Genomic DNA, 72,089 nt, shown 5'->3' on the forward strand with positions numbered 1-72,089 from the left:
GTTTCTGTACGTTCCATGATCACTTTGTACAGTCTGTTCTTTGACCTTGTTGCTTTTGTGATCAGTTTTCCTTCCTTGTCGTGTAGAGTGAGATAATCATCTCGCATCCGTATCTTGCAGCCTGACTCGGTAGCCTGTCCAAGGCTGATAATGTTACTCCGTAGATCAGGTATGTAATACACATCAGCTAGGATTCTGCGTTCTCCATCTCCACTAACAAACATAACTGAACCCTTTCCTTTTATATCAATGCGTGAGTCATCTCCGAACCGCACCTTACCTGTGATTGTCTCGTCAATGTTGTGAAAATAGGCTCGGTTTCCAGTCATATGATTACTCGCGCCATTGTCGAGATACCAAGTGTTTTCTCCCACCAGGTTTGTTTCGAAGTCTCGGGGATTCATGTTCTTCTCGTTTAGAAAAATTACTTCATGCATCATAAGGTCTTCAGCTTCTTGGGTAGCATCATCCTTAGTCTCACGGGTTTCCTGCAGCTTTAGCAATCGGTCGGGGCAGTCCATGGCGAAGTGGCCATTCTTGTCACACCTGAAACAGGTGATTTTTGACAAATCACGATCATAGTTGTAAGCAAAACACCCACGACCTCTTCCTCTGTTCCAAAACCTTCCTCCTCTGCCTCGTCCTCTGTAGTTGTTGTTCTCTCGACCATTGTTATCACGATTCCCTTGCTGAGAATCATTACTTGCGTACATCAGCTTTGTTTGATTGTCTTGTTCATCTTCTTCCTGTCAGCTTCTCGTTCCTCGAACGCCTTTAAGCGACCCACAATGTCCTCGAATGTTGTTGTTTTTAGGTCGAGAACTTGCTCTAAGGATGCCACGATATGAATATACTTCTTCCTAGGAAGACTTTTGAGAAACTTCTTGACGATCCTTATTTCTTCAATTCTCTTACCCATCGCAGCTGATTTTGACGTAATCTCTGACAATTTTCCCACGAAATCATCAATCTTATCTGTTTCTTTCATCTTTAGGCGATCGAACTCTGCACTCAAGGTTTGTAGGCGAGCTTCTCGAACCCTATCTGCTCCCATATGTCTCGATTTGATAGCCTCCCAGACCTTCTTCGCGGTGTCTAGTTCTCCAACCTGTAATATCAATGTCTCTGGTATTGATTGAAAGAGCAACGCCATGGCCATGTTATTCTTCTTTACGTTGTCGGATTCTGTTTCAACAACCTCCCAAGCTTCATGCACCTTTAGTAAAACTTTGATTCTCATCGCCCATACCGTATAATTTGTTGTGTTCAGCATTGGACAGTTGATTGAAGAAGGAACTCCTCCTTCCTTAGGTTTCACGAGAGTTGTGATGTCTCCCATGACTTCCGTTCACTCAAGATCGTCTCCGTAAGCTCTGATACCAAATATTGTTATCTCAAACTCAAGAACACAATATTAAACCACAATAGGAAACTCTTCTTATTAATCACTTTGAGGAAAATCACCCAAAACCTCAAACTCACAAACTCATAAACTCACACACATTATGCAACCTCTTGCATATTCTTTTATAAGACACACTTAGTCCTTATCACGTTAGGACTTACACAATATTCAGATTAACTCAAATCTAATTAGGATTTAGATAACTTGCCACTCAAGTTACTTTCAAGTTACTTTCAAGTTTATCTCCAACAATGTTAAATTAATTAATAATAACATCAACTACTATAAATAATTTAAAAGTATAATTTTTTGTTTCGGTTCTGAATAAGTGATTTAAAATGGTATCACTTATTTTTGTGATACAATTTAAGTGATACAATTCAATGTTTTTTTTGTAGTGTAAAAAATGATCTTATCAAGAATGTCATATATCATAGCGGTATTTTAAATTTTCCAACAGCAGTCAAATATATTTAAAGATTATGTTTATGATTTGGCTTCAATTACATGTTGTTACAAACGCCTTCATTTATTATAATGCTTTATATTATTTATGTTTTGTTGGATCTTTTAAAATATAAATGACAAATTTTAACATTAGATAGAAATAGAAACTTAAATTAATAGATTAAAGGGGTGATTGGTAGTTGCTGTAGGTGCTGTGCATAGTCTATTTATTTCTAAAGCATCAAATTCAGATCAATCAAGCTTTAAATTTTTTTTTGAAACCACAGCTCTTGAAATAACCTACAGCTGTACAAGTGCTCTGCAGAGCCAAATATCCAAAGCAATTTTTTAGTGATTTCCATAAAATTCTACAGCAATAAAATTTAAAGTCACAGCAAAAAGTTTACAGATTTTTTTCTATACCAAATTTTTTAAATATACAGCTATTACCAATCAGACCCTAAGAAAATGTTGAGATATTTTGTTTGCACTAGAATCTAGAATGAAAATTATGTAAAAATAAATTGGGCGGAGCGAAAATTGTATAAAATAAAATAATCAAACTACATATACATACTCTGCAAAATAAGTTATTGTATTATGAATAGTATAATGTGCGGTAATAGTTTTATAGCAAATCAAAAAAGAATGCATTCAATTATTATTTAGTAGCATACGATTAGGAATTTTTCGTTTAGTATCGATGCGATGATGTGTAGTGATGCGATGATGATTTAAAAGAAACGGTGAACACATCTAATTACATCTCATAAGGTTTAGTATGTCACAACAGAATCACACCTGGAATCGGATCAAATTTTAATTGTTCAAATTTTTTTTTTGTAGTTATAAGATTGTTAATCCAATATTTCACTGATTCATCTAATAGTATTCTGCACTTAATTTTCCTATATAATTACAATATCATGGCAACGATTTTTTTTTAAAAATAAAATAAATAAATAAAAAGGGAAAATGCTTATGCCCCCGTAATTTAATCAGAAATTTGGGAAAAGAGAACCAAACAACTACTACTTTGTCCCCTTAGAATTAAAACCAAAATATTTGTCCCTATAGTATAAACAATAATGCTAATTCTGTTTTGTCCTTTCTATTAATTTTGAAATACATATATTAAAAAAGTCATTTAATTTAGAGAAAAAGATAAAAATAGCACTAAATCAAGTTTTTGTTCCCAAACTAGCACGCAAGGTCAAAAGTCACAAAAATAACACTTAATGTTTTATCAAAAGTCACAAACTTAGGGTTTAGAGTTAAAGGGTGGGGTTTAGGATTTAGGGTTTAGGGTTTAGGGTTTAGGGTTTAGGGTTTAGAGTTTAGGGTTTATGGTTTAGAGTTTAGGGTTTAGGGTTTAGGGTTTAGGGTTTAGGGTTTAAAGTTTAGGGTTTAGGGTTTAAAATTTAGGGTTTAGAGTTTAAAGTTTAGGGTTTAGGGTTTAGAGTTGAGAAATGAAGTTTTGGGGATAGGATTTCAAATTTTGAAAAATAAAAAAATTAAAATTTTCAAAAGATAAAATGCTATTTTGGTCATTTTAGTTTTTGAGTGCTATTTTTGTGATATAAACTTAGAAATGTGCTATTTTGGAGATTTGCCCTTTAATTTATTCAGGAAATAAGTAAGAAGTAAAAAAAAAACAGATACAGAGTAAAAATTTGATACATGTCGTCGACTCAGGTTTTGCTTTCTCTCTAAAGAAGAGGCGGCGATTAGGTTTCGTTATCGACACCATCTTCTCCCGCCGTCTTAGTTCGTCGTAGACCTTGAACTCATTGTCACATCTCTCCTTCGTCCTCCTTCTTTCTTCTCTCCTCTCTAAACACGACAGAGTAGGATTACTTTGCAATCTCCGCCGGCTACAATTGAAGTTGTTCAAGCTCGGGAAAAGCTTCTTGTCGCTGATAAAGGACGATTAGCTTCACGTTGTTCTTCTCTTCCTCTTACTTCATCTCGGTACCAAAATCTTTGAGGTTAGGGTTTCGAGATCCCCTTTATGTTTTCTTGATGTGTTGATCTTAATTTCTTTATTTGCATGCACTAGGAAAAGATTTAAGTTGTTCTACGGACGAAGAGATTGACGTTGTTCGATTTTCATCTCGGTTTCTCTTTCCCTAAAATTGAAGGTAAGGTTTTGAGATCCCCTTTTCTATTTTTTTTTTATTTAGTTGATGTTCATATCTTACTAAAAGTTTGAATGGAGTAGAAATCAAATTGATTCAAGTTTATTGTTTGAAATTTATTTTTTGTTCGTTATGTACTAGGAAGAGATTGAATTGTTTAAAAACAAATTAGTCATGTTGATGGTTTTCATTGTAGTTTGCGGTTGAGTTGATTGTGAGTTACATGGCAATATAAAGTGTTTACTAGTTTGATTGCGAGTTATAGTTTGATTTCCTTAAGGCATTACTAACGAGTTGAAGTTATTGCTTTTATGTTTTATAGGAATGGCATACGAGTTTCCACAACGCATACTTGAAGAAGGATCTGAGATGCAAATTGATAAGATTAACAACACGTGTAGACGTACAATTCTGGAGGAAGTGAAGGGTGTTCTCAACATTGAGTATGACGAAGTTTTGAAAGATCCTGTCTTCGGTCCGCTTTTGGCAATCATAGAGAACAAGCTCATCTACTCAGGGAAGATCATTCACAGCTTCATATGCAAGCAGCTCAAGGTTTCGAAGCTTCACGAGCTGTGGTTTCTATTTGCAAAGAGGCCTCTTAAGTTTTCTGCGCAAGAATTTCATGCTGTGACAGGATTGAAGTTCAAAGATGAACCTGACATAAACTTCAATGATTGGAAGGATGATAAGGGGTTCTGGAGCAATGTGCTGAGGAAAAATAGAAAGGTCAACTTATTCATGATAAGGACGAAGCTTCTTCACGAATGCAACAAGTGGACGTATGTGGACAGGGTTAGGCTAGTGTATCCGTGTGTCATACATGGATTCCTCATAGCTAAGGATTCAAGAGTGTTCATCCCTCATGAATACATCCGTTTGGTGATGAATTTTGAGAAGATGAGGATGTATCCGTGGGGTCTTCATGCGTATGACGAGCTGCTTGCATCAATACTCAAAGCAAGGAGAGATTTGCATCTGAAGAACAGTTACGTGTTGGATGGATTCTCCTATGCGTTTCAGATATAGGTTATGGAGGCAATCCCAGACATTGGTAGTATGGTGGGTAAAAAGATAAAAAAAAACATGACCAAAGTGAGATGTAGGAATTGGAAAGGAAGTGGGAAAGTTTCCTATGCAGATATCAGCAGCCTAGAGTCCCACTTTAATAAGGTAATAAGTTTTTTAAAATTATATTCGGTTCAGTTAACAAACAAAGAGTAACTTTATTGTTTGGCTTTGTTTTTGTCAGGGAGAGCTGTTCCCATTTATATCTGCTACTGGGAACAATGATGTGGTTGTTAGCACTGAGTTCTATAGGAAAGATGAGAAGAAAGATGAACGAGTTGGTCGTATTGTTACTCTTCTCAATGCCAAACAGGATTGGACGGAATTCGTATGGGAAGTCGAGGCTTTGCCTCCAACTTTGGAGCTTTCTGATTCAGAAAAGGATGGAGAGAATGTTGAAGTCGAAGATGTCACAGATACACATGTAGAGGAACCGACTGTTGTTGCAAGAAGGGGCAAGCGTAAGCTAAATGATCCTGGTGCGGAGGCTCGAAAGAAAGAATTGCTTTGTCAACGGGCGGCTGAACATAACAGTGGTATCTCCAGTGGAATGAAGACTTTCATTGAAGGTTTGTTCACCTCTGCTTTCAACTCTTTCAAGGAGGTGGTGCAGAATGACATCCAAGAGCGTTTTGAGAACGTCCAGAAAGAGATGGCTGAGCTCAAGCAAGCGGTGTCACAGATTCCGGGTCCTTCTGATACAATGGGAAAAGACAGCGCATCTGAGATTCCTTGTCCTTCAGCAACAATGGGGAAATCATCACAGAGTCTGTGTCCTGCAGCAACAAAGGAAAAAGGCAAAGGCAAGGTTGAGGAGAGTGTGGTTCCTCCTACGGTTCGTCGTAGCCCTCGGCAAGGAAGAAAGGTAACCATAAAATGAAGCTTTGTAATATGTCGGACTGTCTTTTTGTTGTAATTTTCTCTTGACTCTTTTGTAATGTCATTGTTGTTTGCTTGTAATATCGGCTTGTTGGAAATCGGCTTGTAATGTATTTTGGTGTTTACTATGAAGTGAACTTATGACTATGTTGATGACTGTTTTGGCTAATAATGTTAAGTTTGGTTTTATTAACAGGAGATTGAAACCGAAACTGATGATATGATGGATTTTTTGAAGAATTTGTCACAATCATCTACCCATGGGGAACCTTCATCGAAAAAGAAGAAATGAGCACACAAGAGTATTTACAAGACGCCATGGGGAACTTTTCTCAAGTATCATATGTTAAAGGTTTCGATCCCTCACAAAAAACGAGTGATGAAGAATCACCTAAATGGGTTACTCCATTATCATCCTTGAAGCCTGGAGATTGGAGAACACCCACTCTCAAAGATATGGAATTACCTGAGGACCGGGTGAACGACGACGACTACTCATTAGTGTTTGTCCCTGAGGATTCATGGGCCAAATTGATTCATTGGTGCTCAACTACCAAACAGTAAGTCTATGCCTTCCCTCTATGTTCTAAATTCAACAAATTTTTAATTATATGTTGCATCGCAGGCACCTTAAAATTGGACCTTCTATGTACACAACTGAGTTAGTAGAACGTGTTATGGGACCTGCAGTGTGGCTGCAAAATTAAGTAAGTTATACATTACTTTGCACGCCTACTTACTGTTCTTCTTCTTTAGCAACACGCCAACTCATTCTGTTTGTATCATATTTTTAAGGAAATTAATGCTATGCTCTTCTTATTTCGCGAGAGGACTTCTTTGCGACGATGGAATCCGTCCAAAGTAGCTTTCATGAGCTGGATATTCAGTAATCAAATGAAGAATTTTTACATAGAGTTCAAGAAAGACAGAAAAAAATTCAGGGTAGAAGGACTACTCCACCAATACGGAATTGGTGAACTTCCTTCACACGGACGAACAAGATCAGTGTGGGATCTTGATGTCAATTGTATGTATGTGCCTCTTCTTGTACACGGTAACCACTGGATCTCTATGTGTGTTAACTTTGTTACTCATTCCATAGAGGTTTTTGACTGTGCGAGACTGAAACACAACAAGGACTTGGAGCCATTTGCCCATCTCATCCCTAGAATTGTTAAAGCCGTGCAGTCTTCAGAGAAGAGGGGATTTACCGTAAAGCCCTATGATGTCACTTACGCTCCAATGCCCTTCTTCCTAAACAAGACTAGCAGCGATTGTGGAGTATATGCGTTGAAGCACATTGAAGCACATCTTCTAGGCATGGACTTAACGTTGGTGAATGACGACAACATTCGTGAAGCTCGCCACAAGATTGCTTATGACCTATGGGAAGCTGCTAATGATCCTGAGCTTATTTCGAGAATGGGAATGTTTGTTCCTCCGAAGGCTACAACTTCTCCTACGGTTGAGATTGAATAATGCTATTTTCACTGTCTTGTTTACCAAGCAGGTTGTTATTGACGTTTTTAGTTACTCTTATATGACTCGTAACTAGCATTGGTTTGCATCTCTTATGAGGAATTTGAATCTATTATTTAGCATTTGATTTGAGTCTCTTATTTAGCGTTGGATTTCATACACGAGAACAAACAAAGGCATACATGATCTGAATCTAAATGGTCTTATTTGACTCTCTTATTAAACGCTATTGTAGCAAACAAAATTTTTAAAAATGAAAATGGAGATGAGGGGCATCAAACACTTCACTTGGGTTTTTATAAGTCCAACATAAACCACTGGACTACTTGAAACTATTGAGATTAACGGCAAGAAATGAATGTAAATGGTCTTATTTGACTCTCTTATTAAAGTCTATCGTGGGAACAAAATGGAGATGGAGGGCATCAAACACTTCACCTACGGTAATTGTACCTACAACATAAACCACTGGACTAATTGAAACTATTGACATTAGTGGCTGATTACAAAATTAAATAAAGTGAATCTAAACTAAGTCATACAACATATGAACCCCTAACGATACCCTAAATGAATCTAAACAGGGAGCCATACACGATCTAACCTAACGATACCCTAACTTGTATGTATTGTGATAGTCATAAGGTTTGTATTGACTTTTAAGATTTGGAAGAAATCCCTAAACCCCGATTAACAGTAGTCGTTTGCCCTAAACATAAACTTATATAACACCAATGACCAGAAACCCTACTTATTTCATCATTTATTTCTCTTCTCCGTCTTTCTCTCCTTCTCAAAAACCGATCATGACTAACAATGTAGGGATTCCTTCCAGATGCTGGTGTGGGAAGGGGATTGTCACTTATGTTTCAAAAACGGAGGAGAACCCATACAGAAGATTCTTCCGATGTGAGATTGGTTTGAAGGTAATTCCCTTAAATTATGACTTTTAATTCTTTTATGTTCCAGTTGACCTTTTTGTGTTTCAATTCAGAGAAAGAAAGAGCAACATCTTTTTAAGTGGGTCGACGAGGCTCTACTTGATGAGATACAAAGGATGCATGAGCAACAATCGAGAATGGCCGAAGAAATTGAAGATTTGAGAAGTTCCTTGAAAAAGACAGTGGAGGAAGCAGTTATCGAGCACAAGAAGTCGGGAGATGTAGGACTAATTGGATCCATTCTCACTATTTTATGTCTCTGTTCTAAATTTTATTGATCTTGTAATTGCTTTCTGGATCTATCTACTTTGTCAAAGATCAAATCAATTTGGTATTCAGATGTGTTGTCAATTTATGGATCAAATCTTAACGTTAGACCTAAAACTTGCATAAAACGAAGTAAACACTTGAAACGTCCACAAAACATAAAACATAGTTGGTCCTGAAAAAACAGAGTTTGATATGCAACAAAGATAATTTTAGAAAAAACTCTGAAAAGTAACTTGCATAGACCGAATGGCTTGTATCCTATATTGCTCTATCACAGGTCGACCGGTTGTGACCTTCAATACCACATCGACTGCATTTACGACGTTTAGAGGTTTGAGTTCCTTGTGACGAGCGGATCTTGTCTTCAACTGTCTCGTACCTACGTTTATTTCTCCGACCTGCAGCTCTTCTAGTTTCTGGAGGAAGGACTTTCACTTGCTGAACGTGAGATGGGACAATCCATGCATCTTCCGGGACACCAATAGGATTTATGCTTTCCTCATAAATCGATCTCCATGAAGCAGTGGTGTACATGTCGTCAGTGAGTGTGTGTGCTTGTATGCCTACGCTGAAAGCTACTTTTATGGCGTGTCTGCATGGGATTTTCATCAGATCGAATTTCCCACATGAACATATGCGTCTGACCAAGTCGACCATACATTCAAAAGTGTCACCTCGAACCAAAAACCTGTCATCGCTAACTGGGAAAACCTGAAACTTCTTATCCTTCTCAATCCTTCGATCAATCTTCTTCTCTACAGCAACGGTCAGTGGATGTTTATGATTAGAACTTAAAGTTCTATGTTTGAAAAACCATCGAGTCATCATTTCCCTTATGCTGTCCAACAAAGGTATAACTGGAAACTCTCTTGGCGAACGCAAAGGAGAATTTATTGATTCAGCAGGGTTATTGGTCCTAACATCGTACCTGTAACCCGGAAATTGACAACGAGCCCCTTTCTCACATCAGCTTGTATTAGATAGGTTCCAATTGCAGGACTAATTGAGAAAATAGCAGTGAATTGCTTCTTAAAATCAGCAACTCGGTAAGCTTTAGAAGCTTTTGCAACCAAACCAGCGACTCCTTTACCCTTGAAATATGTAACAACATTGTTCAGCAAGTGGTGAATGCAAATTCCGTGATGAGCATGCGGATACACTTTTGCAATAGCTTTAGCAAGTGAAGTATTCCGGTCAGACACAAAAGCTAAACCCTGATCATCAGCAATGACAACATTAAGTTGTCTCATAAACCATTCCCACGAGCGGTCATTCTCTGAGTCGACAACTCCAAATGCAATAGGATCTAGGTTCGAGTTTCCATCCAAAGCAGTAGCAACCAGTAACACTCCTTTGTATTTGCTCTTCAAGAAAGTCCCATCCACAACAATAACTTTCCGAATGGCAGCATAAAAACCGCGAATAGACTGACCATATGAGATGAAGAGGAATCTGAATCTCCCATTGCTATCAGTTTCGTAAAATGTGTGTGATCCTGGATTAGCTTCTTTCATCATGTGCAAGTATTTGGGAACTTTTTCATAACCCTTCTCCGGAATGCCTCTCACAATATTTACTGCATACTCACGTGCCTCCCAAGCTAAAGAGTAGGATATCTCAACTCCGTGATCATTACGCATAAACTGGATGATATCATTAGGTTTCGGCCCTTCCTTGACAGTTTCGTACTTATGCTTAATGAGAGTACCAACTGTTTTTGATGAAGCGGTCCGAACAGAGTGGTTCTTTGATGATGGAGAACATGAATGATCAGGTACATACTTTTTGATGATAAAATATGAAGAACCTGTTAATCCCTATGCGCGAACACGCCAGCGGCAATCATCATCCGCGCAACGAACGTACCAAAATCTTCTATCCGTTTTGCCAACCTTGTAGTCGAAATTATGTTTCATTGCGCATATTTCCATTGTTGCCTACAGAGCTGCTTTGCTAGTAAAATGTTGACCCTTCTTCAAAACATCAACCAGAGAAAAACGGACATACTTTCCGTTGATCATATCTTTCTCACACTTGTTTTCATCATCACTTTCATCTATCTTCGCATCTTCTTCTTCAAGCTCGGCTTCACCATCAATATCATCTGAAACTTCACCCGACATACCCACTTCCTCTCTGTTAGGCAACTCAGCAGGCTCTTCATTCAAGTTAAATCCGACCTTAGATCGAATACACACACATAACCTTGTTGAAGCTTTGGTCTTCACATATGTAAGAAAATTTTGCAGTTGTCGATCATTGGTGATGAAAACAGGTGGTGAGTCGAGGCCAATCACCAAATCGGAAGGTAAGTAACTCAGCTCGATATTGACCAAGTTTAGATCGGTTCCAAAGTCCTCACAAACCATAACTCTTAGGTTGTCAAAGGTTTTGCTTGTGTCCAAAGTAAGTAATCTACCTCCTGTTTCTTCATCAACAAGAAACTTCCACCCTTTTGTTTTGGACGATCTCCAAAAACCAGAATAGCCATAGATGTGCATATTCTCACGTTAGATTGACAAAAGTTTGGAGAAACTATGAAAAAGAGAAGAAGCTCCATGTTTTTTTGGTCCAAATCGTGGTTGGCAACGAAGAAAGAAAAATTTAGGGAAGAAGATTTAAAAAAGGAAATAAAAAAGATTTAATAGATTTAGGGAATATTTTCTAACCGTTTTTTCCTAGATTTTCGGATTTTGTTTAAAATCTAGTAGAAAGTACATTCTACTTATGGTAGAATAAAGATAATGTGGTAGATATAGAATACATATATTGTAGATATATGAGAAGTGAGAAGAATGTATATATTTCCATAGAAGATATAAGAATGTTTATTATTACTTATGATCTACCAGAAAGGCAGAACGTAGAAGAAAATATTGATTTTGTATTCTGCCTTCTTAGATCTTAATGTTTCCGGTCTAATGCGCATTCTTCGGTATGTAGATCATTGTGTTTCAGTTTGAATGCATATTTTGAATCGCCGTAGATGGTAGACCTTTAGCCTATTTTTCAATTTACCATTCCAAATTTTTCATAGATGCACATGTTTGACTACTTCAGGTTTTAGATTTTTCTTAATTTTTTTGCATTGTAAATTAATTGATATGAATTTTTATAACTTTGAAGGGTAGTGAAAGTCCAAAAGTGACAAAATTTGATTTTGTACTAAGGGAACAATAGCATAGTTTAGTTGTTCCCTTTTCCCAAATTTCCCTAATTTAATTTGAGATACACGTTGTTGCTATATCCGATTTGTTAAGATCCTATATACATTAACTAACTAGATTTTTTATTACTCTACCAAATATTCTTCTCATTGTTATTAGAACTGGTAGACCCAACGTCCCGTATATAATCCGGTTCAGATTTAATAAAAAAATCGTTAATTAAAAATCCGATATAATCTAGTAAAAAAATCAAAATCCCGCTATTAACCATGTGGAAGGTGATCTTTATAAATCTGCATCAATAAGTGAAAATATTTTAAGTATATAGTTTAAGACCTTTTGAAACGAACTTAATAAAAAAACAGTACGTGAATTTGATTAGTTTTAAGTATATAGTTTTAAAGAAAATGGTATGTGAGTTTCACTAGTTTTGATTCATTAAAATTAGTTTTGTCTAATAAAAATATACTTAAGTAAATACAGATTTGAAGTATGGTAAAAGCCTTGTTCTAAAACGGGGGATAGGCGGACGATTAATCGCCGGATACACGTGAAGCGGAGTAGAACCGTGGCGAATTGACTTACTCGGCCAAAAAATCGAAAAAATAAAAAAAACTGAGTGATATTTTAGATTTAGGTTTGGGATCATATATGTGTCTTAGATTTGATGTAATTTGATTGTACCTTACAAGAATAACAAAACAAATCACTGAAATTGGAAAAAAAAAAAAAAAAAAAAGGGCTGAAGTTGCAGAGAACGTAATGGGGGAAGATAGAAGAAAAGGGTAATTTGGTTATTTGATAATTTATATAACATAAAAAACTAAAAAGGTGGAGAATATAAACCTACACAGCTTCGAACCCGGGTTTTGTGGTATAAAGCACAAACTAATTTACCACCAGACTACGAGACATCAACGGTTTATGTTCACATTATTAATATATAAACCAAAATGAACATAAAAACTCTAAAATTCCTCCCCGATTAATCCCCTTATAATCTCCGAGTAATTGATTCGGCGCTAGGCCCTACCCGACCGCACGCGTTGCGACTAGCGATTTCTCAAGCAAGGGGTAAAAGTTCGGTAATGTATAACGAATGATTAAGGTTTTATGTAGCTGATGCTGTTATGAACAACAGTGGACTGTAATTTATGTATGAAAAACTATACAGTAATAAACATTAATAAAACAATGATGAATTGTGTTAAAACTGATGAATATTTGAAATGGTCCTTGCGAATATTGTTAAGTTAATGTTTTTTGTTGTTGTGTGTAGTGGTAACTTCACGGGTAGAATAAAGAATGATGTAGAATAATAAATGAGTTTATTTAAATTATGCAAATAAATTATATTGTTAGAGAAAATAAAAGTAAGATTAAAATATAATAAATAGTATAATGAAATGATGCAACAATTTTATTTAAGTGGTTTTTTTCAGAGTGATCATCTTTTAATAGTATAGATTTGCTATAATCATTCCATATTACCAGTTCATATTCCAAATTAGATTCATATTACTAAAGAACGATGAGTCTGATAAACTATATACTATATCATTTATATTTTTAAACTATTGATCAAGTTCATATTACCAATTCTTACATCATGATTCAATATAAATTAACCAATATACACCTCACCTCTTCAATTTACATTTAATTATACCTAGAAAACAATTGTAGGCCTTATATCATAATATTTGTACAATTAGAATAGAATAATTTAAAAATCTTCTATAAATAAGTTGTTGGACCCTATAATAACTATTTATTATTTTTTTGGTCTTATCATTAACTATTCTAACCATAAAATATTTCAAATATTTTAAAAGAATCTTATTATTACTGCTTATTCATTTCATGTGATACATTTTTTCTTTAAAAATTATTTTTCCATCCAATGTTATGATTATTATGCAATAATGTTATATATTATATTTTATGTTCAATAATGAACCTGAAATATTTAGACATCAATTATTAAAATGAGATAGCATATATAATACATATTATACCATCTCATCTTACATTATATAGTTTTAATATTTACAAAATGAAATTTAATAAAAACACTTTAGCAAACCATCTAATAAAAAATAATAAATATTACTTTTAATTGATTTTTATAAAATTATTTATATAAATAAGTTATTTAATCTATACTATTAAAAGAGAAACATTCTGAAAATTTTACTTATACAAAGTTATTGCACCCTTTCATTAACTAACAATATTTTTGGTCTTACCATAATATTTAACTAATGTTCAAAAAAAAAAAAAAAAAAACCATAATATTTAACTAATAACAATACATTACCAAATATTTTTCTAATCATAATTTATTACGCCTCATCTTTCTCTACGACATATCAAAGTTTATTTAGTTGCCCATAACATGTCCTACATGAGAATGATATACACGATACACAATACACTATACTCTTAACTCTAAACATCCCCTTATTCTTAAAGGATGAGCATTTTTAAGAAGTAACCTTAAAAATGTAAGTTAATAACCAAATTGCCATTATGCTAGAATAGTATCCAGGCGTTACAGAATTAGTATGAACCCAAACGATGTCTCTAACCCACGCATTAACCAAAGCTTTTCACTTCTACACGATCTCTCATTGAATGCATCTTCCATTAATTTCTTGCAGTGTATCTCCTGAAATTTTCAAAATCCAGCAAAAAAATTGCCAACTTAACTGTTCTCCTAGCCAATTCGAAGGCCGGCCGTTGTACCTTGATAGAAGATGAAGAATTCAATAGGCAACCTCCGTAAGTTTACAAACTTTTAAGAAACCTAATCCTCATTCTTTTTCGTTCTCCAGTTGATTTCATCGGTTCTAGGGATACGAGCAAATTGTTTCCTTTGTTTCTACTTCTTCAGATTCTCTTATCTCCTAAATATCTTCAATCCTTTCGATGACTTGATATCTCTGACAAGAGAAAATTGAGCACATTTTCCAAAAAGGAGGAGATCTAAACCTGGCCAGCTCTTTTAGGAAGAGGTTGTAGTTCGCTGCCAAACCCGTACTAACAACAATATTGATCACGCTGAGGAGGCTTAGGTTCGTTTTTTGCTGTCTTTTTTTTGTGATTGTTCCTTGAAGAAGTAATGTTTCTTTCTACAACTCGATTTTGACCTGTCTGTGATCATGCTGATGCAATTATCTCACTGCAGAATGATGGGAACCACACAAAAGATGGGATCCAGATTGTGCTGATGAGAACGATAGTGGGAACAAAAAGCAGTTGCCAATGAACTTTCTCAAGAAGATATGGGAGCCAGAAAGAGCCGTATTGCTTAGAAAAGGCGGGTCGTAACAAGTAATTAATTCATAATATTAATCACTGATGGGATTAGTTGGAAATATTAGTTTTAGATTAGCATTGTTGATTATGCATACATCACTTAAGCTAACTCGGGCTCAATGTTACAGCTCCTTCGAGCTTTAAGGAGATTGAAAGGGTACTCAAATATTCGCAAGGGTATTCAAATATTTACGGGAGAGTAACATTTTAAAATATCAAAGGTCTGCATGCTTTTGGGGTTTGAGATCTTTCGTATCAGCTTTGTTTGATTGCAAACTCAATGCAGGTCGGCAACTATAGTGACTATCAGCTCATAACTTAAAAGTGATACATGTCGACCCAGTCTCAATGTTTTTATATATTTACAGATTGCTGATTGTAGCAGGAACATTAACAAGCTATGAATGTAAAAGAAATTCAGTCCCTGCAAGATACAAAAAAGCTTTCAGATTCATAGTGACACAAATAACAGCTGTGAAAGTCACCCACCAAAAGCCTCTTTACTCCGAAAGAAAGTTAGATTGCTCTTCTCCTATGTTACCATCCAGAAAACAGGTGGGAATAAGTTTTAATTTTAATTCTTGATGATATGTGAACTGCAATAGGTTTTTAGGTGTATGTGAATATTATTTGCTTCAAAATCCGATACATTGATGTTAATTTCGATAACTAACTGATGCAAGCAATATGTTACATATTTTTAGATCAAAGCTTAAACTTATGAAGCGGAAAAGGAAGAGATGGGACAGATGAAGGGAGTACGGATTGCTTGACAAAACCAGTGGGATCGAGTCCTTCAGTCAGAGCCGGCTCTTACCCATGGCAACATGGGCATTTGCCATGGGTCCATGGGTCTATAATTTTTTGTTGTTGTTTTAAAGGTCCATTCAATCTGTAAAAATTATCAAAAAAGTTTATAATTAAGTAAATTAAATTTACTTATTAAAAACAAAACAATAAAAAATCTATATTTTCACCATTAGTTTTGAGATGTTTTTTTATATTTGTCTCAGGTCTAAGAGCTCAAGTTGAAAAGAAATATAGAAAAGAAAAAATATAGAAAATGTTTATAAACGGATCTATATTTCGTGTTTCACCCAAGGCTGTTATATTAGTTAAGACGTCACTGCCTTCAGTAGCCTGTCAAACTCAAAGTGTGAACCATCATCACAGCCAATTTCAAAGTTCCACTTTAATTTTGAGAGAAAAAGTAACAAAAAATGTTGTCTGAATGTCCCAAAAAAAAGAAATATTGGAATATCATCCTCAGATGTTGGATGAATATTGTCATGGTGGTGATCATTTTAGCTTCGTGTACACTACTGGGTTAGCTAATTAACAGCTGTTGCACAAAAATATAAAAAGCTAATTAACCGCTTAGAAACTATAAATCCTCAAACAAAAGAAAATTTATGTAACCAGTAAATCTTAGATTGTTTACAGTGGAATTGATAGATTTAAGAGTCTAATTGCCCATCTTGAAGAAAATCAATGTAAACCTGGAGCAGCAGGATGAGGAGGAAATACTGCAGTACACAGACATCATGCTTCCTCGCCTTGGTAATATCTTCTACAGAATCTTTTTCCATCTCATCCACTCTCTCCTTCTCTGGAAACCATTGTGCATTTCTGAAAATCTGTGTCTCAGAGACAGAGCGAGTTCCTTCCCTGAATGGTGATAGTGCAGAAGAAAGCATTAACATTGAGCGAAGAACAGGCAATGGAGAAGGCTACTGTGCACATAACTCTGTGAATAACGTAAGCATGATCTGTTCTACATTCATAATAGGTAGTTAGTAGTTAGTTATCGAAAACAGAGATAAAAAGAGGATCTTCTATGGAACATGAATATAACTGTTATGTATTCTCTGTAAGCATGACACCATAGTTGGGAAGAAGATAATAAAACAGTTATAGACCTTATTGATTGAGTTTATAAGTCACTCACTACTTAATACACAGTTTACTTATTCACATGAATCTTAAATAGCCATATTACTAGAAAGAAAACATGAAAGTGGCTGACACTATCAAAGTGTCAAAAATTCACACACAAAATTCATTGTAACATACTAAACAGCAAATGATATGAATTTCATCTCTACGTAACAATGCGTCCACCAAAGAACAGTTGCCGGCAAGTATTTTTTATCAAAAATAATAATAATAAGATAAACCCTTACGCACATGGACTGCTCATAAATACAATACATTCATAAAAACAAACTCATAGCTTTTTTTTTCTTTCCCCAAATTGATATATATTTCATTCGGTGAAACTACCAAACAGGTGAAAGACAAGTTAGAATACATATGTTGGCAGAAAACAAAGATATCCCTAGAAACTAGATCCCAAAGACATGGAGACTAAAACCTAGACACTGGCATTCAAAGAAAAGGATCAAGTCAAAACCTATATTCAAGAACTAAAAAAATTCAAGATTGAAGAAAAAGATAACGCCCAACCACCTAAAAACCACAGGAGGAGTACAAAGAGACAGTCAGACGAAACAACCAACAATGAAGAATCACCTGAGAAGCTTTACAACCAAATCAAAAAGCCAGGAGAAGCATAACCGTCATGAGAAGGGGCCAACATAATGCCACCAATTCTCATGCAAATGCAAAAAAAAAAATGTATTTCCATTAAAAAAATGTGTGAAATGAATACTGAAAATAAAATAGTATAATGTTATAAGATATAGTTAATAACAAATAAAAATTCAAACACGTACGAATTATAAACAAAGTTCAAATGTTAGCAAAATAAATATATATGATCTAATTAGAAAATAAATTTTATTTTTATATTCAATTTAAAGTAACTTTTCAAATGTCATATAAAATTAAAATATTTTTAAATATAACATAATTTTAATGTAAATTCACCCGTCCGTAGGGCGGGCCAATCCCTAGTTAGCATATACTTGAAACACTAGGTTAAGACCCGCACCTTGTGCAAAATGAACATTATATATAAAAATTATTTTATGTATTATATATTTTTACATATTATAAAATAATAAATATATCTTGAATAAATAAAAAATCAACAATTATTACGTATATAATTAAATTGGTGCTAACATATAAATAAATCTTATTAATCCAAACAATATTTTTTTCTATTTGATGTGGCATATAATTAAATATAAATGATACTAACATATATATAGTATAATTTTTATATTAATATCTATTAAATGATGTTTTCTACTCATATGTTTTTTTGATTATTTGTATCTTTTATAGCAAAAACTTTAAATTTTTAATAACAAAAATTTTCATTGTATGATTAATAGTTTTAGTAATTTATAATTTTTTTAAAAAAATTATGTTGTCAATATTTTTTTAGAGATTTTATCAAAGAAAATGGTTCAAAGTAAATTTCTAAATTATATTATTTATGTATTTTATATGGCATATAGTTTAATTTAAAACGATATATATATATATATATATATATATATATATCTTTTAATCTTAATAATTATTAAATGAGACTTTTTAGTTATATGATTTTGGTAATATTTTTATCTTGTCATAACAAAAATTTTAAACCATGGTTCACAAAATTTGAATGTGAGACTTTTAACACTTTTAGTTGTTTATAGTTGTTTTTAAAATTTTAAAATATAACTTATACAAAAAAAATTGATTTTTTTATTTATTTTATGGTTAATATGGTTTTTAATTTAAGGAAATAATGAAGAATATTAATTGAATTTATGGTTAATTTAATAAAAAAAACTTATTATATATTTAGATGGACCAACATTTTTTCTAAAAATTCTATGAATCATCATAGTGATGACACGTGGCTACAAAAAATGTTGTAATGCTTCTCAATTAATATATAAGGGATAACATAAGTTAGTTAGAACAGTTTGTTGAATAAGCTATTTTTTAATCGATTGTACTATATTCAACTAAATAAATTATGAAGCTTGACACATTCTAAATCCTTTGGTATGTATATAGTACAATCTTCTTCGTTGTCCCTAATACTGAGACTAACTATGTCTGATTTCACTATGGGTAATATTTTCTATGTAGGTTTTCTCGGATTTTTTAGCCATCTTACATAACTTTAACTAAATACATTATGATGATGATCATGTAGTCATGGTTCATAATTGTTTAAATTATATATGATATTTGTTGATAGTTAAATAGTTAATTGTTCGATTGAAAAATGATGCTAATTCTAACTAATATGATGATTTGTTATTTGTTATTTGATATTTTTTATGTGGGTGTTCGAATGTGTACAAAAACGAATTTGTATAACCTTTTGAAAAACCAAACGCGATTTAAAATTTTGACTTTAATGTACCGGTTTAAGTCTACCAAAATTAGAACGAAACTCGAGTATAATAGATATTAAACGTTATATACATATATCGAGTATAATAAATATCAAACGTTATATATGTATATATTAATTTAAACATTAATGGTCCGTAGTGATAATCTGGTTTTTACTCTAGTAATCTATGTCTTTTTAACAGGGGCTGTGAGGAGGGCTAAAGTGATAACACGTAAACATTAAAATATAAGTCACAACTTAAAAATATTTCACAATTAATATATAGGAGATACGAGCTCCTTCATATGTCCAATACTTTCTCATAACCAACATTTAGAAAAATCATATACGTGTCATCGACCGCCTACTCATGAACAAAACATAGAAGAATTCATATATAAACAATTTTTCGAGTATGGCTGTTGTTTACAAAATAAAATAATAAATTGTAGCTTCACTGTTTTTTTTTCTTTTTCTTTTGCTTCTCTAAAATCTTCCTAACATTGCGGCTATACTTATTCAAATGTGACCTAACGTATGTGAGAAATATATTCTTTTGTATTCAAGTAGAATGACCACAGCTTACTCATAAAAATCTTTACATATTATCACAGCTTACACATTAACTTATACTCCAACATACATTACCATAAACTCAAAATCAATTCTTTTCTTTTCAGTTACAAAGTCCAATTATTACTCATGACAGCACAGAAAGAATCACATACGAGTCATCATAAGCCTACTCATGAGCAAAATAAAGAAGAATCAGAGTATATTTGTTGTTTACAGAACTATACTCACATATGATCACATAAAGCACATGAACAAAAAAAAAAGAATATAACGTGAGTACAATACGAATCAATTTTTGTTATTAGTTGTTGTGGTCAAAGTGAAAATAATAGTATTTGAGATTCCATATTTTATATGCTCATACAATCGTATATACTATGTTATAGAAGTATTCAAATAAATTCCTGAAAAATTATATAACATTATTAATTAACTTGGACACTACTCATTTTCTTTTCAAGTTCAAACAGCTTACGCAAGTTAAAACCGACCAGAATCGCATTTGAACCAAAATACAAATTATAAGTTAAATTTTGTTCATATTTCATTTATTAACATACATTCCCCTACTGTGAGTTTGAATCACATTAATTTTTATGTTAACTTCTAATTTAGATATATATATATATATATATGCATATAGTTAGGTAACACAGATATTCATACAGTCCATGTGGTTAAATTTATATTTATATGTGTAAATATTGTATATCCAACGGCCAGTATGAGATATTTCAAAACTCAAGAGCTTAGGAGTTTCATTTGGTCCATGTGTTTCGACATGTAACGTGATTTGTGTTCTTATTCATTTGTGACAACTTGGAGTAGTGTCCAAGTTTATCATATGAATGATTTATGAGACATTAATGCTCTTCTGATACAACACTTTCTACAATAAAAGGTAAGTAGATATTAGAATGATTCCCTTTAATAACATATCAAATATGCAGTGTCCTAAATTTTAGCATTTGAGTTATTATGGTGATATTCTGTTGTGGCTTAAATTGACCGAGTATGATTTCAGTACGTTTTAAGGGAAATACTTATACAATATAACCTCTTTAAATTAATATTCTATAAATTAATATACACTAAAAATCTCTATAAAATAATATAATTTTATATTCCCAAATTAAGTTTTTGGTTCAATTAGTATATCGATAAATTAATATCTCTATAAATTAATAAAAAAATTATAGTTTTTGTGTAGTCCCAACATTATTAATTTATAGAAATTTCACTCTACGTCCATCCACTAATTTAGGCATATTAATTTCAGAAATAACTGACTCATTATACCGATTTTTTCAAGGGGGTGTTATTCAATTAGTGATTTAAAGTAGACCTGTTTAATCCAGATTTCAGTCCATTTTTTCGGGTTTTCGGTATTGGTTTATAAAAATTAGCAACCATATTGGATCCATATCTAATTTGGTTTGGCTCTTTTTGTATACCATCGATTTTTGGTTTATTCGGGCTTATACCAAAAAACCATACAACTATATTTATCTTTGATGATTAATTAGTTTATATGATTAGAAATCAAAGTTATTAAAACATATATATATATATATATTCTTTACTCTAACTTTTAAATATAATATTTTATGTTTATTTAACTTTTAAAATTAAAATAATAAATAGTAATATCATAATATTATTATATATATATATAGATATATATTTTAGCACAAATATTTACCAATAAAAATAAAAATCAACTTTTATTTAATTTGATGAAAATGAGAAAAATAAAAGGTTAACATAAAACGAAATAACAAATTATTAAAATCAATGTTTTAATTATGAATATCATATTAATAAAATAAATAATGTATATATTATAATTTTTAATACAATTTATATATAAGTATACTAATAAATTTTAATTAATATGTTTCTTCGGTTTACTAGGTTGGATCGATTTATATACCGAACTATATTCATATATTGCAGTTTCTTATAGATAATATCCATTCAGTTTATTCGGTATTATCAAATCCAAACCTCTTTCTTTATTTCGGTTTGGTTCAGTTTTAATTGGTTCGGTTTTACCGAATTAAACACTCCTAATCTAAAGTCAATTATTAATTTTTTTTTGTAAATTTTAAGATAGTTTAAGTTGACGGATTTTAAATTTTCTGCAGTATGCATTAGATTTTAAGTTCAATCATTTATTCATGAGACTCCATAAGAAATGATTTGAAATCAATTCAAAGTACAAAGAATTTTAAAAATCTTTAAAAAGTGAATAACACAGAATTTTTTTTTTTTTTGTCATCGACTTTTACAGACTCATACTGACTCTGTAAACCAAGCCGGGTGATCCGTATCCATGTGAACGACGAACGACGACTGCTTCCTAACACTGTGTGCTAGTCTATCCGCCTTTATATTTTGCGTCCGTGGTACATAGATAATCTCTGATCGGGTGAAACTCTCTTTCAGGATCTTGACATCGTCCAAATAAGTTGCAAAAGCTGGCCATTCTTCTGGTTCCGAAACCATCTTCACCAATTGAGAACAATCTGTTGCAAACGTAACCTGAAATTGATGTAAATTCCTCATGCATACCATTCCCCAGAGTAGCGTTTCCATCTCCGCATGAAGGGGAGAGAGACTAGCCCGAACATTTCTTGCCCCCAATAATCCATCAAATCCTTCTAAAGTGATGTACCAACCTTGTCCTGAAAAAGTATCACCCTCTTTCCATGAGCCATCCACAAAACACCATCTTCCTGGAATTGTCGGCAGGGTCGTATCTACTATTTGTGGTCTTGTCCTCTGTTCTTTCAAAATTTGTGCCTCAGCCCACAGTGTTGATTCTGTTTCTGCCAACTTAAGCGTATCCAAAGGATCAATATCTAGATTACTGAAAACTTTATTATTTCTAGCTTTCCAGATATACCATAGTATCCATGCAAACTGATGATCTTCCATCTGCGGAACAACTCTCCAGAACAGATGATTCAAATTTGTGAAGAGAGCACTTGTCGGAAAAATAGTTGGATTTGATGGTATCTTCGATAAAGCCCCAACATGAATAGCTAGAGGGCATTCAAAAAACACATGGTTTATGGATTCCTCCTGGGCTCCACATCTTCCACAACAAATATCCCCTTGTATTCCCCTTGCCTGTAAATTCTTCTTCACTACTATACATCCTGTCACTAATTGCCATAGAAAATGTTTTAACTTTGGTGGGCAACGTATTTTCCAGCAGTGAGCCTTCAAAACATCTACTGTGGGACCAATTCATAATGGTGGCCTTTCTCTATCTGGATAAATCCGTTCTACCTGATATCCTGATTTGACCGTATATTTTCCGTTCTTTGTGAAGTGTCATCCATCTCTATCTATCCTCTGAGTCCTGCTCAATGGTATGCTTTCTATAAGTGTCGCATCCATTGGATCCACCAAAGCCCGAATTGCCTGTGAATTCCAAGTGTGTGAGGTAGAGTCTATGAGAGACTCCACTTTAAGGTCCGAATATAAATTGTGTTGATTTTTATTTGCTGGTCTCGGGCGAGTGGGAATAACACTGAATTTAAATCATTCATTTAATAACACTATATTTTAAAATAGAATTTATAATCATTATTAAAATAATAATAGATTGTGTTTAGATTTAAACTCTATTAAAATACATGATTGAATAACACAACCTAAGAATATATCTACCGTCAAAGTAAATATCTTCCGCGTTAAAATCCTAAATACTCATTGTTCAATATATAAATATAGATGCAGTGAAACAAATCTCCTCATTTTAAGTCATCCTCCCAAGATATCCACTTCCAAATTTCTTTCTAAAATCACTAATGGTGCGGTTCAACTCTTTTTTCTGAAATGAAACCATTCAAAACAACGTGATAAGGGTGAAAATCATACCCGAGAATATTTTATTGCTGATGGTCTAACCATTGAAATGGTTCTTAGTAATTCAATCGTCAGTTTGTATTAAAGTAATGTGCCAGTTATGACATACATTTCCTATTGAAATATATATTTCTTCTGATTCATGTATGCAAAGAAATAAGATTTATCTAAGTGTGAAAAATGATTCGGTCAACTAATTCGACAATTTTCTCAAGGAAAACAAAATCATTCACGATCTAAAAATTTAATCACACATGTTTAAATTCTACAAAATTGCTATTATGTAACATAAATTTTTGTTTCCAAGTTTCAAATAACCATCTCATCCCGCGCACCGCGGATCACTACTACCTAGTGTATCTTTAATTTTATATCAATACAAGACTCAATTTTTTTGATGAAATATTTAATTTATTGATCAACTTTGAAAGAATATATGTACAAAGAGCAACCTTTTAGAATCCACATTAAAAAATTGCTATTCTAGAGCTAGTTTAGGACATATGAGCTTCAAACCATTGTGCCATGAGGCCCTGAAACTTTGGCTTCAAGAAATACTGCGTAGATGTGCTACGGTTCCTAACAGTCTCATCAATAAGGCGAGCCAGTTGGTCCACCGGTTTGATTCTGCTGTTGTATTTTCGATCATTCCTCTCCCTCCATATAAAATAGATAGAGACATGTAGCACCAACCGAAGTAGAATGTATGTAAGACGGTCAAACTTCCCGGTGAGCAGCTGCGTGATAGTTGTTTCCCAGTCTGGATCAGGCTGAGCACCAAGCACTGTCCCTACGACTTGCAGCCATAGCGTGAGAGTGTACGGATAAGCAAAAAAGAGATGGTCGCGTGTGTCTTCAGGCTTGCTGCAGAATAGGCAGCCTTGCGGTTGTCCCCAAACTCCGGTCCGGTGACCAGTAGCTAGCCTGTCCCGGAAAGCAAGCCATGAGATGAAAGCAAATCACGGAACACCTTGCAAGAACCAAATCAGTTTAGTCCATTGAATCTTTTGTTTCTGCTGCCTTATCTGCTGCCAAGTTGCATCTGACAAGAACCCGTCCCCATAATCATCAGGTCCCTTCCTCCACAGAACTCCGTCCATGACATCTACAGAATGTGAGATAGGAAAATCCCAAACCTCCTGCATCAGCACTTGAATACGACGGTCTCTGCAACGCCGTATCTGCCAGAAGCCATCAACATAAACCTCACATATTTTTGCATTACGCGGAATTCCCAATTTCTGAGTGCCAATCTCCCCCGTAATGTCTATTAGACTCCCTTTTGGATGCCATATATCTGTCCAAAACCTCACTGTTTGCCCACTTTTGATGTCTATACGAATGAACTCCCTCGCTAGACTCATTTCACCCAATATATACAAACAATAACAATCATTATATCCAGCAACTATGTAACAGTAGAATAAATCCTTTCTACGCTTCTGTTTAAATTTACTATATAGCTTCTAAAATACGAAAAAGCTCCTTCATTGTTTCATCTTTACATTATAGTTTTTCTCCCATTGCATGTGTTGTCCCATCTTTACCTTAAAGTTGTCTCCCCATTGCATGTCTTCCTCTACTAAAAATAACCGCCAAGATGTCAATACTCTCATTCAAATGTTGCTTATTCACATAAAGACCAAGACAGTGTTATATAGCTAGACCAACGCCATTAAATCCTTACATATTAGTAAGATTTTGAATCAATCTAATCTGCCAAAATATTCAACCATTAAATTGTTTCATCACAAGTTATTTAAATGATAAGGTTCTTTGTTCATTCTTATCTAAACTGTTTTATTTAAAATTCAAATTTTAAACTCAGTAACTATATTTCCGAAATCGTTAGAATTTTTTTTAAAGAAATTCAAATATATTGTTAGTATCCTATTTGGAACTATTGTTACGATATTTTTGTTAACAATAGACTCTATATACGATTTTCAATACCAAAATGCCAAATCTTAAATTACTCGATCTACAAGTTTATAGTTAACGACAATTAGTTACTACTTTTGCTTATATTTACTAGCATAAATTTCTCTAACCTACTTTAGCTGGATAATTAAACATTAACTCTTATAAATTAATATAAATCAGTATTGCATATATATTTGAACAATATTCCTTATTCATCCAACTAAAATATCTAATCAAATCTTCCTAATATTCTACCCTAATTTTGCGTAGCCTAATATACATAAATAAATGTGACTAGAATTGTTTCTATATAGATTTACCTCAGTTTCTAATTTCTATACTTCTAAATATACAAATTTCATTTTTAAATTTGAACACATTCCGAAAACGTGTATAAACAAAAAGTGTTTATTTAAACCAAATATATATTTTTATATATACTACTTTTATGCCTATTGAATCAAACGTTAAACCGCATTTTGAAAGCATCCGGTCCGAATCTCGGTTACGTGCCAATGATTATGTGCATACACATTATAAAAATTCATTTAAGAAAATAATAATTTAATTTCGAAACAATCCCGCGCTTTCTAAGCGCGGGTCATAATCTAGTATAAGTTTAAAAACTATTCAAATCTCTATAAATCTATACTATTACATTAGTCAAAAGTCTTCCAAGTAAATATCACCAACTTAAGAAAAGTAACTTTTATAAAATACAAACAAAATATAATGAGAGAGTAGGCATGTGCATTCATATATTCGGGTTGAATACGGGTTGGTTCTTTTCGAGTCCGGGTCTTCAGGTCCTAGGCATATGGATCTAACTAGGTATTCATTTTTTTATAAGTTTTGGTTTGGATCGATTCCTTCTGGTCTATAAGTGAATTCGGGTCCATAATTTAAAAACATGTAAAATAGCTGTAATTTTTGGATACATAACGGGTTCGGATCGGGTTTAGGGTATTTAAGATCCCAAAAATACATGAAACACAAAAATATCCAAAATACCTTATAAATATTCAAATACCCAAAATACCCCAAAATTTTATCCGAAATCTGATTAGAATAACAAAAAGATACTTAAAATTTTATCCGAATACCCAAAATATATTCCCAAAAAATTGAAATTTTACCCGAAACCCAAAACAACCAAAACCCAAACCCAAAACTTTTAAAAAATATATGCAACAACGAAATATATCTGAAATACACAAATATACCTAATATACATATAACATTTTGGGTACGCTTGGATAGGATCAGGACTCGAACAGAGACATGCGGGTCCAAAAATATTTTGCCCTTGACCCAAAGCTGAACCAAACCTTTATTGCTTTGGCATGGATCCAAAGGTTTGGTTTGAAAGCGCGAATTGGTTTGGTTTTTCCGTCTAGATAAAACGTGTATACCTAATAAAAAGTTACAACATATTGTACATAACAAAACTTAAATAAATTAATTCATAAATTAGATAATTTTAAAAGATTCACTTATTTTATATAACACAGCTTTGTAATTAATAATGTACAACAATTCTAAAATACTAATTCATATCAAAATTTGTTTATAATATAAAAATCTCATCACTTTCGAATTGCATGTCAAAATCTAGTTCCTATTAAAACAACATTTACAAATCATCGTTGTGCGCGCATTATCCCTACGTAATACTTATACGGAATCATGTGATTATTTTTGGTGCAATAGTTTATGCATGCGTTGACCTGACTTTCGTTGACTTCTAAACCATATCCAATACTAATAGTAAAAATACGTAAATCAATGCTCGCGCTCTTGCGGCGGAATCATTTTCTCGGCTTGAACGTCCACCACAGCCATAGAGGGGATCGCTGCGGTGGTAACTCGCTCGCAGCGAGGACACATGGTGAGGCTCGAGGCGGAGGTCATCGTGGATGAGCCCACCTTCATAGCTCTAAGCTCTTCTACTTCTATATGGAGCCTGTTGTTTTGCTCCGTTAATGAACCAAACGACCTTTTAAGATAATCGCATTCCATCTCACTTTGCTTCAATTTACTCCTACACCAAACAAATCCAAAATGGGTAAGGTACGAGTTAATTATTTATTGATCTAAATAGATTAAACGCATAGGTGTTTTATAGAAGTTGGTAACTTCCAACATAAAAAAACGCATGTAATATGCTTGTCGACGATGCAAATAAATACTATACTAAAGGGTCATGGAAAATATACTAAAGTATTAAACATATAAAGCCATGTAAATTAAAAAACGCATGAACGGCCAATTGAATTATGAGTCAAATGCTATTGATGAGAAAGAATGTAAGACTATGATTAACCAGATTTTTAGGGTGGAGTTCTTAGTTTCGGATAATAATCATTTTTTAACTTTTTTCAGTTTTTAACTAAGAAAAGCTAAGAACCGTCTCTTAAATAAGAGATATAAGAGCCGGTTCTTAGCCGAAAAGTGTAAATTTTTTTTTTTGGTCAAATCATGAGTTAAAAACCCCAAATTAAGAACCCGGATTAATCATGCTCTTAAGAGCAACCTGGTTGTGGGTTTCTTGCTCAAAGGTTCTTAAAATACATATATGTATATGTATATATTATATATGCATATGTAATTGCGGGGTTCTAAGCTTTACGGTACGGGAAACCCAACCGAAAGGTTTCCCGTAAAGCTTATAACTCCACAATTACACATGCATATATAATATATACATACACATATATATATTAAGAACCTATGAGCAATTAACCCACGATAAGGTTTCTCTGAGTACACGAGGCAGAAGGAAGAAAGCACATTGATTAGTTTACTTAATTTAATGACAAATAATGAAAAAACTAAAAAAGAAGCTATAAAATAAGTACAGTATACTTCTATTATACCAAAACAAAAAGGATCTGGTAATGATTATAGTTTTATATTGGGAAACCGTCATAATAGTACACGACCAATGTTGAAACTCTTCTTATTTATTGCACGATGCCTTTCCCAACTAATGAGAGATCAAAATTCTTATTTCTTTTATACTAGGATCGGTACACCATATGGGTGGGATATAATTTATTTGTAATCAAAATTATTATTTTTTATATGATTTATGGTTTGTGTTTTAGTTTTACATTTGCAAAAGATGTATACGAGCTATTTACTTAATTTAAAATTAACCAAAAATAATAATTTTTACTACGTTACGGGAGTGTTAGTAACCAAATATACATAAATATATCAGTTAAAGAGTATTTCAAAATGTTTGGCTTGCTTAAAATTTAAGGTGATATTTACTTTTATTGTGTATGTTTCGTTATTCTTGTTATAGATCATTGATCATCTTAATATTAAAATGTTCATGAATACATAATAGTTTTACATATTTTCTTTGTTTATTCTACTGTAATTATGATAATTTTGATAATAAGTAAAATAATTTTTAATACAAAAATCTTAGATTATATTTTTTCTTATGAATATTTTTAATATTTATGTCTTTGATATTATATTAATAATTATGTGCTAAAATATTATTTTAGATTGATGTCCAATGAAACATTATTTTCATATATATATATATATATAATATAAATAATATTTGAAACTATTGTTTTTCATATCGTATTAGTTCTAGTTGTTTTTATCCGAAATAGGAGGTGCGGTTGGACGAATTTTCTTTCAAATGTGTCAACACTGTGATTGTTTTTTTATTAGGTTAGCAGGTGTCATTTGTCGAGAAGAGAGTACATATGTTATGGAAAGTGAGTGTTCTAAATAAGAGATAAGTTAGTGTTTGGACAAAACTACAACGCTTCAATTTCATGTAAGAACATGTTTAGTATTCCACACCAAGCTCATTCGTCCACCGTCCTCATTTTATTGTGATATATGCAGACTCAAACTTGGAAGTATAGTAAGAAAAATGCATTCAATGTATATATCAAAACTTAGCCAATTTTTGAGACACAAAAGCAGCCAAGTTAAATAGAATTCACAATCCAGTAGTCGGTATGGAAAATATGTAATTGAAATATACTCACAAATCACAATCATGCATACTCACACATGATTCTATATCCATAAGTGTCTGCACTAACTGTTGTATCCTTGAGATCAGGGCCAACAACCTTTTAGGGAGCCACAGTAATGAAAAATCAACACCAAGATGTTGGAAATTATTATGAGCTAAAGATAAATAGATCTTTTAAAAAAAAGTTCGCTAAAAAAGTTATCTTCCCTCTTCTATCGTCTTCCTCTTTTCTCTTCTCTGTTTATTTTGTTTCTCATCTCATTTTTTCTGTTTCTTATCACTTTCTGTCACAATCCGTCAAGTACAACAATGAGCTTAACAAATCTTTTTTCATCACCTTTTTGTATTGTTTATTAAGAGAAATGAACTGGTGATTTTTTTTGGAAGAAAACCTTCATATTTATAATGGAGGATTAACACAAAGGAATGAATGAAGAGATTCATTGAATGTGAGATCGTGTGAGAAGTAGAGAGTAGGTATTAATGTGAATGTTAATGAAGATGCATGAACCAAGTTAATTTCAGTAACGGCTCCAGATTAAACAAGTCTATTCGGCTTCCAACTGACATTGATCGGAATCGTTCGTCACCAGTGAAACCGTTGAATTTCCATTAACAGTTGACTGAACGGGAATTTTTGCTCCACGGCCACTTTGAAAGTGACACTTTCCCTAAGTTTCGTATACCGTTTCTTTTAGAGAAGGTGTATTTGGACCGTAGTAAACACATAAAACCCATTAAATTCAAGAATTAATAAAACATTGACTTTTGATTGATTGTGACACGTGTCGTCACCACATACTCCGAATTAGTGACATGGAATCTGATGTGGATGACCTAGGAGTGAAGGAAACTCTTCTTTATATATACAGATAAATTTAAATGCGTACCAATTCTCCATTTTAACGATGACTCATGATTTCTTACTACTACCTTTGTTCATTAGAATAGTTTTTTCACATATTAAAAATACATTAAATTGCGATTATAATTATCACTTATGAAATTATCATTTTTAATAATTTTTAATCAATAATAATTTATTGAACTCAATGAATATTTTAAAATTTTACAGTTTATGCATAAGAAACATAAAATAACTATTTTTATCAAACAGTTTTTTTCTAAAACATCTATATTTATGGAACGGAAATAATATTATTAACACTATATATGTTGTTATACACATAGACTAGTTAGATTCACGCAGTAACTGAAAAACTATACATTACCAAAAATGTTATAATTGTATGAAACGTTGAGAGACACGTGAATTGAATATATAGGTATTTATATTCGAGTATGAGACTTTATAAATAACCTCAATTCCATGATCTTATTTAGTGAAAAACTTATAATATAAATTAACAAAAGATAAAGTCAGACTTATGCTTGGGTTCACCCCCTAATAGGATTTCATTATTTCAAAGTCGATATCTTTTAAAAAAGAAAACAAAATATTGCCAAGTTATATTATGTTTTTAAAATAAAAAAAGTAAAAAAAAATGGTAGTTACAGAAAAAAAAAATTAAAAAAAATATTTTTAAACGTCGTCAGCAAAACACTAAACCCTAAATTCAAATCCCTAAACCCTAAATCGTAAACCCTTAACCCTTGCGTAAACCCTAAATCCTTGGGTAAACCCTAAATCTTTGGATAAATCATAAACTTTAAATAAAAACACTAAACAGTAAAACCCTAAACCCTTGAGTGTTTTAGTGTTTAGTGATTTTGATTTAGAGTTTAGGATTTATTCTAAAGTTCAGGGTTTATCCAAGGGTTTAGGGTTTAGTGTTTAGGATTTAGGGTTTAGGGATTAGGATTTAGCGTTTAATGTTTTGCTGACGATGTTAAAAATATTTTTTTTGTAATTACTACTATTTTTTTATTATTTCTTTTTACCTTTTAATTTTAAAAACATAATATAATTTGACAATATTTTGTTTCTTTTTTTAAAAAATATCGAATATGAAATAACACAATCCTATTGGTTGGTGAATCTAGAGGTTCACCCTAGGGGGTGAACCCAAGAATAAGTCATAAAGTCACATGTTGCAATTCAGCTGGATGATCAATATCGGTGTCAATCTTGTTATCATATAATTTTAGCTTCAATTTTTCCTTCTCTAATCAATTCCAATGTTATATCCTCTCCCACTCACGTCACATAATCCTTTCTATCCATTAGGATTTTCATTGCGCGAGTACACATGGCTATAACTTTTTTTTTGCATCAACAATTATATCTCATTTTTCCCTTTTTATCCACCATAGTTATCTCTCCCTTTTTAGTGAGGTTATTCGCTCTCGTGAAAGCTATTGGTATATGCTGAACAAAAGATTTATAGTTTAGAAACTCAAAGGCTTTCATAAAAAACTGAGATATAAGTGTCAAAATGTCACATGTTTACCATCCTCAAGGCTTGTTTCTTGTTTCTGTAACAAGGAATGTCACAAACCGGCTATCTGATTGCTTTTTTTTTTTTTTAATTGTAAGTGAGTAGTTGGAACGTAGTGTTTTCCTCGTTTTGAAGAAGCTCAAATATACAACTAGGCCTGAGACTTATTATCCGAGATCCGGATTCGATCCGAGATCCGCTCCGGATCCGCTCCGAAAATAGGATATCCGGGGTGCCCGGATCCGAACCCGGATAGTAAAATCTTGGATCCGTCCAAACCGGATCCGGATCCGGATATCTTAATTTTTAGGTCCGGATATCCGGATCCGGATCCGTACTTTTAAAACACATTAACTTTTTAAATTTCATTAATATTTATACTTTATATAATAATATTTATACATAAATTAATTTTGTAATATTATATTTTAGTTTTTACAATATTATAGACATATATATATATATATATTTATAAATCTTGTATAAATATTTCATTTATGTATTATTTTTAAAATTTTAGTTTTTAAAAAAAAATTATTATTTTTAATTATTTTTGCGGATCCGGATCCGGATCCGGATCCGGATATCCGCGGATAATAGAATATAGAGATGGATATCCGAAATCCGGATATCCGGAAACCACGAATCCGGATCCGGATATTAAATCCACGGATCCGACGGATCCGGATACCCTAAATTTCCCGGATATCCGGATCCGTCCCAGCCTTATATACAACTGTCTCCATCTTCAGAGCCAGTCACATGGGAGTATGGAGACAGTTGTATATTTGAGCTTCTTCAAAACGATAAAAACACTATGTTCCAACTACTCACCTAAAATTAGAAAACGCAGTCAGATAATCGGTTTGTGATCTTCCTTGTTACATAAATTAGCCTTGGGGAAGGTAAACATGTGACATTTCGACGCTTATATCTCTGTTTTTAAACTATAAATCTTTTGTTCAGCATATACCAATAGGTTTCACCAGAGCGAATAACTATAGTGGATAAGAAGAAAAATGGAATATAATTGTTAATGCAAAATTTTTTTTAGCATGTGTACTCGCGCATTGAGAATCCTAATGGATAAAAAGATTATGTGATGCGAATGAAGTAAGAGCGGGTGAGGATATAACATTGGAGTTGATCAGATAAGGCAAAAATTAAAGTTAAAGTTCTATGATAACAAGATTAACACCAATATTGATTCTGCAGCTGAATTGCAACAAATGACTTTATCTTTTGTAATCTACATTATAAGTTTCTCGTTAAATAAAATCAGTGTATTGAGGTTATTGATAAAGTCTCATATATGTTTAAACCTTATTCAACAATAATGTAAAAAGGTATTAAAAAAAAAAAGGAAGATGAAGAAACCGTACCTTGCTCTACGGTTTTGGAACCAAATTTCAATTTGTCTTGGTCGTAGCATCAAATGTTTAGCAAGTGTTTCCTTTTGTTTCTACATTCACTACAAGAAAACATCGGTATTCTGACGGACATTCCGACGGAAAATGAAATCCTCGGAATATCCCGAGGAATTTCCGAGAGAATTCCGAGGAAACACAAAATTTGGTTTCTTCGGAATTTCCTCAGAATATACCGACGGAATTCCGAGGAAATATCAATCCGTCGGAATATTCCGAGGAAATTCCGAGGAAAAATGTGTTCCTCGGAAAAAACCGATGGATTCCGAGGAAATATTATAGCCGTTGGAGAGCCGTTGGGGAATTTTACAAAATTCCAAGGAAATTCCAACGAACTAGCCGTTGGCGTCGGAATTCCGTCGGAATTTCCTCGGTCTGTCGGCAGGATTTAAACTATAAATACGAGCAGTCCTCTTCCTCTTCATTCACTCCATATCTTCATCCTCCCTCTTACTCTATTTACACACGAATTTGATTCATAAAAAATATGTCTTCTTCAAATTATTTTCGTTCTTGGATCGATCGACCTCATTTGGATCCGAACACGAGATTGCTTACGGAAGAATACCAACGAGGTATAACCGAATTCATGGGGTTAGTTCACCGACAACCGGAAGCAAAAACATGTATGTTAAGATGTCCTTGCTCTAATTGTAAAAATAGAAAGGTTATTAAAGAGTGAGATGTTTGGACTCATCTATATTTGAGTGGGTTTACACGAAGTTACAAAATTTGGTATCATCATGGGGAAACTGATTATGAACATGGTAGTACTAGCGAACCTCAGCCAGCGGTTAGATTAGAAGAACCAATTAGAACGGATGTAGATTATGGTGTAGGTACTGAGGAGATGGTAAATGATCATTTTAGAGGGGAAAATTTACCCAATGCACAAGCTAGTAGATTTTATGATATGTTGGATGCTGAAAAGCAACCATTGTACGAAGGTTGCAGAGATGGTCATTCAGCTTTATCATCTGCTACAAGATTGATGGGCATTAAAACAGATTATAATTTGGCTGAAGACTGTGTGGATGCGATTGCTGATTTTGTAAAAGGTATTCTACCCGAGGATAATGTAGCTCCTGGTTCATACTACGAGGTTCAGAAACTCGTAGCTGGTCTTGGTTTATCGTATCAGGTAATAGATGTATGCAGCGACAACTGCATGATTTATTGGAGGGCGGATGAACAGCGGGTTACATGCAAATTTTGTGGAAAGCCTCGTTATAAAGATACGAGTGGAAGAGTTCCAGTGCCATATAAAAGGATGTGGTATTTACCTTTGACGGAAAGGTTGCAGAGGTTGTATCTGTCTGAACACACAGCGCAACCAATGAGATGGCATGCGGAGCACTCAACAGATGGTGAGATCAGACATCCTTCAGATGCAAAAGCGTGGAAGCATTTCCAATCAAAGTATCCCGACTTTGCGTATGAGAGAAGAAATGTCTACCTTGGATTATGTACTGATGGTTTCAGTCCGTTTGGCAAGAGTGGAAGACAGTATTCTCTATGGCCCGTCATTCTTACACCATACAACCTACCCCCAAACTTGTGCTTGCGACGAGAGTTTTTGTTTCTCTCGATTCTCGTTCCCGGACCAGAGCATCCTAAGAGATCACTTGATGTGTTTCTTCAGCCACTAATATATGAGTTGCAACAACTATGGGCTCAAGGTGCTGAAACATACGATGTTTCGTGTAAAGAAAACTTTCAAATGCGGGCAGTACTAATGTGGACAATAAGTGATTTTCCAGCATATGGTATGTTGTCTGGATGGACAACGCATGGAAGGCTATCATGTCCATATTGTCAAGATAACACTGATGCTTTCCAACTAAAAAACGGAAGGAAAACATGTTGGTTTGACTGTCACAGGAGATTCCTACCACCTGATCATCCATATCGTAGGAGTAGGAATTTGTTTACGAAGAAGAAGAGGGTGTTTGACAGTCCACCTCCGGAAATTTGTGGGAAAGATTTGAAGATACAACTAAGAGATTTTGGTGCAGAAAGGACGCCAGACGTCGGTGGACATGAGCGTTTTCCGGTAGATGCTGTTGGAGAACTACATAACTGACACAAAAAAAGTATTTTCTGGGATCTGCCATACTGGGAGGATCATCTGCTAAGGCATAATTTAGATGTCATGCATATTGAGAAGAACTTTTTTGACAATCTCATGAACACGATCCTTAATGTTCAAGGTAAAACAAAGGATAATTTGAAGTCAAGACTGGATTTAGTCGATATATGTGCTCGTTCAGAACTTCATGTTGATGAGAATGGTAGGGCTCCTTTTCCCATATACCGACTTGATGCAGAGGGAAAAGATGCGTTCTTTGATTGGATTTCAAACGATGTGGAATTTCCAGACGGTTACGCATCAAATTTGCGTAACTGTATCGACAGAAAGGAAGGAAAGTTTACTGGCTTGAAAAGCCACGATTGCCATGTAATGATGCAGCGCCTCCTTCCGTTCGCCTTCAAGGAACTATTAGCACGAAATGTTCATGAAGCAATTGCAGGGATAAGTGGTTTCTTCCGCGATTTATGCACGAGATCAGTGACTCTTGAAGGTATTGAAAATTTGAAGACTAACATAGCCGTGATTCAGTGCAACCTTGAGAAGATATTTTCTCCCTCATTTTTTGATGTTATGGAGCATCTTGTTATTCACCTGGCAAGAGAATTGGAACTTGGTGGTCCTGTGCAGTATAGATGGATGTATCTGTATGAGCGGTATATGTTCCATTTGAAGAAGATGGTGAAAAATTTAAGTAGGGTGGAAGGTTCTATAGTCGCACAGATGATCAATGAAGAAACTTCAAACTTTGCCGAGTACTACTTTCCAGCAGAAGTTCAGACCAAAAACAGAAGACCTGCTCGGCATGATGATAGAGGCGAACGGGCAACATATCATGTTACGGTTCCAGACATTTTCACAGACGTTGGACGACTTAGCGGAAAACCAAAGGACCGTCGACTTACTGAGCAGGAGCGCAGTCATTTGCAAACATATTTGCTCACCAACTGCGAAGACGTTCTTCAATATGAGAGGTAAATAAATTAGCTTACAAATTTTTATTTTAACAAGTTGAAATTTAAATCTTAATTAATTACATTATTGTCATCATATACAGGATTTTCATGGCAGAAAAGCGGTTCGAGTATAGATACGCCACAGAGGACGAACTAGAAGAAATGAAGCAGAGAGAATATACTGGATGGATGTTTACTTATGTGAGTGCTTTAAACAAATTAAAATATATTTTATCACATATTTATACTATTCACATTTATTGATATAACATATATATATGTGCTATTAATAGGTGTCTGCTGGTTTGGCCAGAGGTGAAACATTTGACGATTGGATACGTGAGATGGTCGTTGGACCAAACTTTGTTGTGAAGTCATATCCGAGATTTTGTACTCGAGGATATGCATTCACAACTCAGAAGAGGAGACGTTCGAGTACGACTTATGATGCTGGCGTTTGTTCTGCATCAGGAGATGATGTATACTACGGACACATACATGAGATTTTGGAAATCAAGTATTTGGGCATGGTTGGATTGCGCTGTACTGTTTTCTATTGTGATTGGCACGACAACACTCCAGATCGAGGTGTGAGAACAGATGCATTTGGTGTTACATCAGTAAATTCGAGGCGAAAGCTGCAATATTATGATCCTTTCATTCTTGCTTCTCAGGCCGATCAGGTAATTAAATGTTAATTATTCAGAATGATTCATCATCATGTGTATTAATTTATAATTTTACTAATAATTTTCTAAATGTTACAGGTTTGTTATATCAAGTATCCCCGGGTAAGGAACAGAGATGATCCATGGGTTACTTTTACAAGACTCAACCCGAGAGGCCGAGTTCAGGGAAGTTCTGAGCTGGAAGACCCACTACAACCAAGCACATCCGGCAACTTAAGTGCAGCAGAAGATTTAGCTGGAGTTGGCCTTGTAGTCGATTTAACCGATTTCGGAGAGGAAGCCGTCGTTCACGTAGAGGATGAACCAGTGATTGGAGAGTTTCACCAAGATCCAGATTCAGATTCATCTGGTGATGATGACTCGGAAACAGACTACCATTGATTTTTTTTTTTTGTTTTAAAGAAATACCGAGGAAATTCCGAGGAACACTTGATATACCCTCTTTCCTCGGAAAAGCCTCGGAATCTTCCGACGAAATTCCGAGGAACACTTGATATTCTCGATCGATCGATGGGATAATCTAATCGATCGATCACATTGTTACCCTTTGGTCCATCTTAGTGATCGATCGATGCGTTTTCGGACATATATACATCGATCGATCCATTTATAAAAAAACTTACAAGATTTTCCGAGGACATTCCGAGGAATGCTTGAGATTCTCGATCGATCGATGGGATAATATAATCGATCGATCACATTGTTACGCTTTGGTCCATCTTAGTGATCGATCGATGCGTTTTCAGACATATATCCATCGACCGATCCGTTTATAAAAAAACTTACAAGATTTTCCGAGGACATTCCAAGGAACGCTTGAGATTCTCGATCAATCGATGGGATAATCTAATCGATCGATCACATTGTTACGCTTTGGTCCATCTTAGCGATCGATCGATGCATTTTTGGATATATATACATCGATCGATCCGTTTATAAAAAAACGTACGAGATTTTGTTCTCGATCGATCACATTGTTACCCCAAACCCTGTTTCCTCGGAAAAGCCTCGGAATATTCCGAGGAAATTCCAAGGGACACCTGATATACTCTATCGATCGATGGGCTTTTGTACATATATCCATCGATCGATCCGTTTTAAAAAAAAATTGACGTATTGAAACCCCAAACACTAGTTCCTCGGAATATTCCGACGGAATTCCGAGGAAGAAAAGAGTTTCCTCGGAATTCCCTCGGAATAATCCGAGAAAATTCCGAGGAAATAGGGTTTTTAAACCGAAAACAACGTTTTGCGGTTTGAATAACACCTATATAACCCTTATTAAGTGTCTTACGTTCATTATGAAGTCAAAAATTTGTTCCTTACCGTATAATTAACACTTTTCCGATTGTATGAACGAAATCCCACAACATAAGAGAAACACTTATACCTTTTAATGGACGGTAAAGGGAATACTTTCAATTAGTTTTGAAATTTGTTATTTCATGGTTTATGCTCATCTATACAAAGAATCCTCAATGATATGCATTACAATTGTATAAGAAATGAAATACGGCAAAAAAAATTGATGTTTTGAAACCCCAAGCACTAGTTCCTCGGTATTTCCTCGGAATATTCCGAGGAAATTCCGACGGATATTTTACTATCCGTCGGAATTTTCTCGGAATATTTTCATTTTACCGGGCAAATATTTTGCGAAAATTAAAATTAGAATTCCGACGGATAATATCCGTCGGACCCTAGGTTTTATAACCACGAGCCCCTTCTTCTTCCCCATTTCTCTCTTCTTCCTCTGCGCGACTCCTCTCTTCTCTCCGGCGATTTCCCCCTGAAATCCGACGATATCTCAGGCGATCTCCCCCTTCTCTTACACAAATCATGTAAGGACGCTATCCCACTCTCTTAGGTTCTATTTGTTAGGTTTTTGTGTAGTTTTGATAGATTTTTGTTAGGGTGATTGGTTAGGATTGTGATTTGGTTGTATAATAGGTTTAGAATTGTGATTTGGTTGAATAATTTGTTTTGTTGAATTGATTTAGAATTTTTTTATAATTTTTTTATTTTTTTTGTATTTATAAAATCGATTTTTGTATATAAAATCGATTTTGTATTTTACAAAACGATTTTTCTATATAAATTTGATTTTTTGGATTTTACAAAATCTTTTTTGTATATAAATTCGATTTTTTGGATTTTACAAAACATTTTTAATATCTATAAAACTTTTTTTGTGATTAAAAATATTTTTAATATATATATATATATATTATTAAAACTATTTTTTGTAATTATTAAACTATTTTTTATTTATTAAAACTATTTTTTGTTTATTAGAACTATTTTTATATATTTATTAAATATTTTTAATATCTATAAATCTTTTTTTTGTGATTAAAAACTATTATTTGGGATTTTTTTTTTAAAAAAAATTAATTTATATATTTCTGTATTTATTAAATATATTTTTTTAATTTACAGGTCTCATGATGATCAGACCCGGCCTCGACAGCGTCGTGGTCGTGGTGGTACGGGGAGCCAGTCTCGGGATTCCAGCCATTTTCAGGATTCCCCTTCGCCCCACAGCTCCAACTATACATCTCCTTCTGCTGCACCCGCTCCTGCTCCTCTCGCTCCCGCTGCTGCATCCGCTCCTGCTCCTCCGGGTCCTCCGGGAGTGATGAGTGTTGCGGAGTTGGTTCAACAGCCCGGTCGTGACCATCTTCTGTATCTCACTCCGTATCCACATGGACGGGGTCAAACATGGTAATTAAACATTTTTTTTCTTTAAATTTGGATTCATTATTAACCGTTTGTTTTTTTATTAGGTTCAACCGATCCGGGAACGGGATCAGCGCATGGATCAACCGTATGATGTACTCGGCCCTCGACAGGGGACATCCGACTTTCACTCACTTCCCTACCGACATGCAGGTTCTGTGGTTTCGTCAGTTTGTGGTAAATATTCTAATTTTTTACTTATATTTTTAATCTTTAATATAAATTTTCTATTAATTGTGTTTTTTTTTTCAGCAAGAGTTCAACTGGAATTCCGATGAGACGCTCTTTATCTATCACCACTTCGTCCATAAAGTTATGGATAACTATGGGAAGCAGATCCACGAGTGGAAGAAGAAGTGGGAAATCAATAAGGTTCGATTTAATTTATTAAACAATTTTTTAATTTATTAAACTATTTTTTTAATTTATTAAACTATTTTCTTTTCTTTTTTTATTAAAAGGTCCCAAAGTCGATGAACGAAACGGTCTGGAAGGAGTTGTGTGCGCATTCGGATAAGGAAGAGACGAAAGAAACTTCTTCCACCAACTCCACCAGCCGCAAGAGCGACCGTAAAGGGAAGGGCATCTACAAGCATAACTTGGGTGCTCAACCTATTGCCACTCTGGGAGATCGCATGGTAAGTTCAACCGCTTTTTCTTCAATTATTTGAGTTTCAGAATTTTAATTTATTGTGCATTTCTTCTAATTTCTAATGTTTCTTTAATTTATGTTTTTTTTCAAGGCGGAAGAAAATGATGGCGAGCCGGTTGATGATCTCGCCCTAATGAGGAGGGCGTATACCAACAAGAAGACCGGCCAGATTGATGACTGTCTTGTGAGGGACGTGGTCGACCTGTTCCAAACTCAGGTGGTAGACGAAGTGTCTCAGCTTCAAACCGAGGATGACGCTTCGACGGCTTCGACCAACTTGTCCCGGTTTCGAATCAACGAAATCGTTGAATCCGTAAGTTCTTTTTTTTTAAAGTTCAATTCATTTATTTCTTGGTTTAAATTTGTAAATTTGGCTATTTTCTATTCAGTCGGTTCCAAAGAGGAAGGGACGTTTGGTCGGTTTGGGTCGTCGCACCCGGTCGGTTCCTCCTTCTTATGCACCACCGCCCTTTGTTGATCCAGAAGTACTTACGGCTCAGTTGAAGGACAAGGATGATCGCATATCTTTGTTGGAGACCCAGATGGCGGCTCAACAGGCGGGCTATGAGGCACAGAGGAGGCTGAACCAGCAAATGATGGAGATGATGCAGAGGATGTACCCGAACGAGGTGTTCCCGGACGTGCCAGACCCGTAGTTTTTTTTTCCCAAAAACTCGGAATGTTTTATTTTTATTTGTGAAACTTTGAATATTAATTAATATGATTTCAATTTTAATTTTAATTTTATATTTTCGAATTTAAATTTCAAAAATTTTATTTTTTAAAAAAAATTAATATTTTTTACATTCCGAGGGAATTAATTATATTTTTTACTCGATCGATCGATGCGTTTTTGGACATATATCTATCGATCGATCCGTTTATAAAAAAACGTTCGGAATATACCGAGGGACATCTTCCTCGGAATATACCGAGGGACATCTTCCTCGGAATATACCGAGGGACAATTTTCCTCGGAATATACCGAGGGACATGTTCCTCGGATATACCGAGGGACATGTTCCTCGGAATATTCCGAGGAAGATGTCCCTCGGTATATTCCGAACATTTTTTTATAAACGGATCGATCGATGGATATATGTCCAAAAACGCATCGATCGATGAACTTCCGAGGAAATATCCCGACGAAGTTGTCCCTCGGTATATTCCGAGGAGATTTCCGACAAACTAGTGATCCTTGGAATTTCCTCGGAAATTTGTTTCCTCGGAATTCCGTCGGAAAATTCCGAGGGATTTCCGAGGGATTTCCGAGGAAAGAAGAAATTTCGAGGAATTATTTCCGAGGACTTGTTTCGTCGGTATGTCCTCGGAATAACGTTATTCCGACGAAATTCAGACGATTTTTTCCCTCAGTATCCTTGCTGTTTTCTGGTAGTAATTTAACGTAAAAAAATAAATGAGTAAAATAAATTTATTGTTCAAGAGAACTAAAACACTGTTAATACTATTTGTAAGGGAATAATACTTACAGGATTAAGGGAATGATTCTGTCTGAAACAATCTTCAAGAAGGCGAAACTGTTCTTTGGTTAGACGGAGTTTCTTGCGCGGAGGAGCGGAGCCACCGTGGCTGAGTTCTTCATCGTCGTCAGACGATGGCAATCGATTCATGTCAAGCTTCAGCTGTTCTCTTCCTCCGCCACTTCCTTCATCTGATTTTTTTTATGCGTGGATAACACTATAATTCATAACAACGACAGAGAACCGGACAAATATTTGTTTTATATATATATATATATTTTTTCTGAAACGGCTTTATGTATATATATATATATATGTATTTGCATATAGTTTACTTATGATCATTTAATATACATAGTATATGTAGGGTTTACCGGAGCGAGGAGAGGAAGAGAAGCCTGGAGTGGAGACAGTGAGATCCAAGTTTGAAGAGTTCTCTGGTAAAATCGCCATTAATTAACTAATTTAGGGTTCTTGAGGAAGAACAAGAAGAGAAGGATTGCGTACCCAAAAAAACAAGAAGAGGAGGTAAAGTTAGAGAGGGAGACTAATAATAAAGAGACAAAATTGAAGCATGACGATGCCTTTATATTTATAATTGACACATACACATATTTATTATCATGTATACACACGCACGCATGCGTAATCCATACAGGAGGAGATCGTAATAGAGTACTGTGAGTATATGCGAACGTATATATATATATATATATATATATATATATTATTTTTTTAGCAATGGGAACGTATATTGTTGTCATGTGTACGTGAATAGTAGTTTTATCATTAAAAAATACAAAGTCAGGAAAGGATGAATTATAGTATCAAGATGCCTAATCCATAGGCGTCTATTAGATAAGTTTATACTTTATACACCTATTTTTTTAAAACAATGGAACTTTTACGCAGTTTTAGATTTAAGTTGAAAATTTAGTTTTTAAATATGATCCAAATATTTTTAAATGATTTCTAGATTCATTTGTTGTATTTGAAAAATTGAACTCTTATATTTCAATAGATGTATGAATCCCTTTCTCAAAAACAAAATATTTCAATAAATGTATTATATTTTAAAACCAACACATAAATTTAAATGTAAAAATAAAAAAATTATATTTTTTATTAAAAATCAAATTAAATTTAAAATCACTAATTTCAAATATAAACTAATAAATAAAAATTTAATTTTTTAGTATATAGCCATATTAATCAACATTTATATATTTGGATGCAATAACCATAACCGAAGACGTATAAAAAAATCCAGTGCGTATTTTTTATTTGCAATGGATTTCCATGTTAACGAACTGAAACATCATTTTCAAATATCAGGATTTGACGGAAGTCTGCCGGTCAAAGGAATAAGAGAAGAGTCATCCGTTAACAGACACGTTTTGAACAGTAAATCAATAGGGAGTAAATGCTGACTCCGTGTGGGAAACTAACCAGCAGGGTTGTGTTTGTTTATGTAATTAATTAGTTAGCATTTACTATTCTGCTAGTTAAATGATGACATCTGTTATGTACGAGAGCGTGGAAATATAACTGGTGAAAATTATTGAGATTGAAACGCATATTCGATAATCATAACTGCTACATTAATTTGGGTTTGTTGATTTTTTGTACCCATTGCCATTTAATAAAAGATAAGAATATAAGAGCAACATTATTGGAATGACATAATTTTATGTCCTTAGCTTATTTTATTAATATTTTTATGTTAAGAGACAAATGTAAGGGACAAACCCAAAAATGTAGATTATTGGTAGGACTTTTTAATGTCTTTTAGTAAATTAAATATTTATTTTAATAATTAGTGACAAATAAAAGATAAGTTTAAAATAAAACATATAATATTTAAATTGAAAACATTAGAAAACTACAAAATAGAAAAAAAAAACAAGAAAAAAAAAATTACAAACATCATAAATAAAAGCAAACAAACATTTTATTGAATTCATAGAAACTTAAACATTATATGTTATTCGGAAGATGTCCAAATTTATCCCATATATTTTCAATCAAATCTTTTTTTAATTATTGATGGATTTGTGGATCCCGAACTTCTTTGCGACGACCAATTGTGTTGTCTTTTTAACGGTAAATGTAAGATCCTCATCTTCTGCTTGTTGAAATTCTAAAACGCTATACTGAGTGTGTGAATCTCGTTCATCTTCGACAATCATATTATGGAGAATGAGACATGCTCTCATAATATTTGCTATCTTGCTTTTATCCCATAAATTAGATGGATTTCTAACAACGGTGAACCTAGCTTGCAGGACCCCAAAGGCACGCTCAACATCTTTTCTCACGGCTTCTTGGGTTTTAGCAAATAAAATTTTTTTCGCACCCTGTGGTAGTCGGATAGATTGAATAAAAGTCGTCCATTTTGGATAAATACCATCCGTGAGATAGTAAGCCAAATTGTACTCCCTTCCGTTGACATAGAAGTTTACTTGCGGAGCTATCCCGTTAATAATGTCATCAAAAACAGGTGATTGATCAAGAATATTAAGATCGTTCATAGTACCTGGAGCTCCAAAAAATGCGTGCCATATCCAGAGGTCATATGAAACAACCGCCTCCAACACAATTGTTGGTTTTCCGGTTCCTCGTGAATACATTCCTTTCCAAGCGGTGGAGCAATTCTTCCACTCCCAATGCATACAGTCGATGCTTCCAACCATCCCGGGAAATCCACGTTGTTCACCAACTTGGAGTAGTCTTTCAAGATCCTCCGGTGTGGGACGTCTGAGGTATTGATCGCCAAACAAGTGGATTATTCCGGCGGTAAAATGGTGCAAACATTTTCGAGCTGTTGTTTCACCAAGTCGTACATATTCGTCAACTGTATCAGCTCCACCACCATACACCAATTGACGAATTGCTTCGGTACATTTCTGGAGCGGAGATAGACTCGACCGTCCGAGTGCATCTTCTGTTGGTTGAAAATACTCTACTTATGTAGAGAGACGATGCACAATACTCAAGAACAATTGCTTGTTCATTCGAAACCGTCGCCAGAATAAATTGTGCGAGTATGTTGGAGTTTCGCTAAAATAATCATTCCAGAGCTTGTTGTGGCCTTCTTCAACAATATCTCAATCACAAAAACTAATCAAAATTCGCACAACCATCAATCATCAATCCAAAATTTCTAAAACCTAGCGATCAAGCAATCTATACTTAACCAGCATACTAACTAGGTTCCAACAACTAAATTCCATTCAATAAACAGAGGAGGTTAAGCACCCAATACCTGTGATGGGACCGCTTGACGGTCCTGCATTGTCTGGGTTTTCTACACCTAAGGCATGAACTCTACCTCCTAGGTTTTGCTTCTTTGGTGCTGGCTCAATTGCTGGATGGCTAGGAGGGGCTCGGATCGCCAGAGGGGTCGCAGGGATTGGCTTGTTTGGACATGACGATGCATAATGGCCTTTCCTTCCATAGAAGAAACAAATGACATCTTCCATCCTCAGCGATGAATAACCTTGCTGGTTACTCCGTTGTCTGTTGGGACAGAACTTGGAAATGTGTCCCGGTTGATCACATATGTAACATACTCCGGTGTTACTGCGATAATTGGTTTGGCCTCCAAATTTTTGCCCTTTGCCTTTGTTAAACCGTGGACCCTTGTTGAAATTTGGTCTTCCTCCTTGGCTAAACTTGGTAGGTCCACCAGAATGCGGTATGGTCTTCCTTTCAGCCTCCAATACAGTCTCAACATTAACAGCTTTTTCCACCAGATCCGATAAGCTGCTAAAGTTGCTTCCAGCTAAACGACTTCCAAGCTCCGGCTTCAATCCGTACATAAAGTTACGGATCATAGTTGCTTCATCTTCACGCCCATCAAAAAAATGTCGCCTCAACCTTGTGAACTCAGATTCGTAACTCCTCACTGGCCTATCTCCTTGAACAAGGTTCATGAATTGGCGCTCCAACCGATGCTTCGCTTCTGGAGGAAAATACTTCCTCTCAAACTCTCCCTTGAACGATTCCCATGATGTGATGGTGTGTCCACGCTGCCTGTCTATATTGTCCCACCATCCTGTTGCGTCGCCTTCCAAATAGTACACCGCGATCTTCTTCTGATACTCCTCAGGACACTCCATAGCCTCAAAGTCCATCATAGTAATCCACTTGCCGGCTTCAATAGGATCGGATCCTCCTTTAAACTTGTAGGATCCACTGTTCTTCATGGTAGATAATAGCTTGGAAACTTCAGGGGGTTGAGTACGCCTGCCTTGGTTACCAAGTGCCTCGGTCATCACGTCATGTAAAAGCTTCAGGGTGTTTTCCGCTCCTTGATCTTGTGGTCCTTCAGTGGCACAGTTTTGATATGGCCTTGGGTGTGATTGAACGGATTGATCATGTTGATGTCTCCGGTCCCAATTACGACTTGGGCCAATACTCGCCAAACTGTCTTCCCTCACTCTAGTCCTGTTACCGTACACAGGAAAAGATCTTGTTCTCTGCAGAGGGCTCCTATCGTGTCCAAACATCTCACTAATGCCATTTCCATCCTCTTGATCAGATCTGTAACCCAATCCTCCGCCTGTCCAATCCATACCCTCTCCCCATATCCGACCTCGTCCATCATTACATGTCCTGCGATTAGCCATCTGCACACAATCAAAAAGGGTAAGTCATATTCCTACTACGGGAAGCGGCTTGTTTCCTAATCATCTTTTTGCGACTCCTTTGACTTGATAAAATCGTTAAAAAGCACTTGTGCCACGCATGGACGAAACCATGCTCTGATACCACCTCTGTAACACCCCCAAACCGTTCTAGGCATAGGTCGAACCACTGGCCAACAATCAAACAAGATCATGACCGACGGGCCGACCGTCTACCAAGGATCGGGAGCGCTACATGACGGGTTAACGGCCGATCCGTCCAAGGTCACGAAAAGTGCAATTCGTGATTAGGCCAGTCCGTCCGCTAACACGTCCCATCAGACCAAAGCCTAAGGCTTCTCAACCCGTACTCCGATCTGACGTTGTGTTAGCTTGGACAAGCTAATATCAGAACAACAAGGCATTTACACAAAACATTTGCTTTATTTATTTTATATATTGTATGGTTCAAAACACACAACATAATATACAAGCGGTGGCATGCCAAGAAAGCGAAAGTACATACTTATAGTCTGAAACGCTTTAACCAAAAAAATGCAAATCTACACCAGCCAGCCTAGCCTCCCGCGACCTCTACAAGCTCGCTACTGGTCACCTGAAACAACAACGAGTGAGGAGTGAGTAATCTAGCATTACTCAGCGAGTGACAATCCCCAACTAACAAATACAACCCCTCCCTATCCCACCCCAAACAATCTAAAGTGAGAGGTTCACCTAACAACACAATTCAATAACAATAAGCAATATCAGAAATACGAAGCGGTAAACGATAGCAAGATAACTAGCATTATGCTAATTACAAGCTCATCACCAAACTCAAACTCGACTTAAACCAGGGTTTAACAACCCAAAACACGATATAATATATATAACAAACTCAGGCCCTGGTATGTTATGTTCCTCCTTCACTATCGGCAATATCCTATCTTCCTACCACAAAGGCCAGAAGAAGGAACTTTCAACCGTCTGCGGCCCACAGCCCTTCGGGTCACCGCGCGACAGCCCACAGTCCTTCGGGTCACTGCCACATTACACCGTCGTGTAATACTCAGCCATAGGACATGACCCCGTTCATCTGAGTCTTCCCGATCCAGCGAATAAGGGGTTTCCTTGAACCCGCCGGGTACGAGGTCTGAAGGAACACTAACTCACCCCAATATGCCTAGCATTGTGGGTTACACAAATGCTGTCGGCGAATATATGATTAATACTAAACCCGGTAAAAATAACCCAAAGTTCCTAGTATTAATCACCACACAATCAACACATTCCACCTCAAACATGCCTAGCATTGTGGGTTACACAAATGCTATATGGCCAAAATATGATTAATACCAAATCCGGTAAAAATAACACAAGGTTCCTAGTATTAATCGCATATTAACACAATCAATCATATTCCAGAATCTAGCATAAAGACAAATTCCAGAATACCTAACTATCCACAACTTAGCGATATCATCTAAGCATTCCGCATTCGCTAACTAACCAATCAACCTAACCATTAGCATGCTACTACGGTTCTCAAACAATAACAAGCATGCCATCAACTCAATCAACATAACCTCAATTATTCAAACCGTTACTCAGTTAGACTCGGCCATCTGACATGATCCAACTTCCAAGTAATGGGACCCTGCATGAAAACAACTCAGCAATCAATCGATTATAACTCACAGTTTTTGGTTGACCGTGGCCTTGACCCCAAACCCGACTTCTGCGATCCGAACCCTTTCTCGACCTTCTCAAGTAGACCCACGTCCAGACTAGTCTTGAACTGGTCTCCACTATATCTGATCTCTCTTCACTTGAACAGAACCTTCTCCAGGTGCTGACTCGAAATCGGCAAAGTAACTGTTCTCGAAAACTGCCTAAATCGCTCGAAAACTATCGAAACTCGATCTTTGTTTCTTTGCTTTCTCTCTCACATTTTGAACTGACTTTCAAGTGTTCTGAATGTGTTCAAATGAGAGGGGGTCATGGGATATTTATAGGAAACAGCAACCAATCAGGAACAAGCCGTGTGGCAGCCCGTGTGTCGCTTCGCATGGCTCCAGACGGATGCGCGGCGACACCTTGTGCTCCACATGGCTGGCTGCATGTCTCAGTCTCATGCAGGATGACACCACGCCCTCTACCTGTCTGGATGCATGGCCTGCTCACATGCAAGGTGACACCACGACCTCCACATGTCTGTCCGCATGGCCCGGTCGCATGCATCGCAACACCTCTTGCCTTGCCATTCCACCTCGTGCTTCTATGTGTCACTCCGCATTCTGTGATAATTTGTACTGCAACAGCTCCTGTTTCCCTTTCCACATACCATGCCAGGCAGTTTCCACCACGTCCTGATCTGATATATCGAGCCACCTCGAGCTTCTCGGTCCATTCGTCCAATTTTGGCCTTTCCGGTGAATTTTTCGTCCCGCGATCAATCTCAATATTTTTTGACGTCCGTTCTGATGATCTGATTATTTTTAATAAACTCCAAATGAATCCTGACTTGATGGAAAATATTTCCCGAGTTTCCGGCTTCTTCGAAAAATTCCATAATATCGAAATTAGGGTTTTTCGCCCAATTTCCGGTTTTCCTGTTGTGCTTCCAAAAGTGTTATGCTTCAAACGTCCTTTGAGTAAATATACCACATTGTCTAACCATTGTCTGGTGGGATACTTGACTCATGGTTCAGACAAAAACAATCTGATCGTCCGCGACTCGACCACCCAAAAGATACTCGACCATTTTTTTTTAATGGGTTTCTACAGTAGGGGTCAAGCGAAGTCGGCGTTTAGGGTTTGGCTATGGCGGTTCTCAATTTTACTTTGCAGATCCCGTCGATGCCTTCGGTTTGGAAGCGTGTGGTGGTGTGGTGGACTCTCTCCCCGTGGTCGTAGTGTTTGTTGTTTCGAAGAGAGTTCTTCGTTTTGGAGAGGACAGAGCTTTTCTCTCATTTCGGCTTGTGGTCTTGCCGATTGGCCAGAGTGATTCCTTCTTTCTCAGGGAAGGTGGTGGTAATCGTCGCCGACTCGTGCATAGAGGTGTTTTGTGGCTGTGTGGTGGCTTCACATTTGTGGTTTGGCTTCAAACGTCCTTTGAGTAAATATACCACATTGTCTAACCATTGTCTGGTGGGATACTTGACTCATGGTTCAGACAAAAACAATCTGATCGTCCGCGACTCGACCACCCAAAAGATACTTGACCAAAAGTGTTATGCTTCAAACGTCCTTTGAGTAAATATACCACATTGTCTAACCATTGTCTGGTGGGATACTTGACTCATGTTTCAGACAAAAACAATCTGATCGTCCGCGACTCGACCACCCAAAAGATACTCGACCATTTTTTTTTAATGGGTTTCTACAGTAGGGGTCAAGCGAAGTCGGCATTTAGGGTTTGGCTATGGCGGTTCTCAATTTTACTTTGCAGATCCCGTCAATGCCTTCGGTTTGGAAGCGTGTGGTGGTGTGGTGGACTCTCTCCCCGTGGTCGTAGTGTTTGTTGTTTCGAAGAGAGTTCTTCGTTTTGGAGAGGACAGAGCTTTTCTCTCATTTCGGCTTGTGGTCTTGCCGATTGGCCAGAGTGATTCCTTCTTTCTCAGGGAAGGTGGTGGTAATCGTCGCCGGCTCGTGCATAGAGGTGTGGTGGCTGTGTGGTGGCTTCACGTCTGTGGTTTGGCTTCAAACGTCCTTTGAGTAAATATACCACATTGTCTAACCATTGTCTGGTGGGATACTTGACTCATGGTTCAGACAAAAACAATCTGATCGTCCGCGACTCGACCACCCAAAAGATACTTGACCAAAAGTGTTATGCTTCAAACGTCCTTTGAGTAAATATACCACATTGTCTAACCATTGTCTGGTGGGATACTTGACTCATGGTTCAGACAAAAACAATCTGATCGTCCGCGACTCGACCACCCAAAAGATACTCGACCATTTTTTTTTAATGGGTTTCTACAGTAGGGGTCAAGCGAAGTCGGCGTTTAGGGTTTGGCTATGGCGGTTCTCAATTTTACTTTGCAGATCCCGTCGATGCCTTCGGTTTGGAAGCGTGTGGTGGTGTGGTGGACTCTCTCCCCGTGGTCGTAGTGTTTGTTGTTTCGAAGAGAGTTCTTCGTTTTGGAGAGGACAGAGCTTCTCTCTCATTTCGGCTTGTGGTCTTGCCGATTGGCCAGAGTGATTCCTTCTTTCTCAGGGAAGGTGGTGGTAATCGTCGCCGGCTCGTGCATAGAGGTGTGGTGGCTGTGTGGTGGCTTCACGTCTGTGGTTTGGCGCGTATAGCTGCGGTTTGTAGTCCGGAGTCTGTCGTCTATGGCTGTGCTCCCCTCATTCTTGTGGCTGCTCTTCCCTTGCTCAACCATCCCCATTTCATCTATCGTGATTTGCTTTAACCTTGCGGTTGAAGTTTGTTTCAGGCCTGCTTCTTCTTTTCCTTCGTCCCCATCGCGGGTTTCTTGAAGCACAGAGAAGACCGGTACAGGTTCTCTGTACCGGAGATTGGTTTTGCTGGTTCGATTCTGGTTGGGTCAGCTGGGTCTTGCAGGTGTTGGGGTAGCCATCTTAAGTTTCGTCATCCCAGTGCGTGGTCGTTCGAGGTCCCTTGGACTCCTCGCAGACGGGTTTTTTCTTCTTTGCAGGTTATGAAGATTGCGGTTTGGTGTTTCTTCCTTATCAGCCCGTTGTTTTAATCTTAGTGGTTCGGTGGCGGCAGTAGCGAGTGCTTGCTCGTTTAGAGTGGCATTTCAAGCGCTGTGTGGCGTTAACTACAAACCCGGCTTTGGTGGCTTTGCAAGGTCTCTTGGTAAGTATTTGGATCTCCCTTCTATTGCTCGTCTTGCGCTTCATGACAGTGATGGTTATAAGCTTCGTGGACTTCACTAGGAGCTAGCTACTCCGGAGACGACATATGAATTCCCGGGATCCGAGGCAACAAGGAGAATCTCACCTTTTTGTGATTCATCGTCAATGGTGAGAACACCAACCGGTTTCCGAAGGATTTCAAAAAATGAGCTGGGGGAATGTGCCGGGTTTAGTGGACGGGCGAAGCTAGTTTGTAATAGTTTGAATTTGGATATTTTGTTCAAAGCAGGTTTGTAACCGGATCTGATTTGCCCATTTTCGCGGGTCGGATAAATCTATACTATTAAAGTAGAAGAGAAAGGCTCCACATGCTGCCACATCACCTCTCCTATCTCCATATCGCGCCACGTGTCGAGCAGATACATCTTCTTCTTTACTCTTTTGCTTCGAACACGCGGTTTTTCTCCTTCTTTTCTCTTTGGGCTTTCTTGGGATTTCTGTTTATTTATTGAGCGGTCCAGTTTTTTTAAGGTTAGCTTTGTCGTCTTCATCTGAAAGCCATCGCCTTCCATCGTCCCCAATCGCGCATTCCTGTAACGTCATCAATTTTTTTTTAAAAAATCAAGCTTTAATTCAATCATTAAGCTTCACCCCACCTCTCTTTCCATTCCGTCTTATTTATTCTCATTAACAAGCAGCATTTGTAACAGATCCAAGGTCGATCTATAAATAAGTGTTTTGGAGTGATGAAGATCTGCACCGTTGAGATCTAAGTTAATAAGTGGGTTATTATCTCCTTTTGGAAAAGAGATCAGTTCCACCAGTTTATCTATTTCTCTGCTTCAAAGAGTTTAGACTCTAAGCTTTCTGTATTTTGATTTTAAAGAATAAATGAAAAAAACCCAAAAAGAGGCAATTTTAATTTGCCCAAAGAAATCCATGTTGTTTTAACTGTCTTGAATAATTAGCAAAACATATATGAAAAAATACATATCACAGATATAAAAGCACCAATAAAATAAAATATATTCATAATCGTATATTGAATAGTACCAAAACACAAGTTAAGCTCCCAAAATACCTTCTAAATTACATTCAAACAATTTCCTTTAATCTTTCTCGCAGTCCCATGAAAAAAATAATATCTCATATTTACAGATAACGCAACTCAAAAAATGACAAAACGGTATATATATCTATCACCCATCCCCTGCAAAAACAAAACAAATATATTCCACTACAACCATGAATTATATAAAATTCATGCAAAGCTTAGCTATGACTCAATTAGTATAAAACAACTCTCCCTATACAAACTTTACAATAAAGAGCACAAGTGTCTTGGGTTAGCTAAACCATATACTGCTTAACAATTTAGAATTAAAGTTATATTATTACTAAAGCCGAACGCTACATAACAACTAATACTATGAAAGTCTCTTCAAAATAAGCACAATATGAAAATAATACATAGTCTTGATAAAAAAGAAACTGTAAAACGTTAAAAAAAAGTCAATTCAATACAAACAAATAACTCCAAAAAATTTAACACCCATGAATAAATGATCTTTAAAACCAAAGTTAGAAGAAGACAATAAATTCATCTTTTTAACCTCACCATATATAATACATTTCTAAAATACCTTATGCTCCCACATATACTCCAAGAATGAGTGACAAACCACTTATAACTCATCGGCTGTCACATCAAACAAGTTGTTCATGTGAAAACCCAAAGCAAACACTACTACATCCACAGATCCAACACACAAAAATCCATCATTGATTTTCAGCTACCATCTATCATCGACAACCAAGGTAATTTTAATGATTTAATAACTGAGAGTATGGAATACATGTTAACATATCATGACATTCATTACCTCGACTCAACATTCCTAATTGAAGAAACTATCCAATACGTGATGAATGAAGTAAGAGACGACATAAATATCTTAGCTAATGATCATCAAGTTACTCTAATTATCAAAAACTATAACCAAAACGCAACATCAAGACTAGACGTTGATCTGATCATCACCGATCTAGAGGGTAGTAATAGGCCTCCAACTACGGAAGAGGAAAATCATATATGCGTTGTATGCTTCCGAAATTACAAGGATGGAAACAATCTTTGCTCTCTTACTTTCGGCCATAATTTCCATTTTGCTTGCGTTGATCAATGGCTTCGTACAAAAAAAGTTGTCCGGTATGTAGAGAAAGTTATCTATGATGCTTGCTTAATTAAAAAATTAAAAAGGGTTTATTGGGTACTAATTCTAATATCATTTATGTTCTATTCTCTACTTTGATTTTAATTTTAAAAAATAATTATAAATGATTTGTCCTTATTAATATATATTTTTCTTTCCCACCGTTGATTTCTCATAAAAAAAAGACAACGACAACTAACACTTTTATACAACATTCTATAGCTCAAAATATGGCTACATCAACTAATACAAATTACACCAAAAGATAATCGCTCCGTGCGTAACGCGAACACACCACTAGTATATAAATATAAAAAAAAAAAATGATTTATGAGTTAAGAGAAAACGTATATAGATTTATCTTCCGACATCACTATCTTCTAAAGTCAAAATTTCATTTCTCATAATCCTTTTCTTCTACTCTTTGGATCCAAACTGTAGAGATAATTAGCTTAGGTTACTTAGGTTAGAAGTTATCTTGAACTAGGTCTAGTACTGAAAGTAAAGACACAAACGATTTAACGAGTTACCGGCCCTCGGCGCGGTACGTCTCGTGGTAGAACTTCTGCTCCCAAAATCCACTAGATCAAAGAGTCTCTAGCTACACCAAATCAGTGTACTAGATAGTTTACACAAGTAACAATCAATCCCCACAAGAGAATACAACTAAGTCCCTTAGATCAATTAGACTTAGGCCTAAGCTTATTGATCTTGTATTGTTGCCTCCTACTCTTGCACTTCAATATGATTACTTGTTGTTGCCGCTGCTTGATTTCCTTAAGCGTTAACCTAATCAGCATACTAACATCTCATATATATGTTGTGTATGTGATCAGGTGTTGCTGCTGGAGTGGGCCTGCGACTTGCCTTGGCCCATGATGAGTGCTGCTGCTGGCCCATCAGTATGTGGGAAAGTCCAAACCTTCACAAATCTCCACCGGTTTTGACTTGAGCCCAAATCTGGCCCATTGGTAACCCGACACCCCATCTCCTTGTCTCTTTGTTCTCTTCGAGAAAGTGAAAAGCCAGTGTGACTCTCTCTCTCTCATCTCTCTCTCGAACCTTCTCTGCCTATTCGGACTCGGTGTCGTCGTGAGAGGTTATTGGTTGCTCTACCTCGCAACCGTAGCTCCATGAATGAAGATCTCGTCAGCTCCACCGCGATGGCGTCGCATCTTCTCCTCTCCATTCTTCCCTCGAAGTCTCTTCGTCGAGCGGCGATTTACTTCTCTGATGATGGCTCACCCCATCGTGACTCCATCATCTTTCCTCCCTAATATCCCCAGGTACATCTTATCTCTCCTCTTCATGAGCGATTAGGATCATCTGTTAGGGATACTAAGTGAGTCTTGTAGTCTTTAGCTAACCCGTGGATTCTTTTCCTTTGCATGTCGTCTCAGATGGCTCGTGGCTCTGTCTCTAGACGCGATTGAGAACCTGACATGTCCGTGAGCTCTTTCATGAGCTCAATCATCACGCTCCACCTCCTTTTTAGATAAAGTAACCTCCTTTCTTAGCGAACCTTCTCTAATATGCTTTTCACTTGTCGATCTGACTCTTCTGTTCTGTTTCAGGAGCCGGTTTAGCTCGATGACGAGCTCACATAGTTTCAGGCTTGAAACCCTTCCTTGATCAGACATTTGATTCAGCTTCCTGAGCTGTTATTATATTATCCTGTTCTGCTGGTAAGCCTTTCAACACATACTCTTGTGTTCAGGTAACGTTCTCAAGTTTGTTACTCACAACTGTATTTTGTGGCTTGATGTAGGTTCACTGGCTCGTAGGTGTTGGTGATTGGTTGTTGAAACCTTTCCGGACCCAGATGCTTGCTTCTGACAAGTCATGAAGCATTGTCTGTGTCTATGTTCCTCTTAACTGGGAATGTCTGGTGGCCCAAGTTACTCCACCTAAACTGGGTCTTCTTACTCGGTTTTAATTATCCTTCAGGTGATTCCTTCTTCTTTAGTGACACTCCTTGTTGCCTTTGATTCCCCATTTACGCACACACTGACCGTGTTTTTTTTTTGTCTGTATATTGCGAGAATGAAATCATACAACTTGAATCACCTGGAGCGCCTCCAGTCTTATCAGTTCACACTCAAAAGCTCACAGCAAAGCTGGAACTTCTGACCAGGTACCGTCTTTGTTAGGAAGTCTGCAGGATTGACATTAGTATGAATCTTGTTTAGGACAATATCCCCTGATTCCACTAGGTCTCGAATGAAGTTGAACTTGGTAGCTATATGCTTTGTCTTTTCGTGATTGACTGGATTTCTTGCTAGAGCTAGGGCACTTTGAGAATCGCAGTAGAGTTTGATCCCCTGTTGCTTGAAACCTAGTTCATTGCATATTTCTTTTGCCCACATTTCTTCTTTTGCTGCTTCATTCATAGCCATGTACTCTGCTTCTGTAATAGATAAGGCAACCACTGATTGTAAACATGACTTCCATGAGATAGCATTACCTCCAAATTTGAATGCATATCCAGTTACTGAACGCCTTCTATCCATGTCTGTTGCATAATCTGAGTATGAGTATCCTTCCACTAGGAGTGTAGAGTTCTTTCTGAATGTTAAATTCGAATTCACTGCTTCCTTTAAGTACCTTAGGACCCACTGAACTGCTTTCCAGTGTTCCCTTCCTGGTTTACTCATGAATCTGCAGACGTAGCCTACTGCAAAACCTAGGTTAGGTCTGGAGCCTACCATGGCGTACATTAGGCTCCCCACGGCGCTGGCATAGGGAACTCTTTCCATCTGAGAAGCCTCCACTTTCCACTCGTCATCTGTGAGACTTCTTAGTTTGAAATGTGATGCAGTAGGAGTAATCACGGCCTTAGCGTCCTACATTCCAAACGTCCTTAGGACTTTCTCAATGTATTTGCTCTGAGATAGGATCAGGGTTCCCTTCTCTCGATATCTGGTGATATCAATGCCCAAGATTCTTGAGGCCTTTCCCATGTCCTTCATCTCAAATTCTCCACTCAACTTTTCCTTCAGCTCTTTTATCACCTTTTTATTTCCTGAGGCAATCAACATGTCATCGACATATAGGAGTAGATAGATCGCCTTATTAGTTTGAACATCCCTCATGTAGACACATAGGTCCTTACTGCAACGTTCAAATAGCTGATCCTTCATGAAGATGTTGAACCGATGGTTCCATCTTCTTGGGGATTGCCATACAGAGACTTCCTTAACAGACATACTTTGTTCTCTGTCCCTGGCTTTATGAACCCCTCGGGCTGTTCCATAAGGATTATTTCCTCTAGGCTTCCATGTAGGAAAGCAGTTTTAACATCCATTTGTTCTAGTTCCAAATTCAAATTCACTACAATGCTGAGCATAAGTCTGATAGAGACATGTTTCACAAAAGGTGAAAATATTTCATTGTAGTCAATTCCTTATGTCTGAGAATATCCTTTAGCAACTAGTCTGTCTTTGCATCGTTCATCCTCAACACCTGGGATTCATGGCTTTAGCTTGAATAGCCATCTGCATCCAACAAGCTTTGCCTTTGTAGGCCTATCAATGAGATCCCAGGTTCTGTTCTTTCTATGAGATTCCATTTCTTCTTCTGCTGCCTGCTTCCATAGTTTCTTTTCTCGGCTTCTCATAGCTTCTGCGTAGCTTTTTGGTTCCTGAACTTCTAAGTCCTCAATCACATTGAGAGCGTAAGCTACAAAATTCCCATCTTCATATCGTGATGGTGGTCTCACGTTCTGTCTCCTTTCCCTATCTCGTGCCAGAACATAGGTGTCTAGAGTTTCAGTGTCACCACTCTCACTCTCAACCTCGTGATCACTTTCACTATCAGCTTCGTGATCTTGTTCTTGGTCACCTGAGCTGTTAGAGCTAGATGATGATGATTCTTCTCCACCTTGATCAGATGTGTCTTTGGATTCGACAGAAGGAGAAGGCCCTCTGATCAAATCATCACTGAATGAAACTTTCTTCTTAGCTCGTTTGTCAGTTCCTTTGGTCACTCCTGTGCTTCGTTTTTCTTTAGCAACAATGTGTTTGTACAGCTCTTCTTCGTTAAAAACAATGTTTCTGCTGTTCTGCATCTGCATTCGTCCTCTATCCAAACTCGGTAACCTTTAGTACCCATAGGATATCCCACGAAGACTCCCTTGATGGCTCTCGGTCCCATTTTCTCCTCAGTTATATGCACATAAGCAGTGCATCCATATGTTCTGAGATGTCCCAAGTCGGGCTTAGCACCTGTCCAAACTTCTTCGGGCATTTTGAATTCTAGTGTAGAGTTAGGTGACCTGTTAATCATATGGATAGCAGTAGATGCAGCTTCTACACAGAAGCTTTGGTCTAGGCCAGATTCGGCTAACGTGCATCTCACTTTATCCATGATGGTTCTATTCATCCTTTCTGAGACCCCATTCTGCTGCGGGGTATACCTGCAGGTTCTGTGGCGTTTAATTCCCACCTGTTTGCAGTAATTATCAAACTGCTTATTACAGAACTCCAACCCATTATTTGTCCTTAGGCATTTGATTTTCTTTTCTGTCTTTTTCTCCACCTCAGCTTTCCATTCTCTGAACTTAGAGAATACGTCATCCTTAATCTTCAGAAAATAAATCCAAACCTTCTTAGAGAAATCATCAATAAATGTCACGAAATACTTGCTTCCAGCAAGGCTATCTGGTGTAGATGGAGAACCCCAAAGGTCAGAGTGAATATACTCTAGAATCCCTTTAGTTACATGCTTAGCCTTAGGAAAACTTTGCTTGTGAGATTTTCCAATTATGCAGTGTTCACAGAAATCCAATGTCTTAACTTCCTTGTCAATGATAAATCCCCGTTTGACAAGTTCAGACATGTTATTAAGATTCATATGACCGAGGCGTGAATGCCAAACATTAGTCATATTCTTCTCAACTTTAGATAGATTAGCCTCTCCTCGAGAGACTGTCCCCTGTAGATAATATAATCCCTGATGATATTTCCCTGAGATAACCGGTTGATCATCTTTATAGAAATTAACCATGAGATCCTTGCCTTCATATCTGCATCCTGATGTTTCCAACATTCCATAAGAGATTAAATTTCTACTCATACCAGGCATATATCTTACGCCTGTTAGAACCACAGTAGATCCATTTGGATTTAGAATTTTAATCTTTCCAATTCCTTGAATGTTGCTATGCGTGTTATTTGCCATTAACACTTTTCCACCTTTGAATTCTTCCAGATCGAACAGGAAACTCTTGTCTGGTGTGACGTGGAATGAGCAGCCAGAGTCCATCACCCATTCATCCTTGGAGTATTGGGTGCTTACGGTGAGAATTAAAGGTTCCTTGGACTCTATCACAACATTAGCTGAGTCTGGCGTTTTGTAAGGCTTTTTATCAGGGCAATCACGCTTCCAGTGGCCCTCCTTGCCGCATACAAAACATCCCTTGGTGTTTTTGTTGTTTCCGGGACGCGATTTGGAACGTCCATGTCTGCTTTTGGATCTTCCCCTGTAGGATTTTCCATTGCCTTTGCCAGAGCATTGGTCTGATCTTCCCCTGTCTGTCACCATCAGACCTTTTCCACCTGACCTGGTAAATTTACCACTCTCGATCAACTCTCTTTCTTTCGACCTTGCAGCCCCTGTAACCTTAGCTAGGCTTAGGGTGTCTCTCCCATACTTGAGAGTCTCTTTGAGTTGATCATACTTGTTAGGTAGAGAACTTAGCAGTAGGATAGCTTGAACTTCCTCGGATACTTCAACTTGCAAATTGTTTAAATCTGCAACTAGCTTCAAGAATTCATCCACATTCTCATCAATGGATTTTTAGTCGGCCATCTTGAAAGTGTAGAACCTAAGCTGTAGATAAATCCTGTTGCGTAAAGATGTCTCTGTGTACAACTTGTTCAGTGTACTCCACATTGCAGCAGCAGTCTCACAATGTTGGATTTTCCTTAAGACTTTGTTTCCAACATTCAGCACAATTAAGTCCTTCGCTTTCTCTGATTTTTCGAATTTTGCAGGATCAATTGCAGGTGTGGGCGCAACAAGCCCAGCTAGCCCCTTCCCCGTGTCCTTCATGGCAGACTCAGGTTCATCCTTTGGATCCACGTCATCCTTTAAAAGCTTCTCATCGGTGAGAATAGCTTTCAGTCCAAGCACTCCAAAATGAGCAAGCATCCTCACCTTCCATATGGCGAAATCACCATCACCCTCGAACTGGTCGATATCGATGCGTTCCTTTGTGTTTACCATCGAGCAGGTACTGACTATACACCTCCTCTGTCTCTCTCTATCCTAAGCAACCTTGATGCAAACCGAAAGCTTTGATACCACTTGTAGAGATAATTAGCTTAGGTTACTTAGGTTAGAAGTTATCTTGAACTAGGTCTAGTACTGAAAGTAAAGACACAAACGATTTAACGAGTTCCCGGCCCTCGGCGCGGTACGTCTCATGGGAGAACTTCTGCTCCCAAAATCCACTAGATCAAAGAGTCTCTAGCTACACCAAATCAGTTTACTAGATAGTTTACACAAGTAACAATCAATCCCCACAAGAGAATACAACTAAGTCCCTTAGATCAATTAGACTTAGGCCTAAGCTTATTGATTTTGTATTGTTGCCTCCTACTCTTGCACTTCAATATGATTACTTGTTGTTGCCGCTGCTTGATTTCCTTAAGCGTTAACCTAATCAGCATATTAACATCTCATATATATGTTGTGTATGTGATCAGGTGTTGCTGCTGGAGTGGGCGTGCGACTTGCCTTGGCCCATGATAAGTGCTGCTGCTGGCCCATCAGTATGTGGGAAAGTCCAAACCTTCGCACAAACCCATTCTATCTTTTTCTTTTCGTCAACCAAACCCATTCTATCTAGTCTTTCATTTTTACGTGTTGGTACTCGTAAGGTTTCAGTTTCAATTCGCACACAAAAGATAATCATCAGTAACATTCAGTCAACAGAACAGAAATAAGGGATCACTGTTTCTCACCATTATGAACTAAACAAGGATTAAAAAGCCTGCACAGTTATGTGTGGAAGGCTTGCAGGCTTTTGGTCTTTTAGTGTTCAACATATAAACATGAGCAATTGTCTTATCATCATGATTATTGTCTCTATTAACCCCACCTCCCATGCTAATGCATCATCATATAAGAAACTATATAAAATGAAAAGTATCACCAAATATTGCTGACTTGCACCAATTATAGCTCATTCACCAAAATAAATGTGAATCTTTTAATAATGAAATATATGGTTCTATCTCAAACGATGACCTCTTGCTTATGTGAATCTTTTATAAGAAAATTAGATATATGGTTCTATCTCAAACGATGATCTCTTGATTATGTTTCGTTTCTCAAAACAGTTCAGATCTTGTTGAGTGACAATACAATGGACAGATCTTTGCTAGTGCCTAGTGACCTGACGACGCATAATGATGCAGGACACCGACTCGCGCACAACAAGTGTCTATGATAAGTGAAACAAATTTACCAACAATTCAAGTTTCAATACGGAAGAGAAGGTTTGTTGTAACGGCCCTGGCCCGAAGAACCTTATCAGATACCATAACCCAAACCTTTTCGTTCAAGAAAACTATTATTAAAACTCAAATTGTCTTACATAAAACCGAACTCAACTAAAAACTGAAATGTCAAATGAAAACTTAAGGGAAAGATGTTTAAAAAGAAAGGAGTCATAAATGAAAGACTCGAGAAAACACTTGCACCATACGGACATCTACTCCCGCTCTCTCTCGGCCATACCTGTAAAAAGAGGGGTGAGTACAGAATACTCAGTGAGGGCAGGTTCTCGGAACCCACGATCTCAACTCAGGAAGAGAAATCAATCACAAGTCATGAGCTAATAAGATCTATTACACAGAAACCCAACTACCCGACCATGAGCTAAAGACCCTACAATGCACATTTTTATATCCCGCCTCTCGCGGTTGGCACACGTTCTTATCATCAGTGGGTAGCTCCTACTAGGCTTCTACCACATATTCTTGTGGATTGGCCACATCTCCTATGGGTGCTTCCATATTCTTGTGGATTCGCCACATCTCCTATGGATACCTAGCATGGAACTACTGCCACACATACTTTCCTTAGACTCTCTATATGATCCCTTATTCATACTTATACTTACATCTTTCACTTATCATTCACGTCACTTCTCAACATCTTATCATCAGTTTCTTGACCACCCTAACATGCCTACGTTCTTATCACTTCAACACGTACTATCGTCTAAACAAGACCAATCACATATCACATCACATACACACAAGATCTAGATCTGATTAACAAATGACTAACTCCCATTGGTTACTCAACATGAGGCAAGTTCACAGCCAAGTCCTCACCTTAGCTTTTTTGCAGAAGTAAATCTGGATCCAGATTTGGGAATCAGTCACTTCTCGAGATCTGGTTTACGAGTCGGATTCACACAAGAGAGAGATGGGTTTAGGATCTGTCATTTCTAATGACTTAGAGCTAGAGATCATAGTCTTACCTTAGGATTCAGATCTCAGTTGCTTGCACGAAGCGGAATCAAGGAGGCGGCGGCTAGGGGTTCGGTTGCGGCGGCAAGGGCTTCGCAGGCGGCTGGCGGCTGGCTTCGCCGGAGGCGGAGCGGCGGTGGCTTGAGGCGGTGGCGGCGGGGTTCTGCTCGGGCAGGGCTTCACTTGATGTCTCTCTTGTGGCTGAACCCTAGGGGGACTTCTCCTTTTATAAGCAATGGGAGGGGTTATGTCTAGGGTTTCCTCTTCTTGGGCCTCCTGCACTTGAGTTTCTTTTTGGGCCTGGCCCGGGATGTTACAATTCTCCCCCACTAGAAAAGGATTCGTCCCCGAATTCTGGACCTCATCCCGTTCCCGTTTCGCGTTTCCAAATATCCCGGGGTAGTTAGCCTTCACATGCGACTCATGTTCCCACACATCCTCGTGGATTCCATCCCTCTCCCAACGTACGAGCACCATCTTTTCCTTTCGTCCCCGGTTATTCACTTCCTTTTCCTCCACAATCTTTATTGGTTTGCTAACCAAGGTCAAGTTACGTTGTGCATCCGTAGGCGGGTGCGGCAAGATCAGCTCAGGCTCCCTTATAACCTTCCGTAGCATGGAGATGTGAAACACGTCATGGAAATCTGATAATTCCGGCGGCAGTACCAACCGATACGCGACTGCACCGATCCTCTCCTTTATCATGAATGGTCCCATGTATCTGGGTCTCAACTTTTTCAACTTTCGGTTTGGGCCATTCCCTCGAAAGGTTCTCATTTTCAAGTACACCTCGTCCCCTACTGCAAACTCTAGTTTCTTCCGGTGTTTGTCGGCGTAACTCTTCTGGCGATCGTGTGCTGTTTTCAATCTGTCTCTGAGGAGTTCTACCTGCTTGATCGTTTCTCCAACTAATTCAGGAGTCATATCTCGTTCCTCCCCCACTTCGGTCCAACATAAGGGGGTCCTACAGGGTTGCCCATACAACGCTTCATACGGGGACATTTCAATGCTCGCATGGTAGCTGTTGTTATATGAGAACTCCACCAATGGTAGATATTCGCTCCATTTACCTCCCCATTCCAAAACACTCGCCCTCAACATATCTTCAAATGTTTGGATGGTCCTCTCGGATTGTCCATCCGTCTGTGGGTGGTATGCGGTGCTAAGGCGAACCTTGGTTCCCAATGCTCTTTGAAACGCCTGCCTGAAAGTTGAGGTAAACTTCGGGTCCCGGTCAGATACTATGCTTACAGGTACCCCATGCAACTTCACTATGGTGTTCAGGTACTCTCGAGCCAAGTCCTCGGTCTTATCGGTAGTTCGTATAGGTAGGAAATGAGCCGTCTTTGTCAGGCGGTCTACTATCACCCATATGGAGTCCTTGTTCCTCGTGGTCCGTGGTAGACCCGTGAAGAAATCCATTGTCACCATATCCCATTTCCATTGTGGTAAGGGTAGCTCCTGCAGCAGTCCTCCCGGAACTCCGCGCTCCGCCTTAACCAGCTGACAGGTCTGACACCGGGCTATCCACAAGGTAACATCTCTTTTCATTCCTTCCCAGTGATAGTACCGCTTCAGGTCTTGGTACATATTTGTCCGTCCCGGGTGAATTGCGAATCGTGATTGATGAGCCTGTGCCAGTAACTCGTCCCTCAAGTTCCCTCCCTGTGGTACGCACACTCGGCCTTTAAACAGGATTGTACCATTCCCAGCCGTACGGTACCCGCTCACCTCCTTGTCGACCATCCTTTGGAGGGTGGAGTCCGTTTCCTGGGCCTTACTGATTCGACTCAGTAGGTCAGCTTGTTCCACGACCTCTAACCCGGCGCCCTCCTCGTTCACGGTCGTCGCACAGAGAAGTAGTTTCGTTAGGGCCGTGGCAAGCTCCTGAGTTTCCTTTGCTTCGGAGATGTCTGATTTCCTTCGGCTTAAGGCATCTGCCACCAGGTTCTCCTTCCGGGGGTGGTAATCGATGACCAGGTCGTAATCTGCTAGCAGTTCCATCCACCTGCGTTGCCGTAGGTTCAAGTCTCCTTGAGTGAACACATATTTCAAACTCTGGTGATCCGTGAAAATTTGCACCTTTTCTCCGTATAGATACGATCTCCAGATTTTTAGAGCGAATACCACTGCTGCTAACTCTAGGTCATGTGTTGGGTAGTTAGACTCGTGTTTCCGCAATTGTCTGGACGCGTAGGCGTTTACCCTTCCTTCCTGCATGAGTACGCATCCCACTCCGACCCCGGAGGCGTCGGTGTAGACCACAAATGGCACCCCTGGTCTAGGTAGGACTAGTACTGGGGCTCTAGTCAGCATATCCTTTAGTTGTTTGAATCCCTCCTCGCACGCCTCTGTCCATTCGAACCTAACCTCCTTGCCCGTAAGGCGGGTGAGTGGCCTGGCTATTGTGGCGAACCCTAAAACGTACTTACGGTAGTATCGTGCCAATCTGAGGAAACTTCGTACTTCGGTTGCGTTGCCCATTTTCTGATTGCGGTGATCTTCTCGGGTCCACCGCTATCCCTGCCTCGGAAATCACATGCCCTAGGAACCCAATCTTACGTTGCAAGAAGCTACACTTGCCAAGCTTAGCATATAACCCTTGCTCCCTTAACTTGTCCAGCACGATACTCAAATGGCGTCTGTGGTCCTCCCGGCTCTTGGAGTAAATTAAGATATCGTCGATGAAGACAATCACACACTGATCCAGATAATCTCTGAAAATATCATTCATTAGCCCCATGAAAGCTGCCGGCGCATTCGTCAGCCCAAAGGGCATTACTACGAATTCGTAGTGTCCGTACCGGGTACGAAAAGCCGTCTTCCTAATATCCCCTTCATGAATAGGAATTTGGTGATAACCTGAAGCAAGGTAGATCTTTGAGAACCAGATGGCTCCCTCCAGCTGATCCATAAGTTCGTCTATACGGGGTAGGGGGTACTTATTTTTAACGGTCACCTTGTTTAATCCCCGGTAGTCGATGCACAGTCAAAGGCTCCCATCAAGCGGAATCCTAACGCACGCTTTGGCACACTCGACTACGGCTCTGTGCTGTGCTAGCCAATCCATTCCCAATATCACCTCGTAACGCCCCAGTTCTAATTCCAGCAGGTCTCCGGGTAAATTCACTCCTGCGAGGATCACCGGTACCTCTTCATATCTTCCCTTCGTGGCTATTTTCTCTATTCCTGCAGTCTCGACTCCCGTCACCATGGTGTTGAAGTTCCCCTTAAAGTTCCACTCACGCGTAAGTCTAGGGCTTACAAAACTGTGAGTTGCCCCGGTGTCGAAGAGAGTGAACGTTGTCACTCCTCCGACCGCGACAGACCCCGCGATTGGTTCGGCTCCTTCGCGACCCTCGACGGCGTACGCTCTTGGCCCTGCGGCTTGTCCTCTCTGCTGTTGGGGTTGCGTCCCTCCCACATTCCCTCTTTGGAGTGTTGGGCACTCCCACGACTGATGTCCCTCCTGGCCGCAGCGGTGACAGCGCCTGCGTGGGGCCTGTCTCTCCTTCAGGCATTCCCTCGCCATATGGCCGCGCTCGCCGCAGTTGTAGCATGCTCCTGCCCTGCACTCCCCCCACATGGAATCGTCCACACCTTTCGCATGGGGGCCTTGACGGGGCAGGCTCAGCCGCGGGCAGTGCATCCCGGGGCCGTTTGGCACCCCGGTTCTGGGAGTTCTGGTTCTGCCTCCGTTCTTCCTCGAGCCCTGATTCTTGTTATGCGGCTTTCTCAATCAGCTCATGGACATCACGATAGTCCCGCACGTTGCATCTATTCCTCAGTTCTATTCTCATCCCTTTGAGGAAACGGCGGATTAAGTCGTGATCACTCAGGTAGTGACCCGCAAATCTCCGAAGTCGGTTGAACTCGTCTCCGTAGTCTCGTACATTCCTTGTCCCCTAATGGATGTCCTGAAACTTTCTTTCCATTGCGTCCATGGCTTCTAAGGGGAAGTACTTCCCATTGAATGCTTCCAGGAAATCATCCCAGGTCAGTTGTATCCCGTGTGACCTTTCGACCACTTCGTCCCACCACACTAGTGCGTCGTCCTTAAGATAGTGGGCTGCCAGGTCCCTACGGAACTCCGGTGGGCACCTTGCAGAAGCGAAGTTCCTCTCGAGTTGGCGTCTCCAGTTATCCGCGATAATTGCGTCGGCCTTTCCATTGAAAAACTCCGTCTGCATACTCTTCATGTGTCTCAGCATGTCCCAGTAGTTGGGGCTTGGGGCGTGCACCACCGCAGGCACTGCCGGGGGTGGTGGCGGTGGTGGCGGATTCTGGCCCGCCCCAGGTGGTATGGGGTTGTCCCCCGCCTCTGCGGCGGCTTCACCATTGGGAAATTGACCCCCATAGGCATCACGGTATCTTTGTAGTTCCGCCAGGAGCGCTGCATTCACCGCGTTCGGCATTTCCACTGGGTTCCCATTCTCGGGTGCGCCCTCTCTTCGACTTTCTGCCTCGCTGGAGGCCTGAGACGCAGATCTAGTGACCCGTTGTGTCGCTCTCTGGGCGGCCGCAGCTGGCCTTGCAACTCGGCCATTCTTGGGAGGCATCCTGTTGACAAGCGAAGGTGTAATAGCCACGGTTCTACTCAAATTCTATTGTCCACCGAGTGAGCTAGGAGTTCCGTCCGAGTGGTGCGTTTTTTTTTTTTTTTTTTGAAACCCCTTTTTGAAATACTTAGAAAAACATTCGGAAGAAATACTTAGAAAAACATTCGGAAGAAATTCTTTTGAAACCCGGGTTTTCCTACTTCTACCCGACCTTTCCCTACCCACCCGGGATAGCACCAGGTGGGTTTAACCCGCTCTGATACCAATTGTAACGGCCCTGGCCCGATGAACCTTATTAGATACCATAACCCAAACCTTTTCGTTCAAGAAAACTCTAATTAAAACTCAAATTGTCTTACATAAAACCGAACTCAACTAAAAACTGAAATGTCAAATGAAAACTTAATGGAAAAATGTTTAAAAAGAAAGGAGTCATAAATGAAAGACTCGAGAAAACACTTGCACCATACGGACATCTACTCCCGCTCTCTCTCGGCCATACCTGTAAAAAGAGGGGTGAGTACAGAATACTCAGTGAGGGCAGGTTATCGGAACCCACGATCTCAACTCAGGAAGAGCAATCAATCACAAGTCATGAGCTAATAAGATCTATTACACAGAAACCCAACTACCCGACCATGAGCTAAAGACCCTACAATGCACGTTTTTATACCCCGCCTCTCGCGGTTGGCACACGTTCTTATCATCAGTGGGTAGCTCCTACTAGGCTTCTACCCCATATTCTTGTGGATTGGCCACATCTCCTATGGGTGCTTCCATATTCTTGTGGATTCGCCACATCTCCTATGGATACCTAGCATGGAACTACTGCCACACATACTTTCCTTAGACTCTCTATATGATCCCTTATTCATACTTATACTTACATCTTTCACTTATCATTCACGTCACTTCTCAACATCTTATCATCAGTTTCTTGACCACCCTAACATGTCTACGTTCTTATCACCTCAACACGTACTATCGTCTAAACAAGATCAATCACATATCACATCACACATACACACAAGATCTAGATCTGATTAACAAAGGACTAAGTCCCATTGGTTACTCAACATGAGGCAAGTTCACAGCCAAGTCCTCACCTTAGCTTTTTGCAGAAGTAGATCTGGATCTAGATTTGGGAATCAGTCACTTCTCGAGATCTGGTTTAAGAGTCGGATTCACACAAGAGAGAGATGGGTTTAGGATCTGTCATTTCCAATGACTTAGAACTAGAGATCATAGTCTTGTTGCGGCGGCTAGGGGTTCGGTTGCGGCGGCTAGGGCTTCGCGGGTGGCTGGCGGCTTGAGGCGGAGCGGCGGCGGCTTGAGGCGGCGGTGGCGGGGTTCTGGTCGGGCAAGGCTTCGCTTGCTGTCTCTTTTGTGGCTAAACCCTAGGGGGACTTCTCCTTTTATAAGAAATGGGAGGGGTTATGTCTACGGTTTCCTCTTCTTGGACCTCCTGCACTTGAGTTTCTTTTTGGGCCTGGCCCGGGATGTTACAGTTTGTTTGTTAAAGACAAGGAGGAGACAAGGAGGTTAGGTCGTCACATTCTTTGATGATTGGGTAGGAAACATTCTGTGGGCCACTACTTGTCCTTCTCTGTCCCTCCCCCCATGAACGTCCTCATTGGTTGCTACCCCCATAAACACTAGTGGGACTATATTACCACTTTCTACATTAATTCACACTCCACAAACCTCTCCTACAAATTAGTTACTTGAGTATAAAGCAACCACTAACTTACAGTACTTCTGTAGATCCCATCAAGTCAGTCCCATTTAAATGCGACCATAAAACTCTACAAGTCACCGACTCCAAGTCTCCATCCTTAAGAACGCAAAAATGCAAGCTTAGATGACACCAAACATGTCCGGTCTCTACTATACATGGCCAAACAGGAATGATCTTGCCCCCAAGGACTATACTAGCTGTTAACAACATCTTTTCATTTCACAGTACAAAAATACCAAAAGAGGATGCGACATACCGAGTATTAATATATGTACTAGGAAAAGGGTATGTGCATTGGCCTGATGTAACCTTTTAGTCCCCTAGAAGACAAAGTGGCTGTCTCATGGTAAGCTCAGTTTTCAGCGTAAATCCCATCCGATGATTTTCTCAGCATTTTCAACCGTATTAGGCTATTGTAAATTGACCCGTGAGCATTTTGATTTTTCTGGTTCCACGTTCAACACGTCCTTGGAGGAGTTGTGGTGGTAGCTGAGTGATTCCAAATCTTCCAGCATTCATGACAACCATCATTAAACGTCTGGAGTTGAGAAAAGTAAATGTGTATATGATTACACAGTATATAATTTATTATCTAGCAAGCAAACTCAATTTCAATATTTTATTCCTTCAATTTAAAACGATTTTAAAGAAATTATCAACATGTTTGAATAAATACAGTTGCCACAAAAAAAAAAAATTATTCTTCCTCTTTCCGTACATCTCCATCACCGGGAATATTCCTTTCTCATTAGAAAGACATCTTAACTGATAGGGGTTTTGTATGTCGCACGATTGTGACCACAACCTTTGCAACGACTACATACAATACGTCTTCTTGGTGTCTTCATCTATTGAACAATACAAAATAAATAATTAATTCAATGAAAAACATATTAACCATAATATTAGACATTATAAACTATTTAAAGTACTTACACGAACTTCACCACGAGATAGAAAACATTTCTTGCGTGGACGGCCGGGGAACGCCTGCTAGACGGAGGAAGCATATCTAACTCGGACAATTGAGCAGTGAGTTAAATGATATTATCGGTATCAATCACTAGAGCGACACTACCCGTGTAGGCAGCAACCATTGCATTCTTAATGTACTCTTCAGCTACTAATGAATCGACTTTTACCTTGGCTACGATGGCCGCTGCTATTGCATGTTGACAAGGAATTTCGAGGAGTTGAAACTCAAAACAACTGCAAAATCGTTTGGAAATGTCGACATAGAAAGAACACCCTTCCTTGTTCCGTACTTCATACTCCAAGTGTTTTATTTTCTTCACTTCAAAACCTGCCGAAGACTCGAAATTAACAGCGAGAATTTCCATTACTTTCGGCGTGAAATTGCCTAAACTTGCTGAGATTGTTGAGCCCCTAGTAGAAAACCAAGACATCAGCTTTGCCCTAATAAATTCTACAAGGGCCAATATAGGGTATTCTCTGGCTCACGAAGCACTGCATTCCACGATTCCGCAACGTTACTCGTCATAATATTGTAACGACGTCCGGAGAAATGGGAACGTGCCTAATGCTCAAACCCTATTCCGATTAGATAATCTGCACAAGAGGCATTGACATTTTTTATCTCATTGAAAACCTTGTAGAAGTCAGCCAACCTATATGCCCTTCCAGCCTTTGCAAAGCCTTTGCAACCAAGAATCCTAGATTCTTATCTCTGTAATAAGTCCTGATATTTCTCTTTAAATGAAGGATGCATGCACAGTGTTTAGCTTCTGGATAAACCTAATACATTATCCGGATAGACTTTAGATTTCCTGATATAACGATAGTATCCTTCACAAATATGATTTCCGGATATAAAATCAATTATGTAATACTATAAAGCCATTAGTTACCTTGGCCAAACCGTAATAGATGGATAAATGTCTATCAGATACAAACACGATATTGTTTGTATTTAGAACGAATGCTTGTAGCTTTTTGAAGAACCACTCCCACGAGTTATCATTTTCTCCGTCGACGATAGCAATGGCTAGTGGAAACACTTGATAACTGCCGTCTTGGGCAGAAGCAGTTAGAAGACACCCTGCATATTTTACTCTCAAATGGGTTCCATCGACAACTACAACTTTTCTCATGTACTCAAATCCCATAATAGAGGCACCCATAGCTAGAAACATGTATTTAAACATGTTTCTTATGTTCTCGTTGTATTAAGTTTCAATCTCGGCTAGGGTTCCAGGGTTTGCTTCTGCTAGTTTACGGAGGTAATCAGGAAGTAGATTGTAAGAGTCTCGTGAGTTTCCTTTGGCATATTCCAAAGCAATTTCCCTTGAGCGCCAAGCCTTCCAGTAGGATATGCAGACATCGTGGTCTCCTTGCATGACTTGACGTATCTCTCCAGGCTTTGGACCACCGCCACTACCATTGAAACGAGCTTTCATCATCTCTCCAACAACATGATGTGTAACTTGAGACCGATAACCGGACCTATCGTCGATGGAGAAAGTGTGTATGGGATCGAGTTTTCTTATCTCGTAGACGTCTGAGTCTTTTAACTTTGTGCATATACCCTCCACTGACAGTTGGAGCTAAAACACCTTAAAACCATTCCATTTGGTGCTGACCTGATGTTACGAAACCGGAACTTCTTTCAAATTGCATATAAGGCCATATGCAATTTAAATTCATCCCGGTTTGTAAATACCATTCCAACATAGAGTTCGGTGTGTTGGTTTGTTGTAACTCCTATATTAATTAGCACGTTTAGATATTAGGGAATTAATATTGCAAAAGCTCATAATATAAACTAATATATTTTACATTAAAGATTAGATTAAACATATCCGTTGATATTAAACATTAACAAAAAGTATTAAACATATCAGTTGACGTTTACTCATTACCACATATTAAAACCAATATCCCTTTTACAAACCAAAAAAAAACAATGATCCCCGACACACAATAAACTTAGCCAAAACAACACTTCATTCCCCGAAATCATAATAAAACTTAAAACATAGTAATAAGTGACCTAGAACACACCACTGTCCATGGAGTCCTCTGAGGAAGAATCATCAAGGTTGATCACCAGATTATCATCTGCATTAGCCGGATTAGGAATAAGCCCCACAGTTGCTGAGATGGTAGGCGAATTATTAGCTGCGGGAATAAGTTCGACACTTGCGGAGTTCTGAGGCACATTTTCGGCATTGTAGATCACAAGAGTATCATCAAGAACACCTATATCATAAAACAGGTTTTATGAATACAAGGAAATATTATTTAATTTTAGAATAAATACATATAACAATAATACGTACCTTCCGAGACAACGGGATTATCATACATTGGTTGGGTGTTCGAAAGATTTTCTGAAACATTTTCCCAACTAAGAACGACATTGTTTACTTCATCAA

At 37.6% G+C, this 72,089-nt stretch overlaps 4 protein-coding genes and 1 pseudogene across 4 annotated transcripts; 1 reads left to right on the top strand and 4 right to left on the bottom strand.

Annotated features, from left to right (window-relative positions):
* Positions 1 to 8,222: 8,222 nt before the first annotated feature.
* Positions 8,223 to 8,635, top strand: LOC125592548 (uncharacterized protein At4g04775-like). Its single transcript, XM_048767779.1, has 2 exons — positions 8,223 to 8,342; positions 8,411 to 8,635. The coding sequence occupies exons 1-2, from the start codon at positions 8,223 to 8,225 to the stop codon at positions 8,633 to 8,635; spliced, it is 345 nt and encodes a 114-aa protein (XP_048623736.1).
* Positions 8,636 to 24,373: 15,738 nt separating this feature from the next.
* LOC106416807 lies at positions 24,374 to 25,243 on the bottom strand. Its single transcript, XM_013857703.1, has 2 exons — positions 24,861 to 25,243; positions 24,374 to 24,803 (listed from the first exon to the last, which is right to left on the bottom strand). The coding sequence occupies exons 1-2, from the start codon at positions 25,241 to 25,243 to the stop codon at positions 24,374 to 24,376; spliced, it is 813 nt and encodes a 270-aa protein (XP_013713157.1).
* A 988-nt stretch (positions 25,244 to 26,231) lies between these two features.
* On the bottom strand, positions 26,232 to 42,699 carry LOC106418099 (annotated as a pseudogene).
* A 2,780-nt stretch (positions 42,700 to 45,479) lies between these two features.
* LOC125592549 lies at positions 45,480 to 46,877 on the bottom strand. Its single transcript, XM_048767780.1, has one exon. The coding sequence runs from the start codon at positions 46,875 to 46,877 to the stop codon at positions 45,480 to 45,482; it is 1,398 nt and encodes a 465-aa protein (XP_048623737.1).
* Positions 46,878 to 65,386: 18,509 nt separating this feature from the next.
* On the bottom strand, positions 65,387 to 66,046 carry LOC125592551. Its single transcript, XM_048767782.1, has one exon. It carries the CDS (start codon positions 66,044 to 66,046, stop codon positions 65,387 to 65,389), a length of 660 nt encoding a protein of 219 aa, XP_048623739.1.
* Between the last annotated feature and the right edge of the window lie 6,043 nt (positions 66,047 to 72,089).

The sequence above is a fragment of the Brassica napus genome, chromosome C9 (genome assembly GCF_020379485.1).
Source record: "Brassica napus cultivar Da-Ae chromosome C9, Da-Ae, whole genome shotgun sequence".
Taxonomy (NCBI): Eukaryota; Viridiplantae; Streptophyta; class Magnoliopsida; order Brassicales; family Brassicaceae; genus Brassica; species Brassica napus.

What these genes read in the sequence shown, in the direction of transcription:
- LOC125592548 (XM_048767779.1), top strand. Translation starts at nt 8,223, where the DNA reads ATGACTAACAATGTAGGGATTCCTTCCAGATGCTGGTGTGGGAAGGGG. An exon ending in GATGTGAGATTGGTTTGAAG is followed by an intron (nt 8,343 to 8,410) that starts GTAATTCCCTTA and finishes GTTTCAATTCAG; the next exon opens with AGAAAGAAAGAGCAACATCT.
- LOC106416807 (XM_013857703.1), bottom strand. Translation starts at nt 25,243, where the DNA reads ATGAGTCTAGCGAGGGAGTTCATTCGTATAGACATCAAAAGTGGGCAA. An exon ending in CAATGGACTAAACTGATTTG is followed by an intron (nt 24,804 to 24,860) that starts GTTCTTGCAAGG and finishes TTTCCGGGACAG; the next exon opens with GCTAGCTACTGGTCACCGGA.
- LOC125592551 (XM_048767782.1), bottom strand. Translation starts at nt 66,046, where the DNA reads ATGCACTGCCCGCGGCTGAGCCTGCCCCGTCAAGGCCCCCATGCGAAA.
- LOC125592549 (XM_048767780.1), bottom strand. Translation starts at nt 46,877, where the DNA reads ATGGCTAATCGCAGGACATGTAATGATGGACGAGGTCGGATATGGGGA.